This window comes from Chionomys nivalis, chromosome 8 (assembly GCF_950005125.1).
Source record: "Chionomys nivalis chromosome 8, mChiNiv1.1, whole genome shotgun sequence".
NCBI lineage: Eukaryota > Metazoa > Chordata > Mammalia > Rodentia > Cricetidae > Chionomys > Chionomys nivalis.
Genome location: NC_080093.1, coordinates 52,059,679 through 52,130,862, shown reverse-complemented (window position 1 = coordinate 52,130,862; position 71,184 = coordinate 52,059,679). Strand labels below are relative to the sequence as shown.

Sequence of the window (71,184 nt, the reverse complement as noted above, 5' to 3'; positions counted from 1 at the left end):
TTCTTCAATCACTTTCCACCTTAATTTTGAATTATTTGGTGCATGTATATGATTTGTAAGGGTGGACAAGCACATGTCATGACATGTATGGAGGTCAGAGGTCAACTCTTGGGTTCGACTCTTGCCTTCCCCCTTGTTGAGCAGGTTTCTGGTGACAATTGCTGTGCCGCATATACCATACCAGCTGGCCAATAAACTCCGGCTCTCCTGCCTCAACCGCTCACCTGGTTGGAGTGTTGGGATTAGAGATGTGAGCCACTAGATTTGCTTTTGTGGGTTCAGGGCTGAGCTCTCCTTTGGGTGTAAGTGGCTAACGTCTTCACCCAATGAGCACATCCCTATCTTTAGACAGAGTCTCACCATGCAGCCCAGACTAGCCTACAGCTCTCAGAGGTCAGCATACCTCTGCCTCCCCAGCAGTGGGGTTAAGGGTGTGTGCCACTGTCTTAGCCAATGCTCTACTGCTGTGAAGAGACACCATGACCACAGCAACTCTTATAAAGGAAAGCATTTAATGGGGCTGGCTTACAGCTTCAGGGTTTGGTCTGTTGTCACCATGGAAAGGAGCATGGTAGTATGCAGACAGACATGGTGCTGGAGAATTTTACATATGAATCTACATGCAGTAGGCAGAGAGAGACAATGGGCCTGGCTTGAACACTTGAAACCCCAAAGCCCACACCCCCTCCCCAGTGACACACTTCTTCAAATAAGGTCACACCTCTGAATCCTTGTCAAGTAGTGCCATTCCCTGATGACCAACCATTCAAATATTGTGATGCTATGGGAACCATTTCTATCCATACCATCACAGCCACCTTATTCTTACGCTCAAAAGATCTCTCACTGGATCTAGAACTCACTGATTCAGATAGACTGGCTGGCCAGTGAGCCCCAGGAATCCTCCAGTGCTGGAATTACAAATGTACATTGTGGTACTAGCTTTTTAACTGAGTTACGGGGATTCAAACTCAGAACCCTAAGAAGCTTACTACTGAACCATATTCTCTCTCAGTCCCAATTAGGAATAAAAATTTATCACATGTAACTTCCTCATCATGAGAAAGAAGTCTAGGGACAGTAACTGCAAGAGAGCTCAACAGGATGCTAGCTTCCTTCTAAGTTACTGATTCAACCCTTAGGGTATGGTTCTCATTCTTGTAGTATAAGATGGCTGCAAATCCTTCCGTCATCAGATCCACCTCCAAAGCAGCTGACAAGGGAGAGTATGCCTAGTCCTCCCAAGGAACCTACGCCACTTCTCTCTCACTGGCTAGAACTTAGGAGCACAAACGATGACCCTGAAATGATCATGCCTCCCCACGTGGATGACAGTTTGGCTCCACCATTGCTCTTACCAGGATGGGCTCTACCTTGCAGCTGGGAAAATGACACCACAAGCCAAATAGAGTGGGATTCACCCTGACCCACCTCGGACTGCCTGACTGTGCAATGGATGAGCAGACCAGCTCTCAGCAAGATGTCTTCCATGTTGGGCTCAGCCTCTGAGCATCACTGTCCACAAGGCTGAGCCCGGCATCTTTCATGCCGTGTGCCCACACCTGACAGGCTCTGCTGCTCTGGCAGCATCAGACAGCCCAGAGGGCTGCAGTTATCCAACTCCAGGCATGCCCTCCTGCCACAGAGGAGCCTTTGAGAGTGATGAAGCCCTGCTGTTGCCTGGCCATGGACTGCTGGCCTCTAGACCTCTGAGAGAACAGATTTCTTTCTTGGCAGCGGGAGCCACCAAGGTTACAGTAACTTGTTACAGGGCTTGTTTCCTTAACAACAGACAAACGCTTCGACAGCCACTGAGCCCCAAAAGTCCAGGAAGGCAGAGTCTGATTCTGCCAGCTTCCTGGGATGGCAAGACCCACCTCCCACCACAGTGCCACCCTCCTGAGAGGCCAGGCGCTGCTTTGCTGTTTTGCTTTGCTTTTTTTGTTTTTTGAGATGGGGTCTCTCTGTTTAGTCCTGGTTGCTCTGGAACTCACGGCATAGACCAGGCTGGCCTCAAACTCAGGGAGATACACCTGCATTCTGCCTCCTGAATGCTTGGATTAAAGGCATGCCTCATCATGCCTAGTGATTCTGGGAACTCTTCAAAGGCATTTGAAAGACAGGCTTGGTATCACACGCCTATAATCCCAGCGCTGAAGAAGTAGAAGCAGAAGGACCATCCTTGCTATAAAGCAAGTTTAAGGGCAGCCTGAGCTACATGAGACCCTGTGTAAAAAGACAAAGAAAAAACAACCCTAAAACTAAAAATAGGTTTGGGGGTGCAGCTGAGCTGGTAGAGTGCTTGCTTAGCAGGCACACAATTCTGGGTTCCATCTCCAGCAAGACCTAAAACTGTTGGGATTCACACCTATCATTCCAGTACTGAAGAGGAGGGGGTAGGAGGATCTGGGGTTCAAGGTCATCCTCAACTACAGAGAGTATCAGATGCCAGCCTGGGCTACATGACACCCTGTCTTAATTAATTAATAGTCTCAAGAGTGACCTAGCTCAGGCCTGCAATACAGCAGGGGCTCCTCTCCCACCCACCTCCCTCCCCTGCCACCTGGTTACGGAGAGGCCAGGGTGGGGAGCCAGACCCAGAAACCTCGGTGAACCCCGGTGCCCTTCAGGACAGCCTAGCCAGCATGGAACAAAGCCGGCTCTCCCCAGGGGAGGAGGCTATCACCTGGTAGAGGTGCCAGGCTGGTGAAAGGCCATCATCCCTCTCCTGGCACCGCCATCCACTGCAAATGCCTGGCCAGAGTTGGTGCCAACAGCTTCCAAGGCCGTCACATGCTGGAGCTACCGGCGGAGGGACCTGCCCGCCCTCCCCGGGACACACCTTTGATTCGGAGGAATGTGTGTGTGTGCTTTTTATTTCTTGAAGGGGAAAAAGCTCTCTCTCGGCAGAATTCCTCAGGGGACCCTGGCTGCAGGCTGGTGGCGGAGAGTCCTGGGAAGGTCAGGCCTTCACAGGGACCCTAGCCCACCTTCCCACGGTGCTCCCTGAACCCACAAGTGGCCCTACTGTACCACTTCCCTAGGGAAGGCTATGAGGAAGTGCCCTTTATGTCCACTACAAAGGCTTCAGGTCCAGGAAACCAAGCAGCCCTTTCCCCGTTGACCTTGAGCACTCAGGCCTCCCCTGAGCACTGAACTGCAGCGCTCTCTCCTCTGCTTCTGGCGTGCGCATCAGGATGGTGTGGAAGTGGCGGGCATCACCATGGGCTTTGTGATAGAGCGACAGAAGAGTAGGGCATTTGGCTGGTTAGGCCAGAGCTGAACACTAACTTGCACAGAGCCGGCTCTTGACTAGGAGGTTTGATAAAGACCCTTGCCTGATGGATGATGCTGTTTTCTTGGACGTGGGGCAATGTCACATGAATCTGTCACCTGCTGCTGCAACATGGTAGCTGCTCCAAGCTCCTCTCCAAGCACCCCTCGAAGGGCACACTTCATGGGAGCTTTGCCCACTATGGGAGACCTTTCCTCTCTAGGGCCAGTGCGGGCCTCTCTTTCACCTCTTTGTTCCTGGTATTTTCTTTCCTAATCACAATGTGTGCATATAGGACTCTGGAAGAAGGCCAGTTTCTGAGCAGCACAGGGCTCAAGGTCCCCAGGAGCCAGAGGTCATGTACATATCTTTAAGGTTCTGAAGTAGCTTCAGGAAGTTTGGTATCACTGCACACAACCCCTAGAGGACCCCAAGAGTGTGAAGGCCCCAGGCCCAGCCCTGTCCCCAGCCCTCCCAGCTGCAGACAAATCTAGAAGTGAACCTGGATCCCGCTTGTCCTTCATGAGAGGCACAAGGTCACCTTCCCACACACTTCAAGATCTCCTCCTGCCTGAGCCAACCAAAAGCAGCCAGAAACCATCTCCCTCCTCATAACCTGACCCCGATAACATTCAGAATTCATCCATGATGGAATCCCAGGCTGGAGACAGGGCCCAGGCTTCCTGAACCCCTTCCAAAGTGTTCTCAGACTACCTGTTTCATAGGGTGAAGAAAACCAGGCTCAGAGGTTAGAAAGCTTGTTCAAGGCCACGCAGCAGCAAGATGGAAGCTACTCCAGGCCTGTCTAGCCCCTTGTACCCTTTGCTTTCTGCTGAGCAGTAAAACCAAGGCCGATCCCCATGTGTCTCCCTCCCTACCCACACATGTGCTCCCTTTCCACCCATTAGCAACACAAACTGGGGCTGACTCTTTGTGGTACACAAGGGGTCCCAGGCACCCCCACTGTCCACAGTGACATCAGAATGGGCTCCCCAGCAGGTGGGGGGCAGAAGAGGGAATGGTGAGGCCATGACTAGGGAGCTATGAGATGCTCTCCAAGCCATCTGGGTCCAGAAGTGAGGGGAGGGCTGGCTGAGCAGGGCCTCTTAGGACCTTTTAGGATAGGGAGTCTTTTATATAGTACCTAGTAATGCCATAGCAATTCTGAGCCCAGGGAAAGTGATAAAACAGGCTTATTATTATTTTGAAACAGACTCTTGTGTAGCCCAGGCTAGCTTCAAACTCCCTAAGTAGCTGAGGATGACCTTGAACTTCTGATCATCCTAACACCACATCCCAAGTGTTGAGACTGTAGGCGAATACCGCCATGTCTGTTCGGGTGGTGCTGGGGACCGAACCTGGAGCTCTGCACACTCTGGGCAAATGCTCTACCAACTGAGCTACAGCCCCAGCCTGAAATCTACTGTTTACAAGTTCTCACTAGGGGTCATCTGCCCCAGGAGAGAAGACAATAGAGAGGAGGAATTGATAGGAGGCAAGGTGGGTCTTTGGGTGGGAGCAGGATACCAGGGAAGGAGTTTGTATTCGGGGCTGTTAGGATGGAGGAGGGACTAGAAGCCTGTGCACCATAGGTGGGTGTGGGTGTGTTGTTTTATTGCCTTATGATTTTACCAAAAAACAAATGTTTCTGGAAGCCTTAAAGAACATTCGATAAATATAAAATAAGAGCTTACTTATAGGGGGTGTGGTGGGTTGTGTCTCTAGTCCCAGTTACCTAGAGGGCCTGAGACAGAAAGATTGCTAGAACCTATGCGTTCTAGACCAGCCTGGACAATACAGTGATACACACCATACACACACACACACACACACACACACACACACCAAACTGTGAGCCAAAAGTAAATCTCATTCCTGAAGTTGCTTGTCAGAAATCTGATGACAACAGTGAGAAACACAACTAAGTGGATGAAGACCAAGCCCCCAGGCCCAGGGAGGGTGCGAGGACCTCAGCCCCAGAAGGATGTTCAGATAGCAATGCCTGTGTCATTTGCAGGGACCATGCAGACATAAAGATAGAAAGAACCTAGCTGCCACCCCACCTTGGGTGGACACTGGAGGGTGAACAGAGGGCAGCAGTTCAGGGTCATGGGCAGGCCAGACTTCCAAAAGGTAGAGGTAAGCAGATACGAGCTTACCTCAGAGCCCAACGGAGCCCGTGGGCCACCCCAAGGGCCCTGTCCCTGGTATCGGAGGAATTTGCACCACCACTATGGCTCAGCCATGGCCCAATGGATAGACGGAATCAAGATGCTGGACTGAGCTATCTTGAATTTGAAATGCCACACGTAGCAAACGGTTAATGATCAACTGGTCACCCCTGTTCAGAAGTTCTGGAAGTCACAAGGCTATAAAATGTGTAAAATGCCTGCCCTGGCCATGCCAGACATGACAACTAGGATGACGAGTATTCCTTGGTTTCTCCTCTGCATAACTTTGCACTCGAATGCAGGCCATGAGATCTGCTGTGGGAAGATCTTCCCACCACGAGCCACTGCCCTGGAGGAGTTTTCCCACGTACTCTGCTCCTCCCTGGCCAAGACCTTCTCTCCCTATGGCTGTCACCAAGAGGACATGTACCCTTCCCCAAGCTGCTAGTCTGGGAAAAGAGCAGAGTGTGTGTCTTGCGTCTTGGAAGCAACAGAAGAGTGTGGGGACCGGACAGGGTTCATCCCACGGCTGCCCTGCCTGACACCGGCTACTGTAAGAGCTGCTGACTTCTGTCATTTATATGCTAATTCCATAAATGATTCTTCCCACATTCAATCAAAGCTGAGGAATGTTCCAAAGGTCCGAACACATTGTACCCATGAACAGACAGGGAAAGACGTGCAAAAAGCTGCCCATGGGAGTTTCAGGGGGTGTTCACACCTGCCTAATTTTAGGCCCACATGTTCCTTCAGCTGACTTGGCCAGAGCAAAGTATTTGGGCATTGAGAGCTTGCAGGTGCCCATCTTGACCATGAGATCCTATTTCCCTGTACCCTCTGAGAAAATGGAGTGCAGAACAGAATGGGTGTCAGCAAGGGAGAGATGGAGAAGATTATTGGAGGGAGGGATGGAAGAGAAAGAAAGGGGAAGAAGAATTAGTTTAGTTGATGAGTAGGTAGGTGGGTAGATAGGAGAAGGCAGGAAGAAAGGAGGAAGGGGGAGAGAAGAGAAGAAGAATTGCTTTGGTTGGTGAGTAGTGGGTGAATGGCTGGCTGGCTGGAGGGGTAAATGGATGGAGGGATGAATGGATAAATGTTGAGGGAGAGATGGTTGTTGGAGACATGGATGGATGGATGGATGGATGGATGGATGGATGGATGGATGGGAGTTGGATAGATGAATGTTGGGGAGATGTATGGGTGGACAGATAAATAAGGGTTGTATAATGAAGGTTGGGGAGATGGATGGATGGATGGATGGATGGGTGTTAGACGGATGAGGACAGGGAGGGAAAGGACGGTGGGTGGGGGGGACAGGTGGGGAAGAGGCATGTGGATGGGTAGCTGGAGAAAATTAATCATCCCCCCAGAAATCTCACTGTCTCCTTAAAACTGGGCAAGGGTTTCAATCAAGGGACAAGGCCAGGCCGCCCCCCAGGCTCGTGTTTGTCCTCTGAGCACTGTTCATGGAGTTCCCTCCTGGGACACCCGTCCCTCCTCATTCTGCATCCAAGCTTCACCTCCAGTTCATGCCCTCTGGCCCAAGGATGCTGGTTTCAGATACAGCCACAGGTGGGCAGCCACGTACCTCATACTTTCCTCCATGCCAAGACAGTGCAGAGGACACGTGCACCGAGCAGGTGATGGCACCATCCTGAATAGTCTCGGGCTGCTACTGCATGATCAGAAGTGATAGAGACTGTGGCAAAAGCGTAAGAGTGGATTATACTGAGGCTTCCCAAGGGCCGCAGTAACCCAGACAGGCATTAGGAAGCGTGTATCAGCTGAGACGTCAGACACACTCAAGGAAGGCACATCGGTGGCAGTGGCAGCCATGACAAACAATTTCACACCCAATGATCTGAAAGCAACAAATTCCTCCATAGTCTCAGAGGTAATCAGACTGAAATCAAGCCACGGCAGAGCCATGCTCCCTCCAGAGAAAGGATCCCACCACCTGCCTCTTCAGCCTCTAGTGGCTGGTTGCCTGTGTTCCTTGGTTTATGGTCACATTCTCAGTCTCTCATCCAGTGTCCTTCTCTTGCTCATGCCTTGTCATTGAAGACACTTGTCATTGGCTCTCAAGCTAACAAGGACGATGCAGAATGTCGGCCTGAGAGTCCTCTGTGTCCTGTCAGTTACACAGCAGCACAGGCTGGGTGAGTTACAAAGGGAGGTTTATTTGAGCTCATGGCTCTGATAAAGGACTACAGGCTGCATCTGGCATTAACCCTATTGCTGGTGGTATCCCCAGGTAGCACAGGGCATTCTATAGAAGACATGGTACGTGTAGATGTGTCTGTCTTTGATAAGGCCATCAAAATTCCCTCTCAGGTCCCTACTTTGACCTCATCTGACCCTAACCAGTCCCTGGAGGTTCCATAAAGCACCGGAGATTATCTCCTGCTCTTGACACCATGCAATGGGAGCCACGAGCTCAGGGGATGGGCAAAAACCCATCATGGGGTTAACCTTCATCACATGACAAAAGAGAGTCCTGACCATGGGTCCTGGGAGGTGAGGACTTGAACAGACCACTCACTTCTATTGGAGGCAGGGTCTCACTAGGTAAACCTGGTTGGCCTCAACTCTCCGTCCTTTGCCTCCATCTCCTGAGTGCTGGGATTACAGATGTGTGTAACTGTAGGGGCACCTCTCTTCCAGACCCCATTTTGCATAATATAAATACGAATATAACCTGACCCTGAAGCACACTGTGGGACAGTGACGAGGCAGGGCACAGATGAAGACATGTGGATGCGGAGGGACATATCCTCAGGGGACCCAGCACTACTGTGGCAGAAGCTTATGGCTGGGTCTGAACCAGGGAAGGACGTGATCCCCTGGCGTGGAAAAAGAGAGGGCCGGGGAGGAGAGGAATCAGAGTTGGCAAGGGTGGGGGCTGTGACTGAAGAGTGTCTCAGACCGAGGAGCTCAGGCAGGGATGGTAGGGAGAGGTCTAGCTGCAACAAGCCATACAGGATAGAGCATGGGAGGGAGCTGCAACGTTGGCACTGGGGCCTGGCATAGGAGTCGGCATGGAAGGCCCTTGTCCTGAAATGGGGGAGTGGGCATGGCCATGGATGATAGTCTAACATCCTGGGTCCCCTGGAACTCTCATCTCATGGGGCCAGAATCAAGAGATAGAAGCCAGGGCAAACACCCAGCAGATTCGTAGCACAGATGGCTGGGCATTAGGGTCTTCCTAACATGGCACACTCACCTGCTACAGGGCATCCCAGACCGTGAGAGAGCTTTCTCTATCTGCCCCAGATAAGCTTTCACTACAGGGATATCCAGGCCTCCTTCCACAGTGTGGCCGTGCTTCTGCCATGCTGGGGCTAGACTTCCTGCCACAAGAGCCTCACACCTTGGTCTCTAGAGGCCCCCTCCACTTCAGACTTCCCTAATCCCATAAAGCAGATCCTTAGTCGTTTGGAGAACATACTTGCTTGCTGGAGTCACCTAGTGGTCACAGCTCACCAAAAGCTCACATGGGTGGCCTACACTTCCCAGGAATCAGCCCAATTGCCACAGCTCAGATCTGCACAGTCCACCATGGATCTGCCTCCCCAGCCATGATCCCAGGCCTCGAGTGCTCCTTCCTCCCTCCCCATGGTTCCCTTTAGTCAGGAGCTGGGGTCACCTACACTGTCCCTTGCTGATCCATCCTGTTCTTTTGTGCCTCCCTTAGAGACAGTTCGGAGCTCACCTGCCTGGGACCACACGGCAGGGGAGAGCTGCACCCTGGCAGCACCTAGGCCCGTCCCCACTAGGCCATCTCAGAGGACAGGTGGCTGGGACCTGCTCCTCTCTGTGCCCACAGGCTCAGAGAATGGCCCGGAGGCATCTTCCCACGGAGGCCTGGGAGACAGGGCCAGCAGGGCTCCAGGCCGGGGTGATGTGGTTTTGTACTGTGGATCTGGATAAACTGGAAATGCAAAGGTCTGCACTGGGCACGCGGAGCCGGGCACAGGAAGGGCTTCAGAGAGCTGAGAGCAGGCACAGGCCAAGCTCTAACACGGTCACTGGAGCCACTGTGCACACCAGCCGCTCCCTCCCTCTCCCCGCTCCCAGAGCCCCTCCACAGCAGGATGCCGGGGGGGCTAGCCAAGCACGGGACCTTGTCCACGCGGTATATTAATCAAATGCACCCTGATAGTGATCAATGAGAGCCCTTGGCAGCACCCTCCTGGCCAGGCTCCAGACTCACCTTCCAGCTTTGGGAAGGCCGAGGGTGGCAAATGTGATCTTTGGCAAGGGATGGGGCATTGTCTCCCGGCTGTGGGAAAATCATACCGTACAAACATTTCCTTAAAATGAACTTACGAGGAAATGTCCGTGATGGCCTTATTAAAGATAACTACCCTGACTGAACATGACAGAAATAAAGTACCCATCCAGGCTCGAATCTGGCTAAGTGGCCCCAGGGGATCATCCCTAAACCAACGAGGGCACAGACCATTGGGAGAGACCCCTTGTTTGGTTGGACCACTCAGGAAAGTTTCCAGAGGGAAATCTAGAAGCCTTTGTGCCCCCTCCCATCCCAAAGATCTAAGTCAGGGTGAGTTCATGAGATCCCCAGGCTGGCAGAGACAGGGTGGCCTGTATGTGGGAGGCTCTTTGGCCTCCAGGACCCTCGCACAGGAATGTCAGGGTTTGGCTTCATTTCTGAACCTGCCATATGTCCCTGCGTCCTAGGACCCAGGCTAGTAGCCAAGAAAGAGCCAGGGCAAGGTCTGCCACCCCACAGCTCGCTGCCTAGAGCCATTTTTCAGAGGTGTTTCCCAGGAGCTGTCGAAGGAAGCGGGCTTGGGACAGGGCCAGGCAGCCGTGTCTGGGGCTCTTGGCAAAAGTGCCGCCCTCCTAAGATCAAAAGTCCTCCTCTGGGCTCCTACTGGTGAGGGAGCCAGGTGAGGGGGGCGGGTGGCACTCTGCAGGCCAGGCAACACTAGGGTTGACTTTCGGGGCTGGAGGGGGGCTGACCACAGGTGTGCCCCTCTGATCCATGGGAACCCTGGCCCGAGGGGCTGTGGCTCATGTTACAAAGAACCACAGTGGGGCCCCTTCAAATGGGCACTCCCTGAGGACACTGCGCCACTTGTTTGGGGATCATTAGCTGTGTGACAGAGGGGCCTAGACCAAGGACATGAGAAAGCTTCAGAGTTCACAGCCCTGCCAGCTGACTTGGTACTGTCCATGAAGGCCCAAGGAGACCCAAGGGGAGTGATGGGAACCCCACATATCCCACAGGTGGAAGAGGCCTGGCAGGAAGAAAACGCCCGCTGTGAATGCCATAGGCTAAGGGCTGGCTACCATGGTCTTACACTCATCCAGGGTGATCTCCTCACCATAGACAAACTGTTAGCGACCTCTTGGAATTAACGCTGCTAAGTCCCCTGGCCTGCTGGCTAGAAGCAGGGAGAAGGGTCCTGGGTGGTGTTGGCATGAGGACCCTAAATTTTTCATTGCTGGTTTCGCATGCACTGCAGCCAGGACCAGCTCCAAGTACATGATGTAGTAGGAAACAGAGGCAAAGACCAGTTTTATCCTTTTTTTAAAGATTTATTTATTAATTATGTATACAGTATTCTCAGTATTCTGTCTACATGTATATCTGCAAGCCAGAAGAGGGCACCAGATCTTATTACAAATGGTTGTGAATTGCTGGGAATTGAACTCAGGACCTTTGGAAGAGCAAGCAGTGCTCTTAACCACTGAGTCATCTCTCCAGCCCGATCAGTTTCATCTTGGGTACTAATGGGGCATCATGGGGTAGACCAGGGTTCAGAGAAAAGAAGGTGACCTTCAGAAGACACGGTCTGACACTCAGAGGAGGGGCAGCCACTATTTGTCATCTACAGATGACTACAAAAGTACAAAAAACATGTGAGCCGCCTGGCAGAGGAGACCCAATAGCAACCCTTGGCCACCTCTGAACCAAGCTGCCCATGGTCCCCCAGGAGCAACCAAGGTGCCCATGGTCCCCAGGAGCTGTCTGCTATCTCCATCTTCTTTATGAACCAGCAACTGGATGGAGTGGCAGAGAGATCTGCACCATCCGTCACTGAGGCCAACCATCTATGAAGCAGCAGACAGGGCTGGAGATGAGAAGGGATGCCACAGTCACCCTGTCCTGTGGTCTCTCCTATCTGTCCTTCGCACACCTGCCACATCTAGCAAATGTCCATTCATAACAGGGGCGGGGGCAGGAGCCTTCGTGGGAGCCCAGAGGATCTGCCAGCAGGTAGACCCTGCTTTCTGGAGAAAACACCTGTGTCGAGCCATGCTGAGCCAAGCATGTCCACAGGTTCACAGCCCACCTCAGAATAAGGCTTTGTGCCTCAGGGGTTTGCAGGTGTGATTAGCCAAGCTGGGGTCATACTGGAATAAAATGAGTCCTAAGTTCCGCACTGGCATCCTTGTAAAAGGGGGAATGCCAAGCAGAAGAGGTCAGGCAACACCACAGGGAGAGGCTGATCTGGCTAGCTACGTGTCCAATGGGAAGACTTACCTATCATCAGCCTGACTGGATTCACAATCACCTGGGAGACACACCTATCGGTTCTGAAGGGGCTTCCAGAGACGTTTAACTGAGGGGAGACCCACCCTGAATTTGGAGGGCACCATCCCATGGGTGAGGGTTGTAGAGTGAATGAAAAGGAGAAAGTAAGCTGGTCACCAGTGTTTATCACTCTGCTTCCTGAGCCACTCCCACGGTAGCAGAGCTTCCGGGGACCATGCCTTCTTCTTCTGAGGGACTGTATCCCTTCAAACCGTGAACCACAATGACTTCCTCCTCCCTTAAGTTGCTTTGGTCAGGTCACGGCAACGAAGTCAGTGATGCACCACGGTACACCAGCAACGTCCAAAGCTGAAAAAAATCTTTCTGCACCTTCAGAGACTGTAGGTACCACCCCGCCTTGATCTTGAACTTCAGGCTCTCAGAATCTGAAGATGAGTTTCTGCAGTGTAAAGCTATCCCAGGAGGTCAGAACAACACCCTATGGGTCAGCTGCTGCCCACCATGTGGACTCCATCCCTGTCACTTTAGTGACCACTTGGGGATAAGGGATGACAAAAGAGAAGTCGGTAGTCCACCATGGTGCGCCCAGAGGAGGGTTTCCTTCCCCCAACCCTCACCAGCTTCTCCTCCTCCACTCCTGCCTGGCCTGGAGTTCCCCTCCATTGGCTACCAGCCACCAGCACTGGCAGGAGCAGAGATCACGGCTCTGCATGCCGTGGTCACGAGGAGTCCCTGCCCTTTAGTTATGTGGTAGAATGGCTTGCCAGGGGAAAGCAAGGCCATCTGGTCCCTAGTGCTTCCAAACACATTCCTGGCATCTCACAAAAATGCTGAACATATCTGACTACAGCAGTGCTTTGGACTCTAGGGACCATGAACCCTGCTTGAAGGAGGCAATGACTTCACACCTCCACCCCACCCCCGCCCCCACCGTGTGAGCTTCCTATCACATCACATCAACACCAGCATAGTCTCTGCTCATGCTCAGTCAGCACTAGGTTGATTTCTAGAAGCATCAGATGTACATAGAAGGGACATGTCGAGAAAAGTCTGAGCCTCAGTTCCTTCCTGTCAAACAGAAATAAGGATATCCACTTGCACATGTCAAATTGCACATGACAGAGTCCCCATGGTGGACACTGTCACCCCAGGGTCTGCTCCAATACTGGCCTAGCCCAAGGCCAACCATTTCCCCATTCAGGCTCTGGTGCCTTCTGCCCTCTTCAATGTAGAACAGAGAGTATGTCAGAACATGGCCAGATTTGCACCCCAAACTGGACCCCATGTGGCTGACCAGCAGTATACACCCATTCCTCCATCTGTCAATCTTCCCATTGGTTTGGTCAATAGATATTTACTGGGAATCTTTCTAAATGCTAGCACCTTCCTGGGCACCAGAGACTTGACCAGAAGCAAAATATGGCCCTATCCTGGTGGGGTTCACATTCTAGCCAAAGAATGTCCATGACAGAGAACCCCCAAATACATATATCAGTCAAGAGGAACATGGAGGGGTGGCCTGCATATCCACTGAGGCCAGCTACAGAGCACACAGGAAATGCTGACAGTGGCCCCAGGCCAGCCCTGGAGACGTACTCCTGTCCCCACATAGGTCATCAGGGTCCTGTAGGCAGAAGATGGACAAGGATATGCAAATGCAGAAGGAGGGACAGTAAAGGGGACAATACACATGGGCCTTGGGGGCTAGGAAGAGCTACCCAGAGGAGGAGGCCTTTATGAAAATTATAAAGAAGACCACTTGGAAAACCACCAGCCTAGCACTAATGTGTGGAGATGAGGGCACTGGACAGGACCCACCCATTGCCACTGGAGCTCTGCTGTCCTCTGCTGGCCAGGTCAGGGATTTCAGGTGCCCTGGTCTGGGACTCTTTCTACCATTGCCTGGACAACCTAGGCCAGCCACAGGGCCTCACCTGTATGCAAATCAGCTCTGGGCACCAGTTCATACTACCAGCTGGACCGTATAAAGGGCACCTATCCCGTTACCCAGGCCAACTCTGGGCATCTTGTGAGTTTACAAGGTACTAGTGATGTCAGCCCACCCTAGGCCCCACTAGAACTAACTCTTTACAATTAGCCTCTGGATCTGCACACAGGTGCCTGCCACCCCAGTGCACACCTCAGCCAGGGGAGGGACACTGCTTAGATCACTCACTGAGACAGGAGAACACAGGGCCAAGCAGCTGTATACAGCCACAGGGGGAAGGAGGAGCTGCCAGGAGCCCCAAAACTGCCATGGCAAGTAGTCAGGTCCCCACCAGCCAAGAGCTCACAAGAAATGCAACCCCTTCCCTCCTCTACCATCCTACCGGACTTCTGAAAGTCACTTTCCAGTGAGTGAGGCTACACGCCATAAAAAGCCTTTCTTAAGAGTTCCAGAGTGCCTACAGCCCCAGAGATCACGCCAATCCTAACATGTACACTAGGAAACAGGCAGCAGAAGATAACAGAACAGACCCCTGGCCTGGAGAACCCCCCAGCTCTTGCCTGAGTGCCACTGATAAATAGACCTGTCTTCTGAGGTCCGCAGATTCCTGAGGCTGACAGACCAACCCATGGGGGCCAGAACACTTCCTACCCAGGAAGGCAGTGCTAAGAACCGGCTAGCACGTGCCTGCTCGGGGACCACTCCGGGTCAGGACAGCATGCTTTCCCTATGACACAGCCTCATGACAAATCACCGCAGAGCAGCCCTCTGTCCCACTGATGCTCCTGATCCCAGCTCAGCCAGCTTCCAGTGCTACCACCTCAGAACAAAGAGATAAGCCAATGGGGACAGAACCTGCTTACCTGGATCACAACACAGAGACACAGCCAGAAAATGGCATTTAAGCTACCCTGTCCCCACTGACTTTCAACTCCAGCCCAACTCCAGGAGTCTTGGTGGCCTGGGGTCCATCATCAGCATGAGATGATGCTAAGAGGCACTCACCGAGGGCTGTGCTGTCCAAGGTCGCAGTGACAGGCCACCACAAACTGGGGGACTCAGACTAGAGACTGTCTCCCTTCACAGCTCACAAGGCCAGGCACCCATGCTTGCTGGCACCTGGGCCCTGTCCTTCTGAAGGGCCTAGGGGAGGAGCCTTCCGTGGCTCTGGCTTCTAGAGTCTCGGGCCTCCCTCATGACAGAGCTATATCACGTGATGTCCACCTCCATCTCCACAGGACTCTCTGTCTCCTCTCACAGGGACACCAGTCATTCTATGAGGCAGACCCTGTACCCACTGTGACTCCATCTCAAGATCTACCTCTGCAGATTCTATCCCCAGGTAAGGTCACACAGTGCTTAGGGATTAGGCACTTTTGGAGGTTACTTGAGCAGGGGGGTGGGGGGGAACAGGGCCACTCTCAGGGTGCATCCCCCAGGTTTGTGCATTATGGGGAGCAGTTCAGCATGGGGACTCCCAGATCAGGTTTATGAGCCAGAAATTGAGGGTGGGGCCCAGCAATCTGTCCAGCAAGCTCTCTAGGAGTTCTGATGGATACTAAAGATTAGGGGCCGTGACAACTTCCACGTTCCCAGCTGTCACAGGGGGAGCCTGGCAGTGAGGTAAGGGCCTTATACCATGGTTTTCTTTCCTGGGGCTAAAGCACCCGGGGCAGGTGGCATACTTGACCATGCCTACCACACCCAGCTGTACCAGAACGAAAAAACAGCTGTCCAAGAGGCACCTAAATGCTACCAGCATGGGTCCTCCTGGAGTGGCTGGGTCACCTCCCCTCAAGTCCACTACTAAGCAAGGAAGCTAAGCCCTAGCTAAGAACTGGACAGGAGCTCCAGAGGGAACCTGGGATCCTGCCGATAGGCAAAGGTCCCAGGCCCAGAAAAGCGCATAAGCCTAAGCTTTGGTCCTCATCTCTATCCTATCCAGAATGTTCTATCTTACACTAAAGTAGCTCATAAACTGTCATAGTTGGGATAGGATTTGAGGGAGATGCAATTCTTTCAAACATGTTTTCTGGGTACTTGGAGTGTGTTGTTGAATGGTTAAGAATACTGAGAAGCACAAGTCCAGGCCCAGGGGCCTGCAGATCTACCCTCAGGGGAAGCCTGGCAGGCTCACCTCTGTGGCTTACCTGAGCAGACACCTGCAGCGGGCAAGATGGCTCAGTGGGTAAAAGTACTTGCCACTCAACCCTGATGATCTGAGTTCCATCCCAGGAACCCATGCTAAAAACAATAAAGAAAAAAAGAAAGAAAGCCAGATGTGGCAGTGTGCATCTGCGATACCAGCACTCCTACTGAGAGATGGGGGCCAAGAGAGAACCAGCAAGAAGTCTGTGGGCTGGCCAGCCTACAGCATGCTTTGCCGTGCTCCAAACATGAGACCTGGCCTCAATTGACTCCCAAAAGTTGTTTCTGATCTCCACACACATGATGTGACAAGCACATGCCCCCACCTCTACTCCGCTATACACACACACTCATTCACTCAATAAAATACATTTAAAATAGGGTGTTTCCATCAGAACGTGGTTCTTCCAGGCACGGGCCTTCTGACATCTAGAGATCTGGGCTGTAGAGATGGCTCAGCAGTTAAGAGCACTGCTTAAATCAGTGAACCCCAGCACCTACACGGTGGCTCACAAATGTCTCTAACTCCAGTTCCAGGGAATCCAATGTCCTCTTCTGGTCTCCAAGAATAGTGCATGCACATGGTATAGATATGGATTCAGGCAAAACATCTATACACACAAAGTAATAAAAATTTGAAGGGAGAGAGGAGAGAGATGGGAGAGACTGAAGAGAGTAAACAGGCCAGTACCGGATCCTGGTTCCCATGCCTCTCATCCACCAGAGAGAGCTAAGGGAGGGGGAGACTGGCAACAGGGATGCCACAGCAGCAGCAGAGTGGAGTGTGGACTAGACCAGGGGAGGGGTGTTGCCAGTCAATGTGGCGGGCACAGATTTGGGGAGGCGAGGGCAAGAATGCAATAGTGAATTATCCTAAGCTCCAACAAAGGCTCCAGGAGAGAACATGAATGTCCAGGCAGGGACTCTATCACTGTCCAGTCAGGCATGGGGAGAAGCCTAAGGCACCAAAGGCAGCTGTCAATATCTGCCATCTTCATCACCAGGGGAGCAAAGCCTCTGCCTCAAACCACCTCCCACCAGTTCCACTATGGCTGCCCTCAGGGGAAGGGGGGCTCCAGGAGGTGCAGAAGGAAAAGGCAACAGCCTCGGGTCCTACTAAGAGCCTTGAAGGATCGAGGAGATGGCTTAGGCAGTATGATGCTTACAGGCAAGCACAGGGACTTGAGCTCAATGCCAGAAGCCATGTTAAAATAAGTAACTAAGGGATGATAGTGCGTACTTGTAATCCCAGTGCAAGGGGGCTGGGGGGGGGGGCTACTTGTTGAGTTCCAGCCTAATGAGAGATTCTGTCTCAAAAACAAGGTGGCTAGGTCCTGGGGAACGGACGTCTGAGGGTCTGAGGTTATCCTCTGGTCTTTGTATGTATATATACACATATACATGCACACACATGTACCCACACACGAGCCACACAAACCCTTTCCAGGACTTAGATATCAAGACACTTGAGTCCCATTCTTTCAATAATCACAAATGGATAGAGTCCACACTGACCATGGCTTGGGTGTGTATGAATGGCTTCATCCCAAACACTGAAGAACATGATAAAAACAATGCAATGGGATTAAAAATTCATACTTCACACAGAGTTGAGGCTCTTGGGGGCAGCCTGACTCCCATCATGAGCTACCATGCTTGCTTGTCACCAGGAGAGAGGGGAGGAAAGGAGGGCTTCTCCCATCCTGCATCCAGCACAAGTCTAGTGAGACCACCATGGATCAGCTCCGACAAGAGTCCAGGGTTCAGCCCATTTGGGCCACACAGCATCAGCAGCCTCTCTTCTCTCTGGCCTCAGTTTCCCTATCTGGAAAACAAGGGTTCTGACCTTGGTTTCTTGGGTACCTCCATACAAAAGGATGTTCTGGGTGAAGCTGTTGGTACAGAATTGCCATCCCTAAGTGCACCAGCCACCCCCCACCCCACCAGCCCTGTCCTTGTTCTCTTCAGTGGCAAGCAGAACTCATACAAGACTACCAGGGTGTGTGGGGTAACATAACCCCTGCTGCAGAGCCTGGCTAATCAGCCTGGCTGATCCTGGGCTCTAATCACAAGTGAACAGTTTGATACTGATGGCTCCCAGCCCAGGGTAGGAGGTGGGGAGACAGTGGACCCCAGCATTCCCCACCATCAGGGATGGTAACAGTCCACCCATTACCAAGGTCTGGAAACCCAGGCACCACCCGCAGGAAGTCCCTGATCAAGGCTGGGCTTCTCCACCACCTACCACCTCCTCCAGAAGAGGGACAGATGGGAGAAATGCTCTGAATGTCTAAGACCAAGGCAGGAAGCAAGTGGACCCAGGCTGTGGCCAGCTCAAGCATGCAGCTTCAGGTAGTGGCTGAGCCGTGGGATTCAACCTCTACCCAGAAACTCCGAGTCCCTCTCTGCCCCTGCACAGGACATGCTCCAACCAGGTTCTCCATGTACAACTGGGAGGCTTGAACACAGATCCTCGGCCAAAGCGATAGAGAGGACGGTTTCCTGCTAGGACTCCACTGACTGAAGCACACATCCCAACCTCAGTGGGGAGGGGCCCACAGCAACACTCTTCCTTGATGAACCATTTGCTTCGTGGGGAAGGGCCTGAGTTAACTGTGCCTCTCCGAGACTGCTTTGAGAATAAACCCAATGGAAACTGTGGACGTTCCTTCTGTTTGCTGAAAATAAGCAAGAGGCAGAGGAGGGAAGCCAGGCACACTCCAGGAAGGACCCCTGGGCCACCTCCTCAATCACAAGTTCTGAGGCAGGGTCCTGAACAATGCTCACACAGTCCTCTTGGTGACTGCTAGGCCTTGGACTTGGGTTTGGTTAGGTAGAATGTTCTTGGCCTGTCCTCTGCGGAAGACAATGCATGTTAGCTGTGCTCCAAAAGAGGCCACAGCTGGGGCTGGGGCTTGATTGGTGGAGTACTGGTCTAGCATGCATGAAGCCCTGGACTTGATCCCAGCACTACCTACCTAAGCTGGGCTTTGTGGTACAGGGCTATAATACCAACATTAGAGGGGCAAAGAAAGGAAGGCAGGAAGTTCAAGGTGAGTACAAGACCAGCTTGGGCTATATGAGAACCCCCACTTCCCATTAAAGGCCAAAGGTACAGGGCCGAGGAGGAAGGGAGGAAGACCTGGGTCACCTAGAGACAGGTGCTGCTGGGGCCCCGGTCCCTGCATGGATTAACCAACTGCTGTAGGGCAGGTGCCCCACAGGTGTGTGTCCTACTCCTGTCTGGTGAGGCTCTGATTGAATGACCCAGAAGAAAAGCTCAGGCCCCAAAGTGTGATTAGAGGGTAGGGCAATGCCTGCCCGCTGCCCCCAGCGTCCGTTGGCCACTTTGATGTGAGGCGAGTCACCTGAGCCCCACGCCTCCTCTAACTTTTAAGAGCAGTGGTGTGCCCAAGCCCCACGGGCTTTCTTTCTGAAGCAAGGTGCTGTTCTAACCTGTGAATAAAAACCGCCAATTATCTCCAAGGCTGGAAACTCAATCCGGGCTGGTCTAGGGAGAAGCAACCGCATCTTGGAGGAGCGGACCAAGACCACATCAAACGCCCTGCTCCTGGGCCCCAGCGACAGATCAGGCATCGGTCCTGGATCCCAGCCAGCCACCGAGAGGAAGATATCAGGAGGCAACAGGAAGATGCCCAGTGGCCACCATCTGCTCCCACAGGTGACACTCTGGAGAGAACAGCAGGATTCCTGCTCCAGCTAACACTGCTCTGACCCCAGGTGCAGTGGATGATATACATCCTCCAACCCCCACCAAGCTACCCTGACCCCATCCAGGTGCTGCCCCGACACTCTCTCCTGCCACCACCTCTGTTCCACAGCCCTGATCAGTCACACACCACCAACCCAGAAACACCCTGCCACACCCTCCCCAGAATGGCCAGGTCACCCCCAGCCACACCCCCCCCAGGAGGGCCAGGTCACCCCCAGCCACACATACCCCCAGGAGGGCCGGGTCACCCCCCAGTCACACCCTCCCCAGGAGGACCAGGTCACCCCCAGCCACACACACACCCCAGGAGGACCAGGTCACCCCCAGCCACACCCTCCCCAGGAGGACCAGGTCACCCCCAGCCACACACACCCCCCCAGGAGGGCCAGGTCACCCCCAGCCACACACACACCCCCAGGAGGGCCGGGTCACCCCCCAGCCACACCCTCCCCAGGAAGACCAGGTCACCCCCCACCTCAGCAGTAGACTCAGTACCAAGCACACGATCTGTCCACACAGTCACCCTTGGAGGAAAACAGAAAACTTAGCCCAACTCTGAAGCAAAGCTGCCTGAGGACCCAACCTCGCTCCCTGCCCAGCACCTCTCCTGTTCCCCTTTCTGTCCCATGTTAATGTTCAACATGTCACAAAAAGCCAAACACATGGCCATGCATCAGGTCCAGAACCCAAGGCTCCTTCTCCCCGGCCCTATCTCCCCAAGAGATGAGTCCATCCTTGGGTCACCTCCTGTGGCACCTGGGCAGGGCTTCTCTTGTGGACCCCAAGATTACTGGCATCTCAGTAGCCTCAGGGTATGGCTCCAGGATGGATCCAGTCCCACCCAGGACACCAAGATCCACGTGAAGTGATCCGGTGTTCTCATGTCAGCCTGCACACTTCAAACCACATCGAGAGGACATCTGCAGCTCACCCTAGCTTACTCAGTGCCCGCCATACGCCGTGGGGCAGCAGCAAGACCTGGGCATAGTTAGCCTTCAAATATTTGTGACCGTGAGCTAAAGCCAGGGCAGAGCACCCAGTCACAGAGGCCAACTGCACTGTTAACGGACAGGCTGAGCTACCAGCAGCTCTCTGGAGACTCAGACCAGGGCTCACAGTGTCTCAGCAAGGGGGGGTGCTGAGGTGAAAAATCCCAACAGGAGTGGAGGCTCACACAGTGTCTCAGCATCTGGGGTGCTGAGGGAGGAGGACTGCCCTGTGTCAATTAACAATAACAGTAATGATAATAATGAGAGGATAAAACAGAGGCTAGCGTCTTCTCCCAAGGTGGGGTTTGTTTTGCTTCACAGAATTGCTCTATGTAGCCCTGGCTGTCCTATGTAGACCAGGATGGCAGCTCAGAGATCACCCGCCTCTGCCTCCTGCATATTGGGATTAAAGGTGTGTGCCACCTCGCCCATCTGGTCAGAATTTGGGAACGCACATGATCCCATGGCAACAAAGCAGCTGAAACCTCCCTGTAATAGTGCTGGCGTTTCGAGCCACACAGCAAAGATCTGAAGCAGTGGTTTATAGTTCCTCATGTCGTGGTGACTCCCTGCCCCCCCCCGCCATAAAATTATTTTGTTGCTACTTCCTAACCATAATTCTGCTACTGTTATGAATCGTAATGTAAATATCTGGTATGCAGGATGTGTGATATGTGACCCCTTTGGGGGTCACAATACACAAGTTGAAAACTGCTGATGGAGACAAAGGTTCCCAAGGCCACCTTTAGAGGCTGATGTGACGCCCCAGGATGACACTTGGGGTAGCTCTGCAAGGGAGGGGGTAGGCAGTGGGCAGTGACAGGAACCAGTAGCAAGTGGTCACTGCTTAACTGTCCTTGAAATTGCTCAGAGACACACACTAAGGAGGGTAGCAATCATTGGGAGAAAGAAGAAACCAGAAGATTCCTTGTGTAGGGCTGACCCTGGAAGTGCTAGGCTGAGAGAAGGCTCAGCAGTAAAGAGCACTGGCTGCTCTTCCAAGGACCTAGAGAGGTCCCAGGTACAGCCTGGAGGGCTCACAAAAGCCAGGGAGGCAGAGCCACACAGTCACACAAGTCCTGGCAGTGCTTACAACATGACCTGGGATTAGGTGTCAAGGACTTGCAGGAGCCCCTGGGATTAGCTACTGCCCAAGATATCCAGTGTAGAAAATAAAAATGTCTCAGTGTTCAGGTCACAAGCACTAGCTGGACCTAGTCACCCAGGTGGATGTGGTCTCCACGTGTCCTCAGGTCCCCTCATTGTTTCCCAGTGTGCACTAGACATGTCTGACAACTCACCCCAGTGCACCGCAGAAATGTGGGCAGTCCAAACTCAGGGTTCAGGCCAAGGGTGCCCACTCTACCCCACCATGAGCTCACTGTTGCCCTGACAGGCTCAGCCTCCCGTGCCACCAGGGTCATACATGCCTCCTGCTCCTGCTGACCCCAGGATGCCCTGGCCATAGGAACAAAAGGCCCCTAGTGGGACTCAGACCCTAGCGCCAGGCTCTTCGGCCTCGGTCACCTCCCACTCCCACCTTCTCTTTGGACAGCCATCAGGGCTGTGACACCAGCTCTGTCTACACTGTGTGCTTCAGGCTCCCAGCTTTTGTACCCAGTACCAAAAGGTGACCACAGAAAGCGGGGGGGAGGGGGGAGAGTCCGCAGAGCCACCACGACAGCTCCCTGAGAAGCGCAAGCCCACACTCCTCAAACAGGTTGCCCCCATGATCACCTGTGCTGCACAAAGCCCCCACAAGGCCACTGGTGACTCGCAGGATTTGAAATGGACAGAACAGTGAGCCGAGGAGGCCCCCAGAATATCGCTGGGGTTCCTCCAGTCCCTCTGCACACACTCCAGCGACGTCATCCCAGCTACCCTTACTGCAGGCAGGGCAATCTGAGTGGAAATCATCTCCCAGCACCCAGCTCTGCCCGATTAAAATGACCACCTGCAGGGTAGATTTCTGTACAAAAGCAAGGGTGGTGGTACTGGGTGGACTGGGCAGCACCGGACAGCAGAGGCAGAACCAGGGAACTGCCATCCACTCAGTAGGCACCAGACCAGGCTTACTCTGAGGTGCTGACCGGGAAAACCAAGGAGCAGCCTCTGGGGAGTCCCAGAGGCCACCAGACATTGGTAGCATCAGCAAAGCCCATCTCACCAGCAGGTGGCACCCAAGGCTTAGAGTCAAGATCAGGAACAGAGACACCACTGCCACTTGTGGCCCATCTGGTCCAGCTCAGGACAACTGGGTGTGTTCTCCAATCCAGCCTCCTGGGAGGGGCAGGTCTCAGACTGTCTTCAGGAGATCCAAAGGCCCCACAATGAGGATGTCAGGAAAAGAACCAAGATTCCCAAGTCACTCCTGAGCTAGGGTACCCTGAGCCTCTTGCAAGGAGCCAGCACCTCTCTCCAGCACTCACTGCCTGAGCACTGTGCTTTCCTGGCTTTTTTAAAGATTCCTCAGTTACACTTCCTGCAGATTCCTCTCCCAGACCATGGGAAAATCCAGAGGCTCACAGCCCCAAAAGAGTAGTACCCAAGCCCCCGATTCCTTATCGCTGCTCAAGGCAGACATCACTTGAAGCCAGCCTGTCGCCTGAAAGATCCCAAGAAACTCTACCACCAACCCCCAGAGTTGGCATCTGAAAGGAGAAAACCAAAGGCCAGTCTAGTGCCCTGAGTTAATGAATTCCCCTACTTTCCTACCCCAGCTCCCTCTGCCACAAACTCTGAGGACACACAAAACAGAACCACTTCTGGCTTAGACTTTGTGCACTAACAGATACGTCTCACACAGGCAAGAGATCATGCCTCACAACCTGATGCTCTTGTGTGGTCCACAAGCTAAGCAACCCTACCCGACAGCCCCGGGACAGAGAGAAGCAAGGACAGAGTAAGAATAAACTCATTCTTTACAAAACAGAAAATGATTGGCACTGCGACCCCCAGGCATACCCGATTGCATTCATAGACACTGTGAAACAAAACGGTGACATTCTTGATGTGTGAAACCACCCGGATGCCCCAAAGACCTGCCAGATACCCCCCACAGGCCCTCTGCAGGCTTGGGTTCACAGAGGCCACCGACGCTGAAGACACAGATAGCCTGTGGGGGACAAGGGGAACTGAGGCCTTCTCACTTCCTGGGCTTTGAGGTCCCTGCAAAAATCACTCTCTCTCCTTAGTAAGTCTCACCAGAGCAGCTTGGGAGAGCAGCAACTGGAGGGAGGCTGCCCTGCAGTGCCGACCACGGGCCTTCCAAGGCCACAGACTGCACCCACGTCCGTCCCCAAGTGGTCTGCCCAGGCACCGTCTTTTCTTGCTTGGTCTCTACCAGCTGCTGCCTCCACAGCATGGGCCCTAGGCCAGCATCTCTGTCCTGCCACCCTGGCTGGGAGGCCGTTCTGATGTCACCTGTACAGCTGCAAGTGCGGGTGCTTGTGCAGCTTCTCCATCAGTTCCTCCTCCTTGGGCTCTTCTAGGATGTCCCTGCAGAGTAGGGACAATCACACAAAAGATTCAGAGAGAGATGTGCCTGGGTCTCTCAGAAGCTGCAAGCCAAGCCAGCAGGCAAGGTCTACGAGTGCCCAGGACTCAGTACCCAACCAGGAGGTACTTTCAAAACAGTCTGTGGCAGGGCATGGGGACATCGGCATATAGGTCCTGCCTCAGGGAGATGCAGATGTTAAAACCTTTGTGTGCAGTGAGGAGCACACTAGAGGAGGCTAAGAAGGGTTCGATGTAGAGAGTACACAGCCTGGACTCTACCCTGCCCCAAAAAGAGTTAAGTGAAAGCCTGGAAGCCTCAAAAGTCCTTCTCACACCCACTGGCATGACTACAGCTGGCACACAGCCAACGCTGGTGAAAGGACATGGAGCCCATGACAGATGGCCGTGGGACAATAGCCACTCTTCTATGCAAGCAGAGGACAACCTCCATGATGCCACAAAAGGAGAAGGTGTGGCTCCTTCAGGCCACCTGGCTGTGTCCCATGGCATCAATATGAAGTTATAAGACACGGGAGGGTAGATGGTCCCTGCTAGACCCCAAGTAGAGCAGAGTCCATGTCCCTAGTGGAAGCACAAGTGTCCACAGTTGTGTTAAGCTGTGAGCATCTCTTGCCAGCTCAGTGGCAGCCCAGGGGACTGGATGGAGGCTCAACGGCAGCCCAGGGGACTGGATGGAGGCTCCTCCCAACCCCCCGCCTCGTCAGCTCCATGCCTAGAGGCACACTCCCAAGGCCCACACCTGAACATGAGCTCCACAGACATCTGATAGGTGGTCTGCCGGGTACCAACAAGGAGCTGATTATGACTTTGAGGGTCCCATCTGTGGAGAAAGTTCTGGAGCAAGAAGAAAGATATAAGCATGGCACCAGCTTTGGAGCCAGAACCCCATTGCCCAGTCTACAGTCATAGTACAGTCACTGTAGGGAGCAGCTCACCCTGGACATCTGGATGCAGAGCCTATGATCCACACCAGTGAAATAACAATATGCCCAACTCCATCCTCAAAACAGCTTGGGTTCCCGAGAACCCCAAGACCTTGTACTTGCTAGTTTTGTGTGTCAATTTGATACAAGCTGGAGTCATCAGAGGAAGGAGCCTCAGCTGAGGGAACGCCTCCATGAGATCCAGCTGTAAGCCATTTTCTCATTAAGTGATCAGAGGGGGAGGGCCCAGTCCATGGAGGATAGTGCCATCCCTGGATTGGTGGTCCTGGGTTCTATAAGAAAACAGCCTGAGCAAGCCACTAAGCAGCACCCTCCATGCCCTCTGCATCAGCTCCTGCCTCCAGGATCCGTGCCCTGTTTGAGTTCCTATCCTGATTCCCTTCAGTGATGAACAGTGATTTGAAAGTCTAAGTCAAATAAACCCTTTCCTCCCCAACTTGTTTTTTGATATTTCGCTGTAGCAATAGGCACCCTAAGACAGATGAGCCAGGGCAAGCAGCTCAGAGGCCCCCAGCCAGGATCCCTTCCGCCTGTAGTCTTGGTGAGTAGTGGGACCCACCCACCAAGACTCTAGACAGCTCAGTAGGCAATCTCAGGCCTGGACAGAGATATCCGGTACCTCCAGAAGCAGAGCCAGAAACAGGTTGACCCAGATGACAGAGGACACCAACCACCATAGCACAAAATACACCGTTGACCATCTGTGAAGGACAAGGAGGCCAGGACCCATTTTGAGTGGGGTAAGATCATTCCAGAAAGTCAAACAGCTTCCAACGCACATCAGTAAGGGCCTCATTAGACCCTGCTGCTAACTCCAGTGTAGAGTGTAGTAATGGCCCCATAACACCAGGACTTGGAGGTGCCAGAGACACTAGAGGAAGCCTATCATGAGGTGAAAGTTAGATTTAAACCTAGGCCGCTCTGCTGAGCTGGTCAAAGTTCTCCAAGCTATGAGCTAAATGAGTAACCTCGCTGTTCCCCTAGGACTCCACCCCATGGAAATCCCCAGAAACCCCAGGCAATAATACACACCATTTATTTCTCCCACACTGGCACCCCCAGAGTGCTCGAGTCCAGGACTCTGGCTATCTCCCAGAGTAGTGTGGATGAAGGCTGAAGCCTGCCAGGACACGGCTTGGCCAGCCTTCTAAGGTCAGGGACTAGTTCCCTCCGCAGTCTGCCCAACTCAGAGCCAGCACTAGGGCAGACAGACTTACGGGCCTGAGTAGCGCCGATAGGCATCCAGGAGTACCTGCCAATTGTTCACCACCATCACGTTCCACAGTGTGATCAGAGCAGCCTGTGGGGTGACAGAGGTAGGGTCCAGGAGGGCCCAGGACATGGCACAGGAGGAACCCAGGGAACGGGCAAGGCAGAGGGGTGTTCCAGGTGAGCTGGACCGGGGGACAAGGCAGAGGACTCACAGCAAAGTCATCAAAGTTGTTGGACCAGTAACCTAGCTGCTCGAAGCTTCCACACGGGGCTGAGCTGTTGTTAGGCACCAGGCTGGAGACACAAAGTCCCTTGGTTAGGAGCTGTAGCCAGGGGCCTGCGCAGCCAAGCACTGGCCCACTCTTCAGCCCAGCATGGACTATTAGGTCCCAGGGGAAAGGCAAAGGAAGATGCTCCTTTCCAGCCACACAGGGAGAGTTTATGACATGACCCAAGAGGCCCCCATCCCTGCAATCTTAGACTCCAGGTTCTGAGGATGGCACTCTACCCCCAGTCCCACCGCAGCACCGTCATAGCCTAGACTCTCATGAAGGGGACCCTCAGGAGACCCAGGACAGGACACCTACAAGAGATGTTTAGGGAAAAGGCCCAAAGAGGTGCCCATAGGCTAATGGCCTCAGGCACAGTCAGTCCCTTACCTGCTGTTGCCAGGAGGCACAATGACACCTCGGAATAGGTTGATCCCAATGATGGCGAACACGTAATATACCACCTGGAGGAGGAGATGCTGTCAGTGTACGAGGGGAGTCAGGGGAGCACACAGATGACCCTGTCCTAAAGATGGAAGCCGGGGAGACTGGAAGCACCAGGCTAGCTCTCCAGGAGGTCTAGGTGCTTCTCAAGTTCCACAGTTGTAGGCCTGCTATCAGAGGGGACAGACCAGGTCTTCTGGCCTCAGCCGAGGCCCATGAACATCTCGGCTTCTGCCTGGCACACATGGCTACAAGCCCTGAAATATGTCTACAAAGAGCATCTTTCAAAATCTCAAGCTTGGGCCTATGGAAAGGCCATTTGTGATTTTCTCACTGTTTCTCACTGTGGTGCAAGACCCAGGAGTCATGAGGGACTGGGCAGTTACCACAGGACCCTGGAATAGAGTCGGGATAGTAACCCCAGGTCCTCTCTGGAAGGAAGGGACCAAGTCTGGCATCCTGGCACTGCTGTGAACTTCACCAGAGCGAAGCCAGGCCAGACACATGCCACTTAGACTCCACAGAGCCAACCCGGCCAGGACTTACCACCAGGATCCCACCAAATGCCCTCAGGTTCTGGATCAGGCCTAGGATGGTGCTGGTTACTATGGCCATTGGCTGTGGGTAGGAAGAGGGTTTAGTCTGACTCTTCCTGCTCTGGAGACAACAGTGCACTCCACAACACACACCCTCGCCATGATTAGGAGAGCAGAGGGGACCAGCAAGCTACCCCATAGCGATCCACACACACTTGGATACCACCTCAAGGCACCTACACGCCTACGTACATCACACTCCCTTAGATGCCCACACCACATACATCCTGTATACATCCACCACATAAGAAACCCTACATACCCATACACGTTCACACCCACACCCACACACAAGCTCACATATCCCTCAAATATGCCCAGCCTCCTGTGGGTGCTGAGTCACAGGTCCCTTTTAGAGCCTGGCATCCAGACCCTGTGACCACCCTCTGCCTGCTGGCCCACTGAGACATGATTTGCATCTCTGTGACCCAGAAGCTAAAAGAAATGGAAGTATGGGCTCTTGATCCAGTGACCCCACCCCAGCAGCTCAAGAATGCTAAGGGGGCTTGAAGGTGTATTCCCTGGTGATGAGTGCCCCTGCCCCAGATCATGGTGTGTGTGTGTGTGTGTGCGTGCGTGCGTGCGTGTGTGCGCGCGCGCACGCGCACTTGCACGCACCCACATACCTTCACGTTCGGGATGATGCGTAGGAAACGGAACACAATCAGTGTGTTCACCAGCCGTGTCATGTCCCACAGCGACAGTGGGCCATACTGTTTGGGTTTCCTAGGAAGACACAGGAGCCATGTTAGGAGGTCCAGGGGAACAGAGCGGCTAGGTAGCAGGAGCAAACAGACAGCAACAGTAACTGTATGGACACTAGGCAGAAAAAGCTCCCAGGAGGTGGGAGACTGAGCCTGGCCATACCCTTCTCACACCTAGTGCCCAGGTAGCCAAAGTCACAGCCACACCATAACTACAGCCATACTTAGCACAGCCACAACTACATCCACACCTCCCAGCACTGCTACAGCCACAGCCACGGTCACACCTCCTAACAGTTATAGCCACGTTCACACCTCCCAGCACAGCCACAGCCACAGCCACGGTCACACCTCCCAGCACAGCCACAGCCATGGTCACACCTCCTAGAACAGTCACAGCCATGGTCACACTTCCTAACAGTCACAGTCACGGTCACACCTCCCAGCACAGCCACAGCCATGGTCACACCTCCTAGAACAGTCACAGCAATGGTCACACCTCCCAGCACAGCCACAGCCATGGTCACACCTCCCAGCACAGCCACAGCCATGGTCACACCTCCTAGCACAGCCACAGCCATGGTCACACCTCCCAGCACAGCCACAGCCATGGTCACACCTCCTAGAACAGTCACAGCCATGATCACACTTCCTAACAGTCACAGCCACGGTCACACTGTGACCGTGGTTGTCACTGCTAGGAGCCTTCCAGAGCAATCCCATAGCATGAAGGCAGAAATGGTATTCAATGCCCAGGTCCCAGATCTGCCGAGCTCAGTTCCGAAAGGACTAACAGGAAGTTTGTCCCAAACTCAATCTATTATCTGACCTTTGGCTCTGTCCCATCACTGACCCTGTCCATCTGGGCCCATGACTTGTGGCCCAACCTCCTATCCTATGATCTAGTCCTGACCCAACTCTGTGGTTGCCACTGGACTCCAGTGTCCCCATGGCTTTTCTGAAGCCATTCTCGCCCCAAATGTCACCCTACAACTCCCAAGGTGATGGGACAAAGCTTGAAGAGGGCTTGGCTCACATCAGAAACAGGATCGCTGCTCTCTCACGGCTCCTGCCTGGCAACATGGGTGGACTGTCCCTGCCCATCTCCAAGCTATCCCAGCAGACACCCCAGAGGCAACTCTGCAGGTCAGTGCTGAACCTCCAGCCCTAAAGTGTTTCTCCCAACTGTGTCACTGTCTAAGTCAAGGCAGGGCAGGGATCCAAAGTAGACAGAAGTGGCCCCAGGCCTATGCTAGCCAAGTCTTGACTCATAGGAGCCTCTCATAGCATCGAATGTGCCATCGTCGGCACAGGGCAGCCTCACCCACCAAGGCACCAGTATAAGCCTAGCACCCAGTGGCTATGCCAAAAGTCCTCGGACCCCACCCAGAAGTCTGTTAGTAGAGTAAGAATGGGTCTCAGTGGGCTCAAACAACACCCTAACACCTCAGGAAGTCAGGGACACCCTTTTACAAAAACTAAACAGACACTAGAGCACAGGGATGAGCCAAGGGGATCTCCCACACTACAGCCAAGGGACCCAGCCCAATCCGTCTTTGACCCCAGACTCCCCAGACCTGAGCTGGGCCACATTTTCCATGCTGGATGGCAGGGAAGAAGGGACATGGCCACTTGTTAGACTACCTTACAAGGGAACACCACTGCCCAGCAAGCCACTGCAAAGGGAACTGCCTGAACGAGGAGCAGTGTCCATCTCTGCATGTCCCCCACGCAGGGCAGACTCAGTCCACAGTCCAACAGCTCTATGGTAAAATGGCACATGCCAGTGTCCAGGGGCTCTGTGTGGTACTGGAATCTGTCACCAGGATGCAGTGAGACAGGTCACTGCTCAGGTGGTATCCCCAGGTTCTCTGCAATCACATACCATCCTGAGTGCGGCAATCGGTATACAGCCAGAGTAGAAATCTCCAAAACCTAAACCACAGAGAGAAGGGGGCTTCGTCCAGCAGTGTCAACCCGGGTGGCACCTCCAGCAGTGCCATCCCAGGCAGCGTGCAACAAAATCCCAAGACTTCAGTGCATCTCCTGAGCATGCAGTGGAACTCGAGAGCTCAGGCTTGGCCCCATACATCAAATGTCAGACTTCTGCCAGCCAGAACACTCAGTCAGAATGTCAGAAGCCACTTAGTCATAGATGGACCAAATTTCCTAGCTCAAGGAAGTCTCTCTATGCATGTCCTCAGGGGCCACTGGTTCTCGAAATGTCACTTGAGGTCACTGCTGTAATACCCACACCAAGTGTGAGTCCCTCACTCCCAGAAAGAAAGTTCATGGATTCTCAAGGGCACCCTGGGTAGCTGAGACCCCTGACACTCATTTTATAGGCTGCACTGTGAACCAGTGGCACTGGAGGGCTGTGCCAGGGGCTGCATTAGCTGCCAATAGCGCTGGGTCCTGCTGGACCTCCCTCAGGATGAGAAGTGGTAGTCCAGCCCCTGTAGCACTCGCACACAATGGGATCAAAGTTCCTGCATCCCATCACACACTTCACCCTAGATCCCTCAAGCCAGGAGCCCAGCTTCCTCCTGGGTAGTCCGTAATAATACCTGATCTATCTATCTATCTATACTACACCATAAACCCAAAGGGCCCAGACAAAGCTGCCAGTCAGGCTCACGCAGCTGCCAGGAGAGGTACCCCAGCTTGCATGGACTTTACCAGGAGGACAATGGTGAGGAGACCATCAAACACGTTGCTACAGTAGGACAAGTAGCCCCGCAGGCCCAGCGCAAACACCTTGAACAGCAGCTCCAGCACGTAGTACAAGATGAAGACGTAGTCAAAAATCTGAAGAGGCAGAAGAACCCAGCACCCAGCCTTACCCGCTGCATCCCGGAGCTGATCCTAGGACACCAAGGCCTGTGGCCACAGCATTCCCCCCACCTCCGCTGCTGCCCTTCCGGGACCCTGTCCCCCGTGCTTATGGCATCGCCGGCATTTCTGCTTCTTGTTTTGTCCTATTTCTGAGGTCCACAGACACCCCAGGAATGTAGATCTGCACCTGACCCGCGCCTCCCCAACTAATGGGCAATGAAAGGGAACATTCTAGCCCAGCTCTTGCCTGGGGAACCTGAGTTTGCAGAAGTTTCTCCCCAACAGGACAGAGAGCTTGGGGTAAGAACTCATCAAGGAAGATGGCCTCCACCAGGAAGGAAACACAAGCAACTCTTCCTCTAAAGGGAGTCATATAGACTCCCCCCACACACACACACACAGGACAGAACAAGGGGAGGCTCACTCCCCAGGTGTACACAGTTCTGTTCATTCTGAACTGTGAGCCTCTACACAGTCACAAACAGAATCTAACATAAACAATAGGCTTCTGCTTAAAGTTCCAAGTGGAACGCTTCAATTCCCAAGAGATTTGACAGACCCTTTCAACATCAGAAGAGATCACGGTTAATTCTTGGAGGCAAAGCCCAAAGCCTGAAGCCACACAGTCCATAGGACCCAGTTGGCACTGCAGCCCAGCTGGTCTCTTCTCTCTACAAGACCCAGGACCCTGAGTTTCCCACCCCTCTAAGCAGGGGCCCATGGAAGTGCCCACCCAGACACTCTGCCCATCTAACCAGAGCCTCCACCCCCATGAGGGATCTCTGCTTTGACTCAGCCACTCTGTCTCCACCCTGTACCTCCTCCTCACTGCTCAGCCCCTGGCAGAGCTGACAGTTCCACAGGCCAGCAGGCGCCCCTGAACTCACCCCCAGGACAAAATCATCACGTTCCCCAGGCAGCAGGTCTGAGTCCAGCACCAGGAATACCTGCAGAGCCACAGAGGAGGATGGCTTACCACTGTGGCCAGTCACAGTGTTAGCGGAGAGACGGGCACAGGGGAAGGCTGGCTGCAGGAGAGGGCCTCCCACACTACCACAGAGTAAGCCCCCACTCACACAGATAGACAGGAGGTTTCCCAGAGCGATGACGTTCCCCAGATAGTCAAAGTAGCGGTGACTGAAGATGAACTGGACGCTCTGCAGAAACGGAGACTGGTACTGGGGCTTCGGCGGGTGCTACAAAGGGAAGCCACACTCTCAGAGCTGTGGTGAGGCAGGAGACATCCTTCTGCCTTACCTCCTGCTCTGCCCCATGTAGCCTCAGAAGTAATCCCAAATACACGAGAGCCTAATCACAGTGACCTTTATAGTAGTGGTCCTATACAGCAAAATGACCTAAATGTCTAACGCCCTGTATGTAACCACGCCACATTAGTCATTTGAAATATATGCTTGCAGGGGAGGGGGCACTGGAAAGATGACTTAGTGGTTAAGGGGACAGGCTGCTTCTCCAGAGGACCCAAGTTCAATTCCCAGTACACACTTGGTGGCTTACAACTATCTATAATTCTAGTCCTAGGAGATACAACACCCTCTTCTGGCCTCTGGAGGCACCAGCATACATATGATGCACAGATATGCATGCAGACAAAACACCCATACACATAAAATAAATAAAATAGTTTAAAAAACAAGATGTGTGCTTGGGAACTAGAGAGATGGCTCAGCAGTTAAGAACACTAGCTGCTCTTGCAGAGGATCCAGGCTCAGTTCCCATCACCACCATGGTACTTCACAGTCATCTATACTCCAGTTCCAGGTGACCCAGTGACCTCTTCTGACCTCCACAGGGACCAAGGACACAAGAGGTATATACACATACATGTAGACAAACCCCTCATGCACATAAAGGCCTTGTTGCCAAGCCTGACGACCTGAGCTCTACCCCTAGGACCCATGTGGGAAAAGAACAGCTTCCCGTAAGTGGTCCTCTGACCCACACATGCACTGTGGCATGCGTGTACGCACATACATCACACAAAAAGTACATAAAATACAGTAAAAATTAAAATTGCACCAGGCAGTGGTGGCGCACGCCTTTGATCCCAGCATTTGGGAGCCAGAGGCTGGCGGATCTCTGAACTCTGAGTTCGAGGCCAGCCTGGTCTACAGAGCGAGTTACAGCACAGCCAGGGCTACACAGATAAACACTGTCTTGAAAAACAAAAATAATTGAATAAACAAACAAATAACCAAAACTACAAAGGCATACCGAATGGGCAGTACTTTGTGAGACATTCCTAAAGCTGGCTCACCAAGTGCTAGGACTACAGAACGACAACCCAGGGGCACTGTGGCCGTCCAGAGTGGACAGCAGGGGAGGGCAGCCTCACAAGACCAGTGTTTTCTGAGGTCCATGACTTCCTGTGACACCCTGGCACAGGTACAGGGACAGAGTGGGAGGTGGCGCACCAGACTCACGCCGCAGACCATCTGATGTGCGCGCATCCACCCTGAGGAGGCAGAGGGGATGCTCCTGCTTCCCGCAGGTACCACAGGGTAATCCTCTGTACACTGTGAGTATGTATGACTCTCGTTGGTTAACAAAGAACTGACTGGATGGTAGCCAGGCAGGAAGGATAGGCAGGACAACCAAACTAAGGATGTTGGGATGAAGAAGGGCAGAATCAGAGGAGTTGCCAGACGCAGGGAGAAGCAAGCTGGACATGCAGTACTGAGAAAAGGTACCAAGCCACGTAGCAGAGTGTAGATAAGAAAGATGGGTTAGGCCGGGCGGTGGTTGCGCACGCCTTTAATCCCAGCACTTGGGAGGCAGAGGCAGGTGAATCTCTGTGAATTCGAGACCAGCCTGGTCTACAAGAGCTAGTTCCAGGACAGGCTCCAAAGCCACAGAGAAACCCTGTCTCGAAAAACCAAAAAAAAAAAAAAAAAAAAAAGATGGGTTAATTTAAATGCAAGAACTAGTAACAAGGGGCTGGAGAGATGGCTCAGAGGTTAAGAGCATTGCCTGCTCTTCCAAAGGTCCTGAGTTCAATTCCCAGCAACCACATGGTGGCTCATAACCATCTGTAATGGGGTCGGGTGCCCTCTTCTGGCCTGCAGGCATACATACAGACAGAATATTGTATACATAATAAATAAATAAATATATAAAAAAAAAAAAAAGAACTAGTAACAAGCCTGAGTTATTGGCCAAGCATTTATAACTAATGTAAGCCTCGGTGTAAGTTTCAACGATGAAATGGAACCACTGAGATGAAACAAAACACTGACTTCTTCAGTGACTAGCAAACGCCACGCTTCAGGTGACAGCTCCAAGTGAAGAATGGTTAAGGCTACCAGCGGGCACAGGAAAGAGCGTTCATCACCAAGAGTGGTTCACATGGAAAGATCTCAAACTTGATGAACTCCAGATCAGGGACAAGCACGCCTAGGACTGCACAGGGCGCTGTCCACAGGAAGATGTCAACACACTCTGCTGAACAGAATGACTCCTCTGGGAAGGGTCGTCAAAGCAGCCGCTACTTCTCAGCTCTGATTCACTGTCAGCACCAGCTCCACTGTGAATACAGTGCCTGTCAGCATCCCTATCTACAGCAGGCATGGGGTGGCTCTCAACAGACGGTGCAGGACAAGAGAGCAGTGCGCAGCTGCTGCAGCTTCAGGTATCGTGCAGTGGTGTGGCATCAGGACACCTGGTGACTCTGCAGACATGTAGTCCCGGCACCTAGAGCTTCAGCCTGACCTGCTGACAAGTGAGCTGGTGTGCAGGGGCTGGCTGCCCAGAGGCCCTTTAGCGCCTTGCACACACACACCCCTCCCCCCCGCCTCTGCGGCAGATAGCGTGGCCCCCGCAGCTCCCAATGCAAATGCTCTCACTTTGCCAATGGCCCGCAGAGCGGCACTGGCTCAGGCAGGCCAGAGGTCTGCTCCCCAGAGATCTGCGTCATCTTCTGCACAGGAATCTCAGCCACTTTCTCCACGATGTCTGGAAACCTTCCCCCAAAGAGCTCTGGGCCACCTTCTTTCTACAGGTATAAGCCACACTTCTCCATGGAGGCCTGAGTCTGGCTGGGGAAGGTCCCCTTCTAAGGTCATCCTTGCTCGGGCACTGTCCCTCAGTCCTAGGGCTCTTCCTTCTCTACCCAAGTCTTTCATCACCTCTGAGATTTCCTCCTAGGGATGGGGCCTTGTTTACACTCCCCTGTGGTTTCTGCCTGACTGGAAGCACACTGACACCTTGTTGAGAGAGGTTCAGCACCTCCATCATGTTCAAACTTAGCAGAACATGGCCATACACTCCTATGCAACTGAGAGCTGAACCAACCAGTGCCCACGTGACAGCGGCTGCCTCTGGGGACGGAAGGGAGGGGGTTTTCTAGTCTCTCACATCTCCAATGGTGACTACACTCGCTGAAGGGCTTTTTGGAAGCTGCACAGCGCCTGCACCCACCAGCATGCACCCAGCCCTCTGCTGACAGGCAAGCAGATCACGCAAATTGCCACAGCCCAGCCTACAGCAGGGCACCTCTCGGAAGGGGCTGCCCCTAAAGTTAGCAATCCCCAGATAACTGAATTCACTCACTTAGTTTTGGAGGGAAGAGGGACATACTATCAGGGCAAGGACCCAAGGCTCTCAAAACTTCGAGCACATCTCTCAAGACCCAATCCTAGTCTTCAGATCTTGGACCACCAGTAACAGCATGGGCCACAGAGCAGGTAAGTCACTGGGAAAGCTGAGCAGTCATGCATTGCTTTGACTCCACCCTGCATTCTTGAGCAAAGGCTACATAGTAAGTTCAAGGATAGCTATGGCTACACAGGAAGACTCTGTCTCAAAGAATCCAAAAAGCAGCTGGGAAAGGGGCCAGAGGAGGGATATGGCTCAAGTGTTAGGCTGTCCCCAGCCTGAGCCTGCTCTACTGAGCTTCGATTGCCAGACACAGTCTGTGTGTCTTTCCTCGGCAGCACTGCGACAGGATGCCAGAGTACCCTGGCAGCGGGAGAGAGAAGAGTCAAGTTTGACAGCTGCTATGCTCCCCAGAGGTTGACAAGCCCCAGTATCGGGAGAAGGGGCAGCCCAGCAGGCACAGGGCAAGACCAAGGAACAGAACCTAGATGGAGACGGCGCTCTTGCCAGGTCTGACTGTACCTAGACTGAAGGACAGCAAACCCAGCCCGTATGGATTCTCACAGTAGCCTCCTGAGGCAGCAGACCTCCTACCCAGGCTGGGAACCACCACCTGAGCCTTAGTGCCCACCTGGTCCAAGCAGAGGGCTGATGGCAGAGTACATGCACAGTGCTCCCTGATGATATGTCACCTTCACCAGACTCCTGTGTCCCAAGGTGGGGGCAGAAGCAACACCCCCAAGGACATCAGCAACAAATGCATGCCTCCTGAAGGCCTGGGGAGGCCTGAGGACGACCACCCGTGATGGCGACCAGGTCACGTAAGCCGACAACCCTCCCAGGGCAGCTGACAGATGGGCTGATCCTTCATGCGCCACAGAATTCTCCACCCAAGCCCAGCCCTACTCCTAGAGAATGTGATACATTTGTAGATACGGCCTTTCTGGGGTGACTGACCATGGGAAGGTGAGGTGTAGGGAGGGTCTTATTCCACATGACTATGTCCTTGTAAGAAGATGATTTGGGGACACACACACAGGGATGACCACCTGAAGCCACCATGGGCCAGGTACACAGAGAGGCCTTGAGAGGTACTGGGCCTGGAATGTCTCCGTGAGGTATTAAATGTCTGTTGCGTGGCTAAGGTGTGTCCTAAGGCAGGCTGAGCAGCCAGGTCACACAGCCCTGGAACTGTCAAGGCTTTGAGCAGCAGGACACATCTGACCCCACTTTAGCCTGTCCAGCCAGGGACCTGCCCTGGTCCTCTCAGGGAGGGCTGGCAAGGACAGGAGTCCCTCTGCCTGCCTGGGTACTTGAGCTACGCCCGGCAATGCTGCTCACCCCAGAAACCCACACTGGCACGTGCAGACATTCTCGTCCTCTGACTGAGGCTGAAGTGGAAGCCAAGACTCCCAAGGGACAGTGCACAAGCGTCCAGAGTGAGAGGCAAAGGCCTTGGAAAGGGGTAGAATTTAGACCTCCCAGAGGAATGGCCAAAGGACTTTGTTTCTGACAGAAGAATGCTGTGGAATGTTCCTCTGGTCAAGCTTGCCCAGGCCACTTCCCCAAATGATAAATGTCTCCAGCCAACAAATTCAGCCCAAAATGTCAAGAGCCAACCCAGGGAAGGCAAGTCCTGGCAGGGGTCATTAGAAACAATGGGAAATGGAACCCCACTAGCCCAGACTGGACAGGTGGCACAGGCCAGACCTAGTTACCTCTTTGATCACACCCTTGTCAACCTCATCGAAGAGTTTCTGGAATTCATCAGCCAGCATCGGGCGGCCCTCATAGGAACGCACCTTCTGTAGAAGAAAAGCTGGGTCTGCCACTGGCAATGGGAGAGCAATGCCCAATGCCTGGGCCCCTCCCAACCCATGGGCGGTGAGCACTGGGCTGACGACCCACCCAACAAGAGCTGGGGCAGACCCAGGAGGAGCAGCAACCTGCATGATGGCCTCTTTGAAGATTTTGGGCAGTTGGGTTTTCTGAAGTACTCGCAGAAAGTCTTCAGGATTTACCCCAACTCTGTGGCAAAGAAACCCCACCCCAGTGAGCATGAACAGAACCAGTTGCTCCGGCCTGAACTTGGCTATGAATGCACCCTGCTGCAGGCAAAGGAGACTTGGTGAGTTTCCAACATGGGGTGAGCTGAAGGGTCCTACAGGCCCCACCTGAGATCCCCTGGAGACGCCCCTGGAAAGAGGGACAGCAGGCTGTGCTGCCACTGAGTGGTCAAGCCCAGAACTTTCTCAGTGACACACCAGAACTGTCTGTCTTCTTTCTCTGCCTACCTGGCAGTGTGGATGCCTGCCTTAGTAAACAGGATAACGGAAGCACTGAGGGCTTGGCAGTTTACACAGCTCCAAATCCAGTCTGGCGCCAGTCAGCAGGGGCTACTCGGGAAATCCCTAGTGAGCACCCAGCTCCCCTTCCCAGAAGGAGGACCCCACCCAGCACTCACGCCTCAGAGGTGGCTCCAGTCTGCCCTGCCATGGATGCAAGGACTTCATAGGCCGCACGGGCCCCCAGCCGCCGCCGAAACAACGAGGTCTGTAGAGACTTCTGTAAAGACGATGGCTCTGAACACCTAGCTCTGGCAGTTCCCACACACATCTCTATCCTCGTCCACCCTGCCCTGGGGAGTGGGCTAAGGGGTAGCCTAGGGAGCAAGCCCTTCACTCCTTGGGCTCCACTATAGGGGACAGTCCTCAAAGGACAGAGTCCAGCCAAGGCAAGGCAGGAATGGCTGCTGAGCACAGCTCATGATAGAAGCCTCCAAGATGTGCAGGAATGGCTGCTGAGCACAGCTCACTACAGAAGCCTCCAGGATGTGCATTTCTTTTCTGTGTATTTAGGGTGCAGATCAGACACCCCAGGAGCTGCACCCCATGGCTGTTTTCCTCTTGTTATGAAAAGGCAGGGTAGCCAAGGCAATACCTGTGCTCCTGAAATGACCCATAGCAGAGACAGTGTGTCTGAGCTGGTTCACAAGCAGTGACAATGACAAGCCAGCTCCCCGTCCCACAGGGTCAGGTGACTCAGGGCCCAACCCCGCCTTGGCCTCTGGGGCCAGCTCCGGCACAGCCCAGCAGGGCTCAGGGTGGCTCACCATCAGGTAGCCACGGAACTGATTGTAGATGATGGCCGTCAGCAGGTTCATCAGAAACAAGCTTCCTGTGAAAGTACAAAACAAGCACCTGACCAGAGGCCAGTGGGGCAGAGCCTGCAGCAGCTACGCCACAACCATCCCCAGGCTCAAAGGTCTCAGCCAGCCTGGACATGGTGGCTAGGAGCACGAGATGAGCAACCACGATCACATTCCCAGAGTTCCCTTCTGCCTCATAACAGGGGACACACACAACCCCAGACTCCTGCATCCGTGTCCACCCAATGGGGTAAGGCCAAGCATCCCTAGTCATGGATAGCAAGACAGACAGGGGCAGCAACAGTCACATATCAGGGGAAGAGCAGAGAGGGCAGGCTAAGATGGAGCTGGGGTGGGGAACAGTCTGAGTTAAGTTACAGGTGCAGGGGGGCATACGCAGGTACAGGATAGGGAACTGGGGTGAAGCTACAGGAGTGGACTAGGCTAGGATGAAGGATGTGTCAAGCGGTATCCAGAGGGGCCACGCTGAGGAGACGGGACAGAGCAACGAAGTATATGGGGGGCGCAGTGAGGTAAAGATAGCAGGGTGTGGAGCAGAGATGGAGCCACAGCTGGACAAGCTGAAATGAAGGATAAGTTGGGAGCAAGTTGAGGGAGCAGGCTGAGGTGAGGGTATGGCAGGACAGGCTGAGGTGAGGGTATGGCAGTTCAGGCTGAGGTGAGGGTATGGCAGGACAGGCTGTGGTGAGGGTCTGGCAGGACAGGCTGAGGTGAGGGTATGGCAGGACAGGCTGAGGTGGAATTACAGGGTAGGGACACACTAAGAAGTCAGTTGAAGGTGAAGGTGTAGGGTATAAACTGCGGTAAAGCTATAAGGAGAAAACAGGTTAAAGGCAAGTTAAGGGGTGTGGGGGAGGGGAAGTTATAGGGTGCAGGCAGATGAAGGCAAAGTTCCAGGAAGAAGCAATCCGAGGAGCATGGGTGAGTGCCCACCTGGTGTCCACGCAGACCCACCTGCACTTACCTATCAAGGTGAAGAGTATGAAGAAGAGGGCAGAGACCCGGTTCTGGGTATATGCAGGAATCATCACTGAGACAAAGGAAGAGTCAGAGGCTAAGCACACACTGAAGCACCTGACCCACTTCCATCCTGATCCTGCATCATCTACCTTCCCAGAGGGACTGAGGACTTCATGTTCCATTACTGGTACCCTCCGGGATAGATTTTCACCCCTTCACTGTGACCACACCCCTAGCTACACAGCTCTCCCCACAGTGACCGGCTTAGGGTCAGGTGCACAGCACTTCTGGGGTGGGAATCGCAGGCTGCCCTCAGGGGAGGTCTCCTAGAGACCAGGATAAGACCAGCAGATAGCAGGCTGAAGCTTTCCCATCCAGGCACAGCCCATGGTCAGGTAAGACCTGGGATCCTCCACACTTGGTGCTCCTGCATGGCACACAGCTCACAGCAGGCCTGGGTGGTGAGAGGAAGTGTGGCCAGGCCCCAGAGAGCTCATACACTCAGGACGGGCGCCTTAACTCAGCATCCCAACTGGTCTTCCCAGGCCAGGCTCTCTGCCCCTCTGCCCCTCCCAGCTCCCACACTCCACACGCACCAGGCCAGGCTCTCTGCCCCTCGCCCCAGCTCCCACACTCCACACGCACCATCTGGGTTGTTGGAAGTCGTCAGTAGCACCAGGAGTGAGGTCAGTGCCTCTGGAAGGTTCTGGAAGTAGGTCAGCCTCTCCTCATTCTGTGCTTCATCCTAAGAGCAGATGAGGGAGCCACCTGGACCACTGTCCCCCAGCTGAGGTCTAGTCTGACACAGCTCCCCCTCAGACCCACAGCCAGGACCACACAGAGGTTCGGGGTGGGAGTGGGGTAAGCACCCCTGACCTGCATCTGACTATCACTTCCCAGCAGGCTTTGAGCTCAGGGCCTGAAGGCACACACACAGGCTTCTGACCACTATGGCCTATTCAGAAGGAAACCCTGAGCCAGCCTAGCTGAGCATAGCAGCCTGGCAGCCAAGCAACAACATGAAGGACCAGTCAGCCTCCTTGAGCTGTGTGTACAATGAGGAAGAGCTGGGGGTGGAATGAGCAAAGACCCAGACTGGAAAGTGTGGCCTTAAGGAAGCTGCCACAAGTTAGTGGGGTGTCTCTAGTGATCTGGGTGGGACCCCCTGGGAGAGACTCACTGCTCTTGGTCACTCACATCACTCAGAGGCCTTATCCACACTGCTGTGGCTGTCAACAGGGGTAGTCATGCCTGGACTCCCAGCCTCTGTCCTCTCTGACACAGAGGGCAGCAAATACAGGCAGTGTATCCGCCTCACAGAAACCTCGACTCCAGACTCCCCAACTCGGGGTTGTCCCCTAGAGCTACCCTGTGCCTACCAAGCTGCAGACTCCAGCCAGAAAATGGGTGTAATGCAAACAGGGCCGGTGACATACAGGAAGCAGACTTCATGCACACAGAACCAACTTTTTCCTAAAACAACTTCAAAGAAAAGTTCCTCCTGCCACCCAAAGGCCAGCTCCGCCAACATCCCAGCAAATAGCCACCTGATGCAGTCTCTCTGCCACACAGGCTCCAGGACAAGCATTAACCATAGAACCCACTTGTCTCATCTACAAAATAGCACTGCCACCCATGAGCGACCAGTGGTAACAGATGCCACAAATGACCAGAGGTGGGGGACAGGAATGTCACAAGTAGCAACAAGGCTGAGAGACACGGGGAGGACCAGGGAGCCCTATCTGGGTTCAGGACAGGACAGCAAACACCTTCAAAGACACTGCTCAGCTAAGGAACCCAGAGGACAAGCCATCTCCCAGGGACATGTCCAGGGACAGTATCAGAGGAATGAAGTAGCCCTCCAGGGCCTGAATCAATCCCCTAACTCTCTGAGTGAGCTCAGGGAAGGTTTCATGTTGGCTAAGGAAGGTTCTAGCACCTGCGTCAGTTTCCAGACAAGGGAACTAAGACTGGGGGACAAGGGAATGAGAAACCTCCAACGCAGGAGCTCCCAGCCTGACCTTTCTCCCAGCAGGCTTCTTGCAGCAGCCCCACAACTCTACTCCTTCCACAGGCTGTGTAGGCTCTTCTGAGCCATGGGCCTGCAGCAGCAGAGGGAGCACCCTGGCTATAGGGACCTGGTTCCTATCCAGCTCACTGTGCCACAGCCCTGATGGGGCACACAGCCCGTGAGGTACAATGACAGCACTGATGCTAGGGAAAACATGCCTCAAATCTAGCACCATGTGGCGAGGAAGATGTCAAGCGAGCCAGTTATAGATAACGCCTACAGATGGGCTCAGACAAGGTTAGTTACTGTGTCCTCAGTTATTAAAGCCTGGAGACACCAGGCTGGGCCATGGAGACATGCAGCAGGCTTTCAACCTGTTCCCCAGGCCAGGCTGGCAAGGTTGGAGATAACCAGGGACAAGGAACTCAGCATGGGTCGGTCCTCACATCCTCCCCATTACAACAGAAGACAGGGAATGGGATGATTGTCAAGACCACGAGATGTTTGTCAAGACCATGACAGGAAGACAGCCTCAATTACACAACCCTCATCCTGTTCAGCCTGGTTCCCCTTCCCGGGGAAGAAACCCAGTCTGTAGGAGGAATCTTCTGGTAGCACTGGATATAGCATTCTTGGGGAAAGGCCCCCACATTCACTTTGCGGTTGAGGCTCTAGCCACTTGCCAGCCCCCACACTGCCTGCCTGCTTAGCCTGGGCTCTGAGAAATAGCAGTGACTATAGTCATATGACAGTTACACACAGGTCTCAGGGGTGTGGAAGGCAGTGTAGTCCCTGCCCCTGTCAACCACAGGCATGATACATAGACCCAGGCACTCGCTAGACACATCATGGAGACACCTACAAACAGAGATGGAGACATACTACACAAAGACACAGAAATAACACAAAGACACAGACATGTGGAGACACATCCAGACTTGTACACAGAGACATAGCCATATACATACATGGAGACATACCCAGGATATGCACACAGACACACCCATATACACACAGAGAGACACACAGAAACACACTCATACATAAACACGGAGACACACCCAGACACAGACATGCATACTCACATACACACAAAGAGACACTCACAGACATGTACATAGAGAGACATCAACAGACACACAACACATGGGATGCAGGCAGGCAGGCACACAAATGGCACAAACACAGACTCACAGACATGCACATGCCACAGATGACTAAGGATGGAAGACACGGATGTCATAAGAAGTTACAGGGTTGGGAAACCTTCTGGACACACCCACACTACACATCCTGAATTATCCAGAGAGTCATGCAGCCATGACAGGCACACATGTACAGAGACACTCACATGCAGGAACACACGGGACCACCCCAGCACCCCATGGTTGGAAGGCACTATCTTGCCTTCTCCCGCCCTGGCAGCACAACTCCATTATATCACCTCAATGTCACGGGTGACCAGCCGTGATCACGCCAGTCACCCCCCAATAGATGCAAAAATGCAGGACGGACCATGCTGGAGGACAGTGATCTGGCCTGGACATAACCCTTGCTAGATGTGAGGTGAGACACACAGAACTCATAGGTGAGCAGCCAAGGCAGATGTCCCCACAGATAGACAGCTAGACACCCCTCCATGGCATCAAGTTGCTAGGGTCAAAGTCTCAACTGCAGCTGGGCAGGGCAGGGGCCCAGAGTCAGAGGCCAGGAACTTAGCCAAGCATTGCTGGGGCTTGGAGCAGGCACCAGGAAGGGCAGCCCTGGCTGAGGCATAGTTAGACTGGAGAGGACTCTTCAAGTCACCCTCCGTGAAGAGCCTGTCATACATGGACATGGAGAAGGTCACCAGCACAGAGGGCAGGGGTGGACAAAGGCTTCAGTGATGGGAAGTTTGGACATGCAGAGACAGCCCCTCAAGAGGCATCATGAGGGCTGGAGAGATGGCTCAGTGGTTAAGAGCATTGCCTGCTCTTCCAAAGGTCCTGAGTTCAATTCCCAGCAACTACATGGTGGCACACAACCATCTGTATTGAGATCTGGTGCCCTCTTCTGGCCTTCAGGCATACATGCACAAAGAATATTGTATACATAATAAATAAATATTAAAAAAAAAAAAAAAAAAAAGAGGCATCATGAACCACTTCGTGGTCTGTCACCCTTGGTCACCCTGGCTACTCCAGACCAGGCAGGCTTTGCAGGACAAGGGCCTATGAGCCTCACCTATGGTCAAGGCCATACTCACCTTCTCACCAATGGTGAACAACAGCATCCCAATGATGGTGAAGAGGCACAGGTGGATTGTCAGCAGCAGCCCGACACTGGGAGGAAGGGTGGTACTCAGCCTGGCACGGCACAGGCCACACATCCCAAGAGGCATGACACCATCCTGCCCACGCCCTCGGGTATGAGCACAGTGCTCCCTCCTCTCCTTGGAGACACTGAGTATTTTTGGCCCTGGGACAGGGACCTGAAGCCAGGTCTACCCTGGATCCTCTGTTTGTGGTAGGACACAACCCAAGGGGCATGCCAGCCAGGGACCAGAACACAGAGGACAGAGGTCAATTCTATCTTTTGGGGCCAGACAGGCAGGTGCCCTACCAAAGAAGGGACTGGAAGCAGAGGAAGGGCATGGATGATATTTTTTCTGGCAGAAGCCAAGAGGGCTGGGGAACTGAAGCTCCATAGCGCTGAACCCAAGAGCTACAGGGTCCAGGTCAGCACAGCTGCAAACAGTGCAAGAGGCAGCTGAACTAAAGCTGCAGATGCGGCCAACCAATGGGAGACCCCAGAGACAAGAAATGCGGCATCTGCTCAACTCAGCAACAGGTGTGGTAGGTATGAGTCTATAGTGTCTGACCAGGTCTGACCAGGACCCCAAACACTGCCCACTGACTCCTGCAGGATGCTGGGCTGGGAGTACCAAGAGGGAGGGCTGCCCCAACCATACCCACATAGGAGCGGGCCTACCCTCTGGTCCCTCTGGTTCCTCTGGCAGAGCTTGCAGCTTCCGGCCCCAGTGCTCACCTGGCCATTTCTGGCAGTGACCACCGTATGCACTTCAGGGTCTTCTTCATCATGGAGGAATTCTGGAGCAGGAAGAAGGGACGGAGTGACCGGCGTACACGCAGGGACTAGAAGACAAGAAGCCAGCCACTGAACCAGCCACTGAACCAGGACCAAGCATCCCTTCTTTCTAGGGATCCCAGAGCCTGGAGAAGGGAGTGAGTAGTCCTAGGCCTGCTGGCCACAGCTGACAGCTCGCAGCATTCCTGCATCCTGGCCTGATGCCTCCCGTCCCCTGCTCACTGTCCTGTTCCTCTCCATCACAGCACCTGTCACAAGGCCTATCAGCAGCCTCTTTCTAGCACCTGGTAACACAGGACAATGGCCCACGCACACTTACACATGACAGGCTCTCAAGGGACCCTTGTGAGGACTTGCTGGTCCTCCTGGGCTGTGCTCACACAGAAGGACCCCAGAGCACAGAACAGAATGAGAGAGCAACAGGAACCACAGCAACCAGAAAACTGCTCAGGGCTCTGGTCCAACCCAGATGCCCTGCCTGGTTCCCGTGACTGAGAGGTCAGTGCCCTCAGCTCCCTGGACCACCACATACCACCTATGGTTGGCAGGCCAGAACCCAGGTCTCCAGTCCTCCAGAGCCTGGACCACCTCCAATCATACGGGGACACAAAGGCTACTTATGGTCTTGCTGGCTGTGTGGGCCTAGCAATGCCACAGACTAAGGATGAGAAAAAACACAGCCAGGTGACCATCTCCAAAGATGGCGACACTGAGAATCAGAACCCAGATCCCAGAGTGGAAGCAAGCACCCGGTGATAGACAGGGAATACGGTCACAACCTCAAGCACCCGGCGATAGACAGTGCATGCGGTCACAACCACCAGTGCCTGGCAGACCTTATGTCGCCCAACCCTTCCACCATGAGGACTTAATTGGGCAGAAGCCAAACCTGGTCTGGCAAAGCAGGCCAGGTGCCTGGCCCTCCCCCATAAAGCCACCCGGCATCTGTGGGGGTGCTTCAAGAGGACCCCGATAGCTACAGAGGTTCTGAGTCATACAGCCACCTAACCAGAGACGGACCTCATGTGACATGCCAGCCTTAGGTGGAAAAGTCCCTCAGAAAGGTGGCAGGCAGGGGTCTGCTAACTGAGCACGATTCCCGAGAGCAGAGAATATCATGGAAAGAGCTGAAGGACTGGGAACAAGGAGTTTGGAGGGCAATGGGGACAGGTCCTTCCAAACAGGCACAGGGTGCTGGCGTTCAGGCTCCGGAAGTGTGTAACCAGCACATCAACTTGGCAGGTCCTACAAACACCCTGAGCGTCTGACCTCAGCTACACATGAAGCAGCCACCAGGACAGGGGTGAAGGCTCTACCTGGGGCCAACGACACACTCATTCTGCAGAAGCAGAGCCTAACACAAGGCATGGCTCCTGGTGACAGATGGCACTGTGCCCTTCCCCATGTGGGACACTGATCCATCCCTGGACAGACAGCTATGCCAGTTAAGCTCTGCCCTTCTGTCCACGGTGTCACGCCAAGCACCCCCACCCTAGAGCCTGGAAATGGCCCAGTGAGCAGGTCTCACTACCTCAGTATGACACATGTCACTGGAAGGCAGAGGAACCCTTCTGTCCTGTGGCTACCAGATCTGGAGCCCGCAGGAAGGGTCCAGAGTTTGAGGGTTCAGGCTCATGAAGCTGGGTTTCAGTGACCACATGGCTACATTCATCTTGCCATGCTGGACCCTATTAGTCTGGAAATACCCACCTCCAAAGGCAGAAGCCACCGAGGACACACACTGGTCCCACCACACGGAACCCTAACTTGTCCAGAGGGCAAATAACCAACTCCAGCACACAAAACAGGACACCGCCACTCAGGAGTGATAAGGAGGCCCCAAGTCCTCCAGGGAAAACTAAAGCTGCGGGGCCAGGGAGTGACTCAGCGGGAGAACATTGCCCAGCATGCACAAGGCCCTGGAAGGGCTGACACAGCATTCAGCTATGAGGGAGAGGGGGAGGCAGAACTAGAGAATCCAGCTCTAAGGGTGAAGGTCTCAGTATCCACGACAAACCTGGCCAGCTAACAAGGACGAGGCACAGCGACAAGAGCAGGCTGCCGAGGGACATTACATAGACTATGTAGGCGGCCAGGCCGCTCTGTGCCCCAACCCTGGCTCATTTACCAGGTGGACTCATTCGTGCATCACAAGGAGCTTCTTCTCCTCACCTTCCTCCCTCATGGCAGCACATAAGAACCCCGGCAGAGGCACAGCTAGGAACCAGTCAGGTGCAGAGACCCATGGGAAGCTTCAGTGAGAAATGATGGCTATAGGGCTATCTCCCTCCTGTTCCAGGAAGGCATGGGCACCTCTTCCTCAATCAGAAGAGGAGCTGCATCTTACGGGGGTGGGGGTGACAACACACAGGAAGTGGAAGGTGCCAAATAGCTGTAGAACTGTGCCTCCGTGCCCCTCAGTATCTGCTGGGTATGGGGGCAGGGACTCACCGCCCACCACTCTCCCACCAGCTCCCTGTAGGGCCTGGGGGAGGCTGCAGGCTGGTGGTGAGAAACAAGCTTCCCTCCTTCCCATCACTGGCTGTCCTTCCTTATCAGGCAGGACCCACCCAAAGGGCAGAGGACAAGCCAGCTCTGCAGCTGGGATTCCAAGTGTTGTTTCCCATCAGCCCTCTAGGCTCCACTAAGTCTTAGTCCCTCTATTCAGTTCCCATCATATACTAACAGATCCATGAAGGCCGAACCAACCTGCCCCTGCCTCGGTGCCCACACCACCTCCCAGGGTCCCGGGTGCTTCCAAGGAAGCACGGCACTGTGGTCAGTGCTGAGTCAGTGGATGAGGCTTGTTAGGGCTGAGCTCAAACAGCCACGGGCACAGCGATGCCCTGGGATGGCTCTCTTATAAGGGACCTGACCAGGAAAGTTCACTGCAAACTGAAGGATAAGGAGTCACAGCAACTTGGACCCTGATTCTAGGTCCTCTCCCCAATGGGACACCACAGGGGAAACTTTGGCTGTCAAGCCCCAGTCCCTTTCCTACGATGGGGGAAACCAAGGCCCTCCAGGACATGAACAGCACCGGGCAGATGGACACATGGCTCAGGGCTCAGCTGCACCTGTACATCATACCCACAGGGCTGCCTTGGTCTTGGAGCTGACATGCCACCTACCTCCTCACAAGCCAGGCTCAGTGAAACGATCCAGTCCACCACAGACACAACCAGCACCACGAAGTAGGCCAGCAGCCACAGGTTCTCCTGTAACTGGGCCTGGCCCACCAGGTAGCCCTGCAAGAGACGGGGAAGAGTGAACAGCAAGCCAGGCAGACGTAGGTCTGTAGCCAGGCAGAGGACATCGGTACATGCCCAAGGCCTTGGGCAACGGAGTGGGGGGTTTACAGTCCAGTCTCCGTGCACTGCTGGTGGGGAGTGAGGAGCTGAGCAGGGGTCAGGAAGCATGCATTCCTGCCAAGGCTGCTAGTGACTCACGGCTGTGACTCAGGGGTGGCACTCAGCCTCTCTGGCTGGGTTCCTCATGGGTATCACAGGTCCCATCAGCTTTGTGTATCTAAGCCACCAGTGCGTGCCAAGCAAACAAAAGAGCGTTCCAAGACAGGAGGACAAAAGGACAAGTACCGAGTGGGCTTGACAGCCACTCCAGGAAGGTGATGCAGGAGGGGGGGTCCTGCCCATCCTGCCCTCTTGATGTCCCATCATCACACCTGCCTCCATAGCAGATAACAATCTCTGCTCTCTTTCACCTAGAGAATACACTCACACCAGGCCATTTGGACCAGTGAATACCAAATTGGCTTGCTTGCTTTCTTTCTTTCTTTCTTTCTTTCTTTCTTTTTTTTTTTTCGCATACCAAATTCTTGCCAGTTAAAACCTAGAGCTGCACCTGGTGGGCGGTGGTGGTGCACACCTTTAATCCCAGCACTCAGGAGGCAGAGGCAGGTGGATTTCTGTGAGTTCGAGGCCAGCCTGGTCAACAGAGCAAGTTCTAAGACAGCCAGGGCTACACAGAGAAACACTGTCTCAAAAAAACAAACAAAAAACAAAAACCTAGAGCTGCCCATCACGTCATGGGCAAAGATAGAAGAAAAAAACGAGAAACCACCCTGAGCACACCAATCACAAGTGTGTGTGCATGCACGCATACACACACATACACACGCGCACACACACACACACACATGAATAGATATAAACAACCTAAGAGAGCACAACACACCACGCCTTCATTCACGTGCCAAGGCTCCCAAGCAGCCACACAATGATAGCTCAGGCCATCTGAACAACACCAGGAGCTTTGTGGGTAGGACCTGATACCACCCACCTCACCTTCACGGAGAGGTCAACCAGGAAGATCAACATGCAGAGAGCCTCAATGGTCTCCGTCAGGCCACAGGGTGGCTGCCAGGGCTGGGAGCGGTAGCGCACATCCGCTGTTCTTGTGAATGATGATGGGAACTCCACAAAAGCCAAGGCCAGGATCAAGAAAATGGTGAAGCCCAGTACTCTGGGAAGGAAACAAACACTGTCAGTGGGTAAAGGGCTGCTGCCTGTTGGGCCAGGAAGCCAACTGGGAGGTGCACTGGGGTCCAGGGGCTAGTAGGCAGCAGCTGGCATTTCTTGGCTGGGGCTACCATGCTTGGCCAAGTAACACAGCCTTGCCCAAGACTCAGGGGTTAGGCTGACACAGCATTCTAAGGAGGAAGCCCTTACCACCACTAACTTTCTGGCCACAGCTGGCTCCTCTGTGGAAGAGGGACCACGGATCACCTATGTCCGTGGATGGGGAGCATGCTTAGCCCAAGACAGTGTAGGGTCGGCCCAACCCCACCAAGTAGGTCTGCACAGCCCGGTTCCACTGGGAAGCAGTCTCACCGTTGGCACAGGTTCGAGTAGTACCAGCGGTAAAGCCACAAGGAGCCAGCATCCATGCGGTGGTAGATGGAGCGGTACTGGGAACAAAGGGCACATGAGCATGAGACAGGCCCTCCTGCAACACAGCCACGCCCAGAGCGAAATGAGCAGGGTCCTTGGTACCACAATACAGGGAAGGGACTAGGGTCACTGGCCCAGTGTCTCCCCAAGTCTATACACAAAGAGGTTTGAGTTGGGTCTCTCCAGCACATCACACACAGGGGTGTGAGTGGATTCCCCCAGTGCTGCACACACTGGGCTTGAGTGGGGTTCCCCTCAGTGGCACACACATATGGGAGTCGGAGGGGTCTCCCTTAATGCCACATATGTGAATATGTGGCTCATACATATATGTACCCACAGTCCACTCACTGTACCCACATACTACACGTGGCCCAATCCAGTGACCCAATCTCCCCAGAGTCAGGCCTAATCTAGGTATGCTACAGTAAGTCCGTGTCAGCTCCTCACTGGGTCTCAGGCTTAGACAGTACAAGCTACAGAGCTTGCCCAGTAGAGAGAGCTCCTCCCTCAGTACAGGCTAAGGCTGTGCATGGAAGGCCCGCTCCACTCTCCAATACAACTGTATCCATCCTGCAGGTGTCTCCCGGACCTGGGTCTAGCACAGGGTGGCCCATGACAGGCTTCAGTACATACTAAATCAACGACACCATGACTCCAGCACTAAGGTGACGGCCTCCATCAGAGGACAAGGGAGAGCTGGGTCCAGGTACCTGCCATTGTATCTATCCTAAATGAAGGCCCCTGCCCCAGGACAGTAAGGGACAAAGGACAGGGCAGACTCCTGGTCAGCAGGGCAGCCACTACACACACACCTTTATGGCATCTTCAGTGAAGACCACAGCCTGGTCTATGCAGAGCTCCTGTCTGGCTGTGGCACCTGCAGGTAGAGGGAACACAGCAGGTGAGCAATGGAACACAGCAGCCTCAGCTCTATAGGAGGAGCACAAGCAGGACGGGAGCCGGGGCCTCCATTCTGCAGCAGGTACCTGTCCAGGCCAGAGTGTTAAGCAGGGGAAAAAAAATGGCATGGGTGGAAGACATCAGGCCTGGAGCAAAGGCAGCTCTACCCCATGACCACCGCTGCCCAGGGCACAGCACACACAAGGATACAGAGGCAGTAGTGACCTGCAGGACCCTGGCACCATACTCAGAGCCCCCACTCCCATCTACTCACATGGAAAGAACAGGAAAGGTCACCCTTGTCAAGTGCATGCCAGTGGCCACCTGCTTAGCTCCCGGGTGGAAGCCATGTGGTGCAGGAGCCCCTGGTGCACAAGTGGGCTCAGTGAAGGGGCTGCCATCATCACCCATGCCACCTCCACCTCCTGTTCAACCAGAATCTTCCACTCTGAGTCGGGGCAATCTCTATCCAAGGAACACAAGATTTCACACCAAAATTGGGAGCTACGGCTAGAATGGAAGGTATCTGCTCACTCTCCCGCCAACGCCAACAACCACAGAGCTCTCACCCCCTCCCCACCTTCAAGACCGGGTGGTTCCCGAATACAACTCTGAGCAGGGAAACCAGGGGACTGCACAGCTCCAATGGTTCACATCACAGCATGCTTGAAACAGAGTGAACCATCCAGCTATCTCGCTATGCAGTTCTATAAAATCTGGCCTCCCGGGACCCATGGGAGCCATGCCCCGATAAGAACAGAGCCACCACAGCAAGAAGCCCTGAGGCAGTGCACAGCCATGTACGGAGCCCCAGCGGCAGCCTACACAGTGTGCCCTCTCTAAAGAGCCACCTGCTCTAGTTCTTGGGGCTTGCGTCTAGGGTCACAGAACAGAGGCAGTAAACCCCAGAGGATGACAGGAGATGTACCTCACTCCTGGCTCTGTCCTTATCAACCAGGATCTCAGGATTTCCCCGCATGTATGCCCATGAGGCTTATCCTAAAGACACCCTAACTGCTTCTCAGAGAGGCTCTGAGGGTTGTGGGTACTGGCACTCCTGAAGCCTTCCTGAGATGGCTATGAAGAAGAAGCCATACTGCTGTGTTCCCTGCATGGCAGAACTGAAAACCAACTGGCCCAAAGAGAAAGGCAGCTGAGGGCAGCCTGGTAAAGCCTGGAAGCCCGGTCATGCCCTAGAGAGTGTAGCCTGGGCCTAAAGCCATGAACCACAAAAGTTTCTCAGACAAAACACTAGTCGAGGCCCGGAACCGACTATAAAGACTCATGTCCACTCAGACAAGCCATCACAGGTGTGGGTCAGCACCCTAGGGTTCTGTACCAGGGGCCCCTTCATCTAGCTTGTGCCTGTTGGTGGGAAGGTTCTGAGTCTCGCTATCTGAGCTCACCCAGGAATGAGGGGCCTGAAGAAGGCCCGCCCACTCCCATCAGCATTCTTCCTACCTGCGGCTCTAGGAAGCTTGTCACAAGCTCTAGGAAGCAGGCCATAGGTTTCTGGGGGTCCCCGATGCCCCAGGTCCACACTGCACCACATCCTGACACTTGGGAACTGCCCATCCACTCTGTCTCCTGCTGCTTCGCCACCCTGCCCCATCCATCTGAACTTGACCCTGTCAAGGCCTGGCTCTCCAGAACCTCGAAGCCCATGCCCAGGTTGTTGTCTCTGCCAGAGGATCCTCTTCCAAACTGAGGGTTCAGAGCCTCCCCCAGGGCTACCTGCCCTGCCCTGAACTCATCAACTTAGGCAGTAATCACCTGTTGCTACCTATAACTCCAACCACGAGGGCCAGGGGACTTCTCCTGAGCACATAGGGTCAGATGAGGCAAAGTGAGGGATGGTGACAGGGCCTCAGACACTGTGTCCCCCACAATACCTATGGATACTTACTTCCCGACAGCCAGGTCTCACTCTAGACTCTACACAATCAGTCTGGACCCCTGCCTAGCATGCTGTATGACCCTGGGCACGTCCCTTACCTCTCTGCAGCTTCCTCTCAACCCTTCCCAGCAGGACCCGACTACGAAGTTCCCCAGCTTTGCAATTAGCCCACATAGTCTATAAGCACCCTCGTCCTCATACGATCCAGAAACAAGACAAAACTACTCTATGTAACATTGGCAGGGGGAGGGGGGGACAGTCAGGTAGGCCTGACTCAGCAGGTCACAACTGCAGGAACCCCTGGGGTCCTTGGGGAGGCCTATAGCAACAGCTCCCCGCTCTAAGAGTCTGATTACAGAACAGCCAAACCCAGAGCCTGGAGACCATCTCTCACCCACAGGATGCTGTGTGGAGACTAAAGATGTATTCTCGTGGACAGCCCAGCCCAGGAGATGCAAACACCAAGAGCATTGTCTGGGTTCTCAACAGCCTCAGCCAAAGTCACAGTGTTTGGACAAAGAGCCCTCAGGGTCTCTCATGTGACGCTGCCCCAGCCTTGAGTCTTGTCTCAACAGAGAAGACTGAAACTGTCACTTGTCCATTCTTCAGGGCCAGAACTTACAGACATCGTGATGTTACCGTCCTGGACATCTGTCAGGACCCACACACCAGACTACAGCATCTCTCTTTGGATGCCCAAAATGTGTCCCCCACCCCACCAGCCCATTACTACCCCCTTATATTGAAACTCAAGCTAAGCAACCTGCCAAAGTCCCACACCCAGAAAGGTCCCCAGATGCCCCCACACAAAGCAGGTGTCCCTGAACCATATACCTCAACACTTGGGATGGGGGTTGGGGGTTAGATGTGTGGTCACCTCAGCCTCTAACTTCCTCGTCTCCATCCGTGGCCTCATTATTCAATGGCTAGAAATGAGCTGTGGGCAGACAGGGACCACTGTGCCAATCTAGTCTGCTCCCAAACAGAAGAGGGAAGGAGGTCCAGAAAGGGAAGTTTAAATGGCCAGGCGTGCACACACAGGGCAGTGTACTGGCAGTGACCACACCAGAGGGCAGGACTGTGACCTTCGGTAGGTCAGAGGTCGGGGGGGGGGGCTCCTCTCCTTTCTTCTCTCTCGTGGCCTCATCTGGAAAATGAGAACAAGAACCTTCTGCCTCTCAGGCATGAATCACCTAACCCTCTGAAGATGGCTGGGAGGATGACCTCACTTTCCCTGAGTTCACCAATGTCCCTGACCACAGGAAGGGAAGAGAAGGAGAGAGAGGATAAGCCCCCACCCCTCCTGGCACTTAAGGGGTCAAGGAAGGAAGTTACCTGGCCTCGGGACACCAGCTTCAGTCCCTAGCAGCCAGAGCAAAGTCACTCCCAGAAGGATATTCTGCCACACAGGCCTGGGTACCGTGGTTTGGAAAACTCTTCTCTAAGCCTCAGTTTCCCCACGAGGAAGACGGGGTGAACTGGTGGTGCAGGAACCCCCTCCCAGCACTCGAGAAGTATAGGCAAGAGGATCTGGAGTTCAAAGCCAGCCTGGCTACTTGAGATCCTGTCTCAAAAAGTTAGGAGAAAAAAAAGAAAAGTAAAAATGAAAGTGCCACCTCACTCACCAGAGCGGGCTCCACTACCTCGATCCCTGACCAGAAGGGGCTGCGTCTCGGCCGCCATCCCACCACCAACACAAGCAGGACTTGGCCCCAGCACCGAGCCCGGCGTTCCGGAGAAAGAGCGACCGTTCTGTGATGACTCCAGCGACAGCCAATGAGAACGGAGGGATCGTGCTGGGAGGCGGAAGCAACAAGCCCCGCCTCCAATGGGTGGAGCTCCGCTTTCTTCCAACAGGAAAGGACAGAGGTGTGGGAAGCTGAGCTCGAGGAAGTTTTTTGTTTGTTTGGTTGGTTGGTTTTTGTTTTTTCGAAATAGAGTTTCTCTGTAGCTTTGGAGCCTGTCCTGGAACTAACTCTTGTAGATTAGGCTAGCCTCGAATTCAGAGATCTGTCTGTCTCTGTCTCCTGAGTACTAGGTTTAAAGGCACGCGCCGCCACTACCGCCCTGCCCTAAGGAAGTATTTTACCAGTGCAAATTACTGCTATCTTCTTCCAGCTCTGGGAACGCCCAACTGTCTGGGCTGGACCCAGGAGTCTTGTTTTGTTTTGAGATTTCCTTGCTTGTTTGTTCGTTTTTTTATTTCCAGGTCCTTATAACACGCCAACAAGCCCTCTCCTTCTAGCTACGCCCAAACCCAGAGGTGTTTAAACAAGCATTTTGCATGACTCTGACACACGTGAGTATAGTGTACAAGAGACTGACCACAGAAGTCACTACCACTACCACCCCCACCCCAAAGGAGTTTGTGTTTTCCTCTAAAATTAAGAAAAATAAATATAATTAAGGGTAAATTTGAAAACGTGAAGCTGGACCGGGCAGTGGTGGCACACGCCTTTATAATCCCGGCACTTGGGAGACAGAGGCAGGCGGATCTCTGTGAATTTGAGGCCAGCTCTGACCTACAAGAGCTAGTTCCAGGACAGCTAGGACTGTTACACAGAGAAACCCTGTCTCAAAAAACGAGAGAGAGAGAGAGAGAGAGAGAGAGAGAGAGAGAGAGAGAGAGAGAGAGAGAGAGAGGAATCCAGTCACAGAGAGGAGAGGATTGATGCCAGTTCGAGAACCGTCTGCTATTAGCTAGTTCTGGAGGAGGGGTGCAGACAGAGGTCGCTGTCATCTGTTGCCTGTCAATCTCAGAGGCCAGAAGTCCAAAGACAGAATTCTTCTCTCTCTTGGAGCCTCAGAAGGCTGAAGCCAAAGTATGGCCACCATGCTGAGATCTTTCCCATTTTTTTTCTTTTCTTCTTCTTATTTGTTGCTGTTGTGTGACGTGTGTGATGTATGGTGTGTGTGATGTGTGTGTGGTGTGTATTTGTGATGTGTGTCACTGTGTGTATGTCAGTGCAGATATGCTCTTACATACCACACTGCACATGTGGAAGTCACAGGGCAACTTTCAGGAATCAGCTCTCTCCTTTTGGAGTGTTCCTCTGGTTCCAGGGACTGAACCTGGGGTGTTACCACACTTGCACAGCCAACATCTTTCACCAGAGGGCCCTGTCTTCAGCCGCACTCCGGGATATTCTTCAGAGATGGGGAGATCCACTTTGGACTCATACTGGAGACAGGTAGAGGTAAGACCCATGCTCACTTGCTAGATGTGTGACTGGGGTGCCTGGGGTGGCTCCCAGCTCCTCGGGTCACTATATCCATGCACAGACTGAATCCTCGGGTTCCAAACACACCACCTCCCGTTTGACCCAAGACCTTTCAGCCCTCTGACTCACCATTTGCCCATTTCTGCAAGTTGGCTCCCTGAGGAGGGCGGTTAAGACACACCTGTCTTTTGTCCTTCTTCTTCCTGTTTGTTTGTTTGGTTTGGTTTTTTTGTTTTTGTTTGTTTGTTTTTGAGACAGGAATTTTCTGGGTAGCCCTGGCTATTCTGGAAGTCTGACCTCAAACTCAGAGATCTGTCTGCCTCTGCTTCCCAAGTGCTGAGATTAAAGGTGTGTGCCACCACTGCTGGGTTAAGAAATCTTATCTTGAAAAACTGGGGGGAAAAAAGAAGAAGAAAGAAAAGAAAAGTAAAAAAGCAAAAAAAAAAAAAAAAAGAAAACAAACAAACAAAAAAAAAACAACCCAAAAACAAAACAGTTTTTCATAAAGTTTACCACATTCAAGTTCACGAGTCCACAGCAGTAGTGTAGAGCCGTTCACAATACTGCGCAGGGTCATCCTGCTCTTAGACCTCGCTCATCTCAAGATACTGACATTCCACCTTGTCCTCAATCTGATTTTATAGTTTAATGATATTTATTTAAAAACCATCTTGCTGAGTGACCCAGGCTGGCCTCAAACTTATAATCTTCCTGCCTAGATCCAGATAATCTCTGTCTCTTTAAAATTTATTTATTTATTCATTTTACAGTGTGTGTGTGTGATTTTTTTGCTATTGTTTTTTGTTTTTCCAGACAAGGCTTCTCTGTGTAGCCTTAGCTATTCTGGAACTCACTTTGTAGACCAGGCTGGCCTCACACTCAAAGAGATCTGCCTGCCTCCATCTCCTTAGTGCTGGGATTAAAGGAAGGATTAACCTCCACCCTGTTGTTAGTTATTTTTACTCTTTACTCTTTAGGGACCCAGCACCCAGCTCCCAAATAATTCACACATAGAGAATTATTCTTTCTTTCTTTCTTTTCTTTTCTTTTCTTTTTTTGTTTTTGTTTTGTTTTTCGAGAAAGGGTTCCTCTGTAGCTTTGGAGCCTGTCCAGGAACTAGCTCTTGTAGACCAGGCTGGCCTCGAACTCACAGAGATCCGCCAGCCTCTGACTCCCAAGTGCTGGGATTAAAGGCACGTGTTACCACCAGCTGGCCGGAGGTTTATTCTTATAGATGCCTGGCCTTAGCTTGGCTTGTTTCTAGCCACCTTTTACTAACTGTACCCCATCTACCTTTTGCCTCTGTGCTGTTTATTTTCTTCTGTAGATCCTACTTTCACTTTTACTCGGTGACTGACTGTATAGCTCAGTGGCTGGCCCCTGGTGTACTCTCTTTTTTCTTGTTCCTTCCTCGATTTCTCCTCCCATTTATCATCTCTGCCTGCCAACCCCGCCTATCCTTTCTCCTGCCTTGCTATTGGCCGTTCAACTCTTTATTGGACCAGCAGGTGTTTTAGACAGTCACAGTAACACAGCTCCACAGAGCTAAACAAATGCAGCACAGAAGAATGCAACACATCTTTGCATCATTAAACAAGTGTTCCACAGCATAAACGAACATAACACATCTTAAAATAATATTGCGCAACACCAGCCAGCTCTTTAATTTTTTTAAAACCATCTAACCTAATGTAAACAGGATCACAAGGAGTAAGAGTCTTATGTAGTCCAGGCTAGTGAGATGGTTCAGCAGATGAAGGCACTTGCCACCAAGCCTGACAACCTAAATTTGATCCCTAGGACCCATATCCTATCCCATGTGGAAGAAGGAGAGAACAACTCGTGAAAATTACCTCCTGACCTCACACACACACACACACACACGGCAAATGTGTGCACACACACAAAATAAATCTAATAGTTTTAGAGATCAAATTTTCTGGGTACTGGAGAGGTGGCTGAGTAGCTAAGAACACTTGTTCTTTCAGATCCAAGCACCCACCTGTCTGTTCACAACCATCTATAACTCCAGTTCCAAGGGATCCAACACCCTCTTCTGATCTGAGGGCACTAACACGTGGTGCACACACATGCAGCCAAAACACTCAGGCCCAGAAAATAAAGTTTAAAGATGAAACTGTCCCCAATAGAACCAATGAACCAGATGCTCAAAGAAAAGAAATGTCAGCAAGAGGCTGGACTCTAGCTCGGTGGTAGAGCATTGGTCCAGGATGCATAAGCATAAGCCCCTGAATTTGAACCCAGTGTCAACCCCCAACAACCCCTACTCCCAGGCAGCTCTGCCTCATTAGAATACAATTGATTCCATGGAGCCCATCAGCACATGGGGTGATTCAGTTCTTGAAGGCAGGGCTGTGGTTATCCCAGAGCAGGTAGAAAGAAGCCATGATTTTAAGGTTATCTGTTTGTTTTGATATGTTTAAACAAGAGCATGCATAATAAAGCCTGAAAAAAGTAAAAATTTATTATTAATTCGGTTTAAACCAAGTCTCACATAGCTCAGGCTGCCCTCAAACTCACTGTGTAGTCTAGTTCTTGAACGGAGCCTCCTGCCTGCATCTCTGAAGTGCTGGAATCACAGGTCTACCCTACCACACCGAGTTTACTCAGCGCTGGGTGGAACACAGGACTTAGCCACTGAGCCACCTCTCCAGCCCTAACTTTTTTTTTTTTTTAAGGAAAAGGAAATGGGTTCACACAGCCTCAGGGAAATGTCTATTGCAACTAAAGAACTTCCTAGGTACTTCTAGAACTCCCAGAGGCTGGAATGGAAAGTGGCTGCCTTTAGTCATCCTCCACTGGGGGCCGCAGGGCTCACAGAGGGGCTTTGTCACAGATAGGACACAGAAACAAGCTACAAGGAGCTTTGTGGCACCACAAGAGGGCTCTGAGTCTCAGACAGTGTGTCCTGTTCCTAGTTCAGCTAGAGTGTCCCTGGTGCGCAGACAGACGGCATCCAGAAAGTCAGTCTTGGAGTTCTCACAGGTGGTGGCAGACTCCTACCTGGCCATTCTTATATATGACTCTGCTAGCCTGGCTTAGGACACAGCATAAGTGGGCAGTGCTGGCCACAGGGTTTGACCAGGGACTAGTCTATAGTCCCTAGATGCCTAATGGTGCCCTAAAACACAGTTTAATTCTGACACTATTTCTACAGTAAAATTCACAAGTTAAACCTCAGTCACCAAAAAACTACCACTTCCCATGCTAAGAGCAAGACTCCCTAGACTTCAAGGTAACTGGTTATAAACAGAGGGTGCCCACTACCCACTCTCAAGTTTAAAAAAAAAAAAAACCTAGAATGGTTCACAGAATTCAGGATGATATTTAACTGCATGTGTATGTGAGCGTGGTATATGTACTCCTGAGTGCAGTGCCCGAGGAGGCCAGGAGGAGCATCAGACCACCAGAGTAAACATCAGATCCCCTCAGGCTGGAGTCACACTAGTGAGCCACCTGATACGGGTGCTGGGAACTGAACTGGGGTCCTTTAAAAGAGTGGGAAGTGTTCTTAGCCACTGACCCATCTCACCAAACCCTACTGTTGGTTTTATTATAAAAGCACAGGCTCTGGCCCGGCTGGAAGGAAGAGGCCCAGAAGATGAGGTCTGACAGGGGCCTGTGCTTTCTCAAGACACATCACCTTCCTGACACTTCCAAGGTTTTTTGATCAGACTTGAAGGTGTCTGTACCTGTTGTTCAGGTCAGAAATCAGAAGCCAAATTAACGATTGCATTTTATTATATTACAAAGCTGTGCAGCTCCTCTGGGGAAGGCCCCCTTCCACTTACACTCTGGGGTGGCTGGCTATACCGCGTCCCTTCTAGACTGTCCGCTGAAGGCCTGGTTACTTCTTCATAAGCAGCTCCCAACAAGACAGCCAGCTCTATCATCAGAGAGAGCCAGCAGGACAGAAGGACAGCCCTCATAACCTAGTCAAAGAAGCAATATCCGTCACTCTCGCTGTGTCCTGTGGTTAGCTGCAAGTCACCAGGTTCTGGGCCAGATCCAGCCCACTGCTAATCCCAATGGTGAGAACAAGACCACTACCACAATTGGAGCCAAAGTTGATGCAAGCTTGATTTTTACTGGGGTGCACAAAAGAGCTGGCCAGCCACTGCCTCCTAAGTTGGGATAAAGAGAGCAACCCCGAATCCACCTCTTGAGCCCCTTTTAAGGAGTAAAATCACCAGTAGTTTTACGGAAGGGAGACATGGAGCAATAAGCAAATACAAAAAAGAAAAAAAATCTTTAAATAAAAACATCATGTGGTCACCCACCATGTGATTAGGAAGGGGTCAGGGAGGGTCAGGGTACTCTCAAAAACAGATTCAGGTCATGGGTTGGGGAAGATCAGCTTCCAGGAAAAAGAGCAACTCAGCCCTCACAGTGTATAGACACTTACATTTACCAATACAGCATAATGGCTCCTGCCTTCAAAAGGGACTCAGGCAGGTTCCTCAATGTAGCCCTGGCTGTCCGGGAACTTGCTCTGTAGACCAGGCTGGCCTCAACCTCAGAGATCCACCTGCCTCTGGCCCCAAGTGCGGGGATAAAGTATGTACCCCCACACCCAGCCTGCGAATACATCTCTAACACAGGGATTCTTGGAAATTGTCCTGGTCTATGTTACTATAACTGAGTGAGGCTGAGTAAATAATGTTTCACTGGACACAGAGGCATCTCAATGCCACCACTCAGGAGGCAGAGGCAGGGGAATTGAGTTCGCTCATCCACACTGGAGGCCAAGGGGCTTGTGACTCCTGAATTCCCATGAGGAAACTGAGGCCGGGGGTGGGGGGCTCTGTAAGGCCCCCCCCCACAGCTGGATCACTGGATGGACTGGACTGAGGCCCCACGACAGCTGCAGCATACCTCCTACTCAGCCAACAGCCCCAGGCACAGCAGGCGAGCTGCCCCCAGCTCAACAGAAAGGGCTGTCCAGAGCCGCAGCAGGATTCCTGTCAGTGTGCAGGGCCAGAGGAGTTCAAACAGCCTGAACCAGGAGTTCGGGGTGCAGATGAGAAAGAGGACCTTGCTGGAAACTCCCTTTCCTGCCCCCCAGGCATGCAAACAGACTAGAGATTTACGCTGGAACCCAGCCCCTGCTTCCCTGTGGGCACCACACAGTGCACCCTGCCACACCCACTGCACACAGCTGCACTGCCCGTGAGGTACTTTTGTGACCTGCGTCTTGGATCCTGCAGTGTAGAGAAATGACCTCTTGGTGGAGACACTGGCTTGGACTCAGGCCCTCCGACATTCCTACCCTCCCAGAGTCCCTGCAGGAATCTTGCTTGCCCAGCCAGGGCCAGCCTTCTCTCCCAAGAGCCCTGGAGACCATGCCAAAAGTGGCTCTAAGTCAGAAACACCCCCCAGACTCCCATCACTGCTGGGACGTTACTCGGAACACGCCCACCTCCTAAATGCCCCTGAGTTTTAAAGGAACCCTCCAGAAATGGAACCAAAGCCTGAACCCCAACTCACCCCCAACCAGCTTCACAAGTATTCCTGGAGAGAGAGAAAGCTTGAGGGATCTAGGGAGGCTGCACCCTGCAGGGTCCTTCCAAAGGGACCCAAGCATCCTCATGACCCAGACTGACAGACTGAGGTCCAAATCGTGCCTGGTCCAAATGTTCCCCTCCCAGGTACACTGGGGCCTCCTGCACACTAGAGCTAGCTGGGTTTCATGGGTGACCTGAGCAGCAAGCATGTACCCATACAGATTTAAACAGGTAGCTTTATGATTTCGTTCATTCATTCTTCCAGCTATATGTGCATTTATTGAGCATCTACCTTCTGCACACCAAGAACAATCCTTGTTGTTTACTCAAACACTGTTAAATAATGTCACTCAGAGCAGAACAGCGTCAAGCAAATTCTAAACTCATTTGGGAGAAAACACACATCACCACTTCTTATCAAGTGGACAAGTTGAGGCCATTATCACCCCCAGCCTAATGCCTTGTGGACCCCCAATTCTGCATCCATAAACCAGGAATCACAATAGTAGAGACTTCGGTCTCTAAGCCTGTCCTCCCTGCCTCCTTCCCTTCACACCCATTTTAGGGAAAACTGTAACGAGGAGTTCTAAAATCATACTCTCAAGCCACATTGTGATACATGCCTGTAATCCCAGCACTTTGGAGGCCGAGGCAGGAGGATTACCATGAGTTCCAGGCCTAGTTTACATACCAAGACTCTGTAGCAAAGAAACAAAATGGGGGTGGGGGACTGAAGAGATGACTCAGAGGTTAAGAGCACTGGCTGTTCTTCCAAGGTCCTGAGTTCAATTCCCGGCAACCACATGGTGGCTCACAACCATCTATAATGAGATTTGGTGCCCTCTTCTGGCATGTAGGGGTACATGCCAGAACACTATATACATAATAAATAAATCTTAAAAAGAAAGAAAAGAGGGGCTGGGGAGATGGCTCAGTGGTTAAGAGCTTTGCCTGCTCTTCCAAAGGTCCTGAGTTCAATTCCCGGCAACCACATGGTGGCTCACAACCATCTGTAATGAGGTCTGATGCCCTCTTCTGACCTGCAGTCATACACACAGCCAGAATATTGTATACATAACAAATAAATAAATATTTAAAAAAAAAAGAAAGAAAAGAAAGAAAGAAAGAAAGAAAGAAAGAAAGAAAGAAAGAAAGAAAGAAAGAAAAGAAACAAAACAGGGACCGGGGATAGAGTTGGTTGAGTGTTTAGCTAACATGGAAAATGCCCTGGCTTAAGTTCTCAAGACCGTATAAACCAGGCATGAAGTGCACACCTATAATCCCTGTGCTGGGAGGCAGAGGCAGTAGGATTAGGGCTTCCAGGTCATCCTCAGCTACACAGGGAGTTAAAGACAGACTACCTGGAGCACAAATTCTTGTTGGTTATAATAAATAAAACCCAGAGTCAGATATTAGGGAGTAAAAGCTGAAGGGTCAGGGAAGCAGCGCAGCCAGCCACTAGAGAGACCTTTCACATCTACCGAATCCTCACACTGAGGGGGCAATCCTGTCTGGACTAATCCTCAGTCAGCTGCCTCAGACTGCATCTGAGCTCCTGTCTCCTCCCACCTTGTATTCCTCTCTCTGTCCAGCCATATCCCTTTCTGTCTCTTCCTCCTAGTGCTGGGATTAAAGGTGTGGGACTCCTCAATACTGGAATTAAAGATGCGAGCCACCCCTCCCTGGTCTCTAGAGACTTAGCTCTGCACTCTGATCTTCAAGCAAGCTTTATTTATTAAGACACAAACAAAAATATCACTATAACTACCTGAGACCCTGCCTCAAAAACAAACAGGTTCCCTTCTCTAGTGCCCTGTTTCACTTCAGCCTTTAAACCACCCCCACAAGCTGCCAGAGATGATCCGTCTCCTGCATTTGGGGAGACTGAGACTCTCAGCAGACACATTGCCTAGCCTATGCCTGGGGAGAGCATGTAGGCTTGGCATGGACCCCAAAGCAGGGTGTTGGTAGCAACCCATACATCCCTGACCCAAGGACTGACCCTTGCCCCTGAGGACTGACCCCCTGGGAAAGCCAAACCCTTCCCAGGCCAGGCCTGGCACTGCTTGCTATTTTGGGCTCCTTTACCCATGACACTAGCAGTGGGAATCTGGGGAGACACCAAAATGGCTTGTTTAGTTGGGAACTTACTGATATGATGGCTGCTGAGGGAGAACTGAAGGGCAGGAGTCTCCAGGGTGGGGCAGGAGCATCCAGTGGGGAGGACCCTGAAGGGGACATGGGGAAAGTCGGTTGTCTTGGAAGCTCATGGGAGGAGAGGGTCTGCATCATCAAGTCAGACCCCCTCCCCTTACACAAGTGTGTTCTTAGTTCAGAAGTCCTGCACACAGTCAGGATGCTAGTAGTGAGGAGGAGGGGGAAGCAGCATGCAGGCAGACATGGTGCTGGAGAAGGAGCTAAGAGTCCTACATCTTGCAGGCAGCAGGAAGTAGTCTGAGACATTGGATGGTATCTAGAACATATATGAGATCTCAAGGCCCACCCCCGTAGTGACACACTTCCTCCAGCAAGACCACACCTACTCTTCAAAGGCCACACCTTCTAATAGTGTTACTCCCTGTGAGATTATGGGGGCCAATTACATTCAAACTGCCATGCTGCTATAAGTTGCCTTGGCCATGGTGTTTTAGCACAGCAACAGAAAATTAACAAATGTAATAGTGTACAGTTGGACAGAAGGGTGAGCAGATAAATGTGTGGGAAGATGGATGGGTGAGTCCATGAATACAAGGAGCAATGGATGGGAAGAAGGACAGGTGAATTAATGAACATGTTAGTGGATGGACGGACGGACGGACGGATGGAGAGGTGGGTGGATGGGTAGACAAACAAACAAATGAACAAGTGAAAGAATGGTCTCTCACATGGAGGACAGAAGGAAACAGAGGCTTCTGGATTTCCTGAGCTGCATTCTTCTTCACTGGGCAGCCAACCTCACTGCAGAAAGATATCCCACACTCTCTCAAAACCAGGAAAGCCAGAGTGACCCGGGAGAGGACTTTTAATCTTGAGGCTTGAAAGCAAAGTGCTTCAAAGGTCATCCTAGGAAACAGGAGGCAGCTCTCCCCAGGAGAACCTTGGCTCTTCAAGGGTTAAGTCAAGAGAGGAGGGCATTCAGCACAGACCGCACCTGACCCAGCCCATCACCATCAGCAGGGTGCAGCACAAAACATGTCCTACTTTCCCCATCCGCGTCGAGGGCCTTGCCCCACTGCTTCTGCATAGCAGGTTCACACCCCTGGGTGTCTGTCTGACTGACCAGTCTCCTTGCCCACTTGGCTCATTCCAAAGGCCAGGAGCCTCACTTTCTTGTTCATTTACCCAAAGCCCAGCACCTGATACCTAGCAGGTCTCTGTAAATACCCACAGTGTGGAGGTGATTTAGAGTGCTCTGCTGTGCGGCTGACTGTAGAAGGGCCTGGGTTAGCAGTTCATACCCATCCTACCATAAATCAGGGTCAATCATAACAACAGAAGCACACTGAGAGATGCCACCTGTGCCTGAACTGGACTCCTTGTGATGTTGGATGTTCTTCTGTATATGTGTTGCTTTTATCGGTTGACGAATAAAGCTATTTCAGCCAATGGCTTAGCAGAGCAAAGTCAGATGGGAAATCTGAACAGAGATATAGAAAGAGAGAGAGTAGGCAGAGTCAGGAGACACCATGTAGCTGCCAAAAGAAAAAGATGCCCACCGGAAGTTTACCTGTAGGCCATAGCCTCATGGTGATAAATAGATTAATAAAAATGGGTTAATTTAAGATGTAAAAGTTAGCTAAAAACCAGGCAGTGGTGGCACACACCTTTAATCCCAGCACTCAGGAGGCAGAGGCAGGTGGATCTCTGTGAGTTCAAGGCCAGCCTGGTCTACAAAACCAAGTTTTGGGACAGGCCCCAAAGCTACAGAGAAACCCTATCTTGAAAAAAAAATTAAAAATATGCCTGAGTGATTGGCCAAACAGTATTGTAATTAATATAGCTTCTGTGTGATAATTCAGGCCTGAGTTGCCAAGAAACAAATGAGTGGTCTCTGCCTACAAAATGGTGCCCAACGCAGGGTAACTACATCCACATAAAACCTGAGAGATCTTGGGGGGGGGGGGGAACAGAGCTAAGCACGGCTTCTTGTAGCAGCATTTTCTCAGGTGGACTCTGCTGACTGTGAGCCCAATTCCTTTTTTAAAAAGGCTTCCTGACTCAGCATTAACAGCAAAAAGTGAGTGGCTTCTTTAAAAGTCAGCTTCCTTGTTCGTACCAGCATAAATGGCTCCTGCCTTGTAGAGAGGTGTTGCTACAGAGCACTTGGGGTTTGTGAGCAGCCTGTTACTAGTTCCTTAATGGTGACATAGACCCGCTGTGTCGCTGGAGCCAGGGCGGTGAGCATGGCTTGCAGAGGCAGTGAACAAACCTCTGCCACAGGCAGAGGAACAAACAGGTAGGGCCACGGAGTTGGTCCTAGTCACACCGGCTTAGCATTTTAAAAAAAAAGTGCAGCCTGGTGGTGGTGGCGCACTAGGGAGGCAGAGGCAGGCGGATCTCTGTGAGTTTGAAGCCAGCCTAGTCTACAAGAGCTAGTTCCACGACAGGCTTCAAAAGCTACAGAGAATACCTGTCTCAAAAAACCAGGAAAAAAAAAAAACCAGAAACAAAACAAAACAAAAAAAGTGCTCCTGGTCAAAAAATAATTACAGATAAGCAATAAAGACAGATTCAGATAAAAAAAAAAAGACCTCTAAATGGGTCACAATGTTGGATATAATGTACATAAAAAATAGGTTTAGCCAGGCAGTGGTGGCACATGCCTTTAATCCCAGCACTCTGTGAGTTCGAGGCCAGCCTGGTCTACAAAAGCTACTTCCAGGATAGGTTCCAAAGCTACAGAGAAACCCTATCAAAAAAAAAAGTTTAAAAATAGGTCTAAAAAATAAAACAAAGTCTTTTAAGAGACAGTAAAAGTAATATAAAAGAGTCCAGACAGTCATAGATTAAAAGGGTAAAAAAATAAGCCACATGAAGATGAAATATGCACAGAGGTCAGGATTACATATATAATTGTGTTTTCTTAGAATTTCTTAGCTACAGAGAGATATTTCATTGTACAGGCTGCTAAGTTAAACCAACATAAAGGTATCTTGACTTCAAAATTTGGGTCTAAGGATATGTTGCTTTGAAAAAGAGGTTCTGCTTTTGTTTCCACAGAAGATGAGAACCTGTGTGTTCCTTCAAGGCTAATGTGGTTTAATGCAACAAGATCCCCCAAAAGGTCTCTATGAACCCCTAAAAATACTTTGCCTAACAAACAGCAGAAAGCAGTTTGGAAAAAAACTACACCCAAGTTCCCAAAATGATTGTTTATAAATGTTTGTTCTCATTTAAAGGGGGTTGACTGTAGAAATGTTTATTCTCATTTAAAGGGGGTTGACTATAGCTGATGTTTATAAATTTTTATTCTCATTTAAAGGGGGTTGACTATAGCTGGTTAATGGTCACAGTCAATTTCTAAAAGAAAAAAAGGAGGGATATGATATAGAGATGAATACTTTGCATTGGTATGGATCTTGATTTATTGATACAAATTTAAGGTCAATTTTGTTATACTGTATGTATTTCTACCATTATTTAAGGTATGATATTTAGACAGCTCATTTAAAATGTAATATATAATTAAAATCGCAGATTAATTTTATCTTATATTTATTAATTTTATATTATAAATTTGGCTATTAATTTATAATAGCCAAACTTGTAATTATGTTAGTTAGGTTTTCTAGGTATATAGAGATATATTTCAGTTAGATAGATAATCTTCAACACTTCAAAGAATATGGAATTTTAAAGGTCTTAATAACTTAGACTTTTTCTCGACAGTAAGACATGTCTGCTCCTGGCAGCACCAATTACCTCAAGAGGATGATGGGCATCAAAGAGGCTCCTTATGGAGTTTGCTAGCCATTTGAGCAAGAAACTGTTCTTGCCTGGACTGCTTGATGATATGCTGTATGGACAGGACATGCAGGACCCACAGAAAAGTGACTGCTGAACATTCCACAAGATGGGATGCCCTTCAGGGTTCCTGCTTCACAGAAGAAACTGCCAGACATTCTGCAGGATACTGAAAAAGGTGACTGACAAACTGCCAAGATAGGTAAAACAGCCTTTCAAAGTTCCTGCTTCATGAAAATGTCTGTGAGATACTATGGGCCTGTAGGCTGAAGATGGATGCCCCAACATTACAGAAGAACTTGGGGTGACTGTCCAGACAGCAAGATGTCTCTCAATTTTGGAGTTTTGGAAGTTGCTTACAATGCACTTCCTGTTTACTTAGGTAATATTATATCCTTCTGGGGTCTTTGAAGAATTGAAGACAGTTATAAATATAATTTTCCTTAGTTATATTTTCCTTAATTTGCCAAGTGTAAATGGACTAAATATTGTAACTATAATTCTTGCTTGATAACTGTTTTTGTTATATGTAATTTTACTATGTTAAAGTTAAAACCTTTCTTTTTATTTAGACAGAAAGAAAATGATGTTGGATTTCCTTCTGTATATGTGTTGCTTTTATTGGTTGATGAATAAAGCTGTTTCAGACAATGGCTTAGCAGAGCAAAGTCAGGTGGGAAATCTGAACAGAGATATATAGAGAGAGTAAGCAGAATCAGAAGAGACCATGTAGCTGACAAAAGAGAAAGGCACCCACTGGAAGTTTACCTGTAGGCCACAGTTTCATGGTGATACATATATTAATAAAAATGGATTAATTTAAGGTGTAAGAGTTAGTGAAAAATATGCCTGAGTGACTGGCCAAACAGTGATTATTTGGGCCTGAGTGGCCAGGAAACAAATGAGCAGTCTCTGCTTACACTCCTGCCCTCAGGGACCCTCAATAGAGGAGGATCCAGTCCTGAAACCTTGAGAGGGAAAAGCATAGACAGCTAAGTCCCTCTGCATGAACTTTAACAGAGGACAATTAAAAATAAATTTCCCACTGGGTGTAATGGTGTGTGCCCATAGTCCCAGCACCTGGCAGTACAGACAAAAATATCAGGAGTTCAAGGTTAGCCTTGACTACACAGACAGTTGAGGACAGCCTGGGCTACATAAAACACTAACTATTTAAAAGTTAACTATTTAAATTTTCCCTTTTTACTGGGAGGGGCCAGGATGTAGCTTTTCAAAGCATGTGAGCGGGGTATTAAGAGCAAGGATCGCTCAGTGAGTAAAGCGTTTGCCACCAAGCCTGGCGACCTAAGTTCAGTCACTGGGACCCACTCGGCAGAAGAAATGAACTGACTTCAAGCTGTCCCCTGACCTCCACAGTAGTGCGCAGCAATCACACAAGACAAATACATAAAAATACAATACATTTTAAGAAAGAACAAAAACCATGCCTGCCAGCCCATTTCTGTTCATCTCAAGTCTACGTCCTGAGCCCTGATGAGTGAGTGATTGACACCAGTCACACCTAAGCCCAGGGCACAGAATTTTTGAGGTCTAGTAGGGGTGGTTCTCCAGTTATCCAACCCTTCACTGCCACCTCAGAAGAAAACACAGGTCCAAAGTAAGATGTGGCTTTTCCCAGGGTCTTCCAGGACCGGAGGCAGCCATGGGACTCCCACATGGGGCAAGGTCCTCTCTGCTGTCCCTGCTGGAACCCAGCCTCTGGGTCGCCTCCCCACACAGCCTCACACCATTTTTACCGGGAGACAGAAGTGGTGCCTGTGTCCCCTAAAACTCATGCTAAAATGGTTACCCCAATGGGGATGGTGATAGGACTTGGGTCTTTTGGAGGTAACTAGGTTATAAACATGGAACCTTCCTGAAGGGGATGGATGTCCTCACAGAAAGGGTCCTAGAGAGCTGCCGGTCCCTTGCAATATGAGGCCAGAAGGTGTGTCTGAGACCCTGGGATGATGGTGACCAACACCAGTCTGTGGTGCTTGTGCCAGACCGTCCAGCCTGCAGCACTTGCAGGAGGAAGCTTCAGGTGCTTCTGGATGGGAGTCATGGCCTTCTGTGGGTCCACAGCAGCCCCAGGGGACAGGGTCAGTGGCTCCTGGGACTCCGCGAACTCAGGATAAGACAAGCTCCCTCCAGCAAGCACCTCTTCTCTTGTTTGTCAAAGAAACGCATTTCCATACCAAATAAGGCCGTGGATCCACAGCCTCTGCCCACTTCACACAACTCCTTTTAAGTGTCCAAGCGCAATCACACTTGGACGGTGCTGGGATTCAGCCTCCCCCCGGCCTCTCAGTGTAAACAAGTGGCCCAGCTGGGACACAGCTGCCTGCCCTGGAGGAGGACTCTGGATCACCATCCTCCCTGCTGCCTGCCCAGCCTCTCCCAGCCTCCAGAATCCCAGAAAATCCCTGCCACCACCATCACCCTCCCCCGCCAAGACCCAGGACACCAGCTGGTCCCAAGCGGGCACCCGTCCAAGGCTCCCTGCTCTCAGGTTTGTTCCGACCAAAGGACAGAGTGGTTTCTCCACGGGCAGAAGGAGGCAGCTCCAACACAGGTGCAGAGAGAGATCCATTTCTGGGCTCACTGCAGGATGCCCACAAGGCACACGTCCCCCAGCCTGGGTGCTGTCCACTCCCATAAGAAAGTGTGGCATTCGTTCCCTCAGGCTTCTTGGGTCATGAGAAAGTTGGTCCAGGGCAGAAGGAGGCCTCAGCACCCCACCCTCATGGTCAACCCTCTATTCCCTCCATACCCACCCAGGCTTGGGCTCCATGCCCTGGCCACTAACTCTTTCCAGGACCCCCTCTCTGGGGGAGGCTGACTCATCTTTACTGAGGAACGCACGCACCAGGGATGGTAGCTCGCCAACTTCCCTGCTCAGCCCAAGTGAGCAAGGGCTGTGATTTTCCATTCGCGACATCTGATTGTTATTAGGGCTAGAGAGAAGGGAATTCCTGGTTCCATAGGCCCCAGGAGGCCCCGAGGAAGACTCTGGGGTGGCAAGGGGGGAGCTGGTGCCATCTGGGTTGTGTGACCTTCTCTCTGCCAATTCTGCACCACTCTCCACGGGAGTCCCTCGCTTGCTGTTTCCTGGCTTCTCTGTGCCAGGCTTTGAGTCAGTTCAAACAAGGGAGTGGACATTCCCTTGCCCCTGCCCCTCACCACCCCCACTACCACTACCACCACATGTCCTGAAATGCCCACTGGAAGCAGGCCAAAGGCACCAGCGAGTGAGCAACCTGGAGCTCCCTCTACTGGGGCAGCCCTCTGAAGTCGCAGGATATGGGAGGTGTTAACATCTGGACTCCGGGCCCAGTGCTCGGGCCAGTGTGACGTCACCAAGCAGCGAGAGATGAGTTCCCAGTGGGGATGGGGAGGAGGCTCCTGAACAGGGCATTCCTTCCCCTAGCCTCACCACTATTCAGCTCCTCCTCCTCGTCCTTCTCCTCCTGCTCCTCCTCCTCCTCTTTCTCCTCCTCCCGCCCTCCCTTCCCCCTTCTGCTGGGCCTGGAATTGGGTTTGGGGCGGGTTCTGTTTCCAAAGCCATCTCCAACAGGCCAGGCGGGTGAGGGCTCGTCCTCCACCCTGAGCCC

At 52.3% G+C, this 71,184-nt stretch overlaps 2 protein-coding genes across 3 annotated transcripts in view; one reads left to right on the top strand and one right to left on the bottom strand.

Annotated features, from left to right (window-relative positions):
* Positions 1-14,541: 14,541 nt before the first annotated feature.
* Tpcn2 (two pore segment channel 2) lies at positions 14,542-54,609 on the bottom strand. 2 transcript variants are annotated; one of them, XM_057779423.1, is made up of 26 exons: positions 54,486-54,609; positions 50,876-50,940; positions 50,001-50,077; positions 49,455-49,632; positions 48,282-48,398; positions 45,091-45,197; positions 44,309-44,384; positions 40,698-40,797; positions 40,057-40,122; positions 39,036-39,100; positions 38,388-38,488; positions 37,870-37,951; positions 37,642-37,728; positions 32,389-32,508; positions 32,200-32,259; positions 31,157-31,285; positions 30,363-30,412; positions 28,400-28,499; positions 27,724-27,795; positions 27,124-27,197; positions 26,677-26,758; positions 26,470-26,552; positions 25,872-25,953; positions 25,048-25,142; positions 24,213-24,287; positions 14,542-17,892 (listed from the first exon to the last, which is right to left on the bottom strand). In XM_057779423.1, exons 1-26 carry the CDS (start codon positions 54,541-54,543, stop codon positions 17,889-17,891), a joined length of 2,205 nt encoding a protein of 734 aa, XP_057635406.1. In that variant the 5' UTR covers positions 54,544-54,609; the 3' UTR covers positions 14,542-17,888. The 2 variants fall into 2 exon arrangements, with proteins under 2 accessions (XP_057635406.1, XP_057635405.1); XM_057779422.1 differs by lacking the exon at positions 14,542-17,892 and having other exon boundaries at positions 22,886-24,287.
* A 16,427-nt stretch (positions 54,610-71,036) lies between these two features.
* Mrgprf (MAS related GPR family member F) overlaps positions 71,037-71,184 on the top strand; it is a 9,407-nt gene continuing 9,259 nt past the window's right edge. The window contains exon 1 of the mRNA XM_057778664.1: positions 71,037-71,184. This exon is cut by the window's right edge and continues 119 nt beyond it. The gene's annotated coding sequence lies outside the window, so the exon portion shown is untranslated.

Coding starts and splice junctions, on each gene's coding strand:
- Tpcn2 (XM_057779423.1), bottom strand. CDS start 54,543: ATGGCGGCCGAGACGCAGCCCCTTCTGGTCAGGGATCGAGGTAGTGGA. Junction 50,078..50,875: donor TCACTGAAGATGCCATAAAG/GTGTGTGTGTAG, acceptor CTTTGTTCCCAG/TACCGCTCCATCTACCACCG. Junction 37,952..38,387: donor ACTGGAGCCACCTCTGAGGC/GTGAGTGCTGGG, acceptor TCTTTGCCACAG/AGTTGGGGTAAATCCTGAAG.